The sequence below is a fragment of the Carassius carassius genome, chromosome 26 (assembly GCF_963082965.1).
Source record: "Carassius carassius chromosome 26, fCarCar2.1, whole genome shotgun sequence".
Classification (NCBI taxonomy): Eukaryota; Metazoa; Chordata; class Actinopteri; order Cypriniformes; family Cyprinidae; genus Carassius; species Carassius carassius.
Window position 1 is genome coordinate 21,637,767 of NC_081780.1, and position 72,089 is coordinate 21,709,855.

At 39.1% G+C, this 72,089-nt stretch overlaps 2 protein-coding genes across 3 annotated transcripts; one reads left to right on the forward strand and one right to left on the reverse strand.

Annotated features, from left to right (window-relative positions):
• The first annotated feature begins 37,617 nt into the window (after nt 1-37,617).
• On the forward strand, nt 37,618-40,874 carry LOC132106319 (uncharacterized). 2 transcript variants are annotated; one of them, XM_059511945.1, is made up of 5 exons: nt 37,618-37,857; nt 38,464-38,535; nt 38,840-39,265; nt 40,430-40,487; nt 40,715-40,874. In XM_059511945.1, the coding sequence occupies exons 1-5, from the start codon at nt 37,747-37,749 to the stop codon at nt 40,843-40,845; spliced, it is 798 nt and encodes a 265-aa protein (XP_059367928.1). In that variant the 5' UTR covers nt 37,618-37,746; the 3' UTR covers nt 40,846-40,874. The 2 variants fall into 2 exon arrangements, with proteins under 2 accessions (XP_059367928.1, XP_059367929.1); XM_059511946.1 differs by lacking the exon at nt 38,464-38,535.
• A 1,757-nt stretch (nt 40,875-42,631) lies between these two features.
• Nucleotides 42,632-55,286, reverse strand: LOC132105968 (gastrula zinc finger protein XlCGF26.1-like). Its single transcript, XM_059511553.1, has 2 exons — nt 54,902-55,286; nt 42,632-45,007 (listed from the first exon to the last, which is right to left on the reverse strand). The coding sequence occupies exons 1-2, from the start codon at nt 54,984-54,986 to the stop codon at nt 43,137-43,139; spliced, it is 1,956 nt and encodes a 651-aa protein (XP_059367536.1). The 5' UTR covers nt 54,987-55,286; the 3' UTR covers nt 42,632-43,136.
• Nucleotides 55,287-72,089: the final 16,803 nt, after the last annotated feature.

A 72,089-nucleotide genomic window follows, 5' to 3' on the forward strand; every position in this document is an offset into this window, starting at 1 on the left:
TAATAGCAATTTGCATATACTCCAGAATGTTATGAAGAGTGATCAGATGAATTGCATAGTCCTTCTTTGCCATGAAAATTAACTTAATCCCAAAAACCCTTTCCACTGCATTTCATTGCTGTCATTAAAGGACCTGCTGAGATTATTTCAGTAATCGTCTTGTTAACTCAGGTGAGAATGTTGACGAGCACAAGGCTGGAGATCATTATGTCAGGCTGATTGGGTTAGAATGGCAGACTTGACATGTTAAAAGGAGGGTGATGCTTGAAATCATTGTTCTTCCATTGTTAATCATGGTGACCTGCAAAGAAATGCGTGCAGCCATCATTGCGTTGCATAAAAATGGCTTCACAGGCAAGGATATTGTGGCTACTAAGATTGCACCTAAATCAACAATTTATAGGATCATCAAGAACTTCAAGGAAAGAGGCTCAATTCTTGTAAAGAAGGCTTCAGGGCGTCCAAGAAAATCCAGCAAGCGCCAGGATCGTCTCCTAAAGAGGATTCAGCTGCGGGATCGGAGTGCCACCAGTGCAGAGCTTGCTCAGGAATGGCAGCAGGCAGGTGTGAGCACATCTGCACGCACAGTGAGGCGAAGACTTTTGAAAGATGGCCTGGTGTCAAGAAGGGCAGCAAAGAAGCCACTTCTCTCCAAAAAAAACATCAGGGACAGATTGATCTTCTGCAGAAAATATAGTGAATGGACTGCTGAGGACTGGGGCAAAGTCATATTCTCCGATGAAGCCCCTTTCCGATTGTTTGGGGCATCTGGAAAAAGGCTTGTCCGGAGAAGAAAAGGTGAGCGCTACCATCAGTCCTGTGTCATGCCAACAGTAAAGCATCCTGACACCATTCATGTGTGGGGTTGCTTCTCATCCAAGGGAGTGGGCTCACTCACATTTCTGCCCAAAAACACAGCCATGAATAGTGAATGGTACCAAAACACCCTCCAACAGGAACTTCTTCCAACAATCCAACAACAGTTTGGTGAAGAACAATGCATTTTCCAGCACGATGGAGCACCGTGCCATAAGGCAAAAGTGATAACTAAGTGGCTCAGGGACCAGAAATGTTGAAATTTTGGGTCCATGGCCTGGAAACTCCCCAGATCTTAATCCCATTGAGAACTTGTGGTCAATCCTCAAGAGGCGGGTGGTCAAACAAAAACCCACTAATTCTGACAAACTCCATGAAGTGATTATGAAAGAATGGGTTGCTATCAGTCAGGATTTGGCCCAGAAGTTGATTGAGAGCATGCCTAGTCGAATTGCAGAGGTCCTGAAAAAGGGCCAACACTGCAAATACTGACTCTTTGCATAAATGTCATGTAATTGTCGATAAAAGCCTTTGAAACGTATGAAGTGCTTGTAATTATATTTCAGTACATCACAGAAACAACTGAAACAAAGATCTAAAAGCAGTTTAGCAGCAAACTTTTTAAAAACTAATATTTATGTAATTCTCAAAACTTTTGGCCACGACTGTACAGCACTTTGGTGAACACCTGCCGTTTTAAAAAGGTGCTCTATAAATAAACTTTGAATTGAATTTGAATTGAAGCTATAGATGGACGTCATCTGGGGTCAGGTCGAATATCATTCATCACTCAGGAACTGGGGATGCAAATTGGAGTTCTACACAGGGAAAATATTCAGTTCTACATCATTCAAAGCTCTACTGCATCCATAATTCTTGGCCTAGTCTGGTTTCAGTTTCAGATTTGCCTGTTAGCCTGTCTAGAGGGGGACCTAGTCGATCTGCCATCAGAGTATGCAGACCTGAGGGAGGTCTTCAGCAAGAATAAGGCCACCCAACTGCCTCCTCATCACATTAATGGCTGCGCCATTGAACTATTGCCTTGAGTTACACCCCCCAAGGGCCGCCTATTGCCCCTGTCTCAGCCTGAATCAGAAGCAATGAGGAAGAACATTGAGGAGGAGCTGGCTAAGAGCTTCAATCAACGTCACCTGCATCTGCTGGTTTCTTCTTCTTTAAGAAGAGATATGGAGAACTCCGACCATGGATCGACTATCGGGAGTTAAATGAAATGATGGTAAAGTTCCGTTACCCTTTACCAATCATCCCTGCAGCTCTGGAACAGCTCTGTTCAGACAAGTATAATACTACATTGGACTTACGGAGTGCTTAAAACTTGATTCGCATTTGGAGGGGGGACGAGTGGTAGACAGCTTCTCCACATGCACTGGCCACTATGAATATTTGGTTATGCCCTTTGGACTGGTCAGTAGTCCGTCAGTCGTCCAATGCTTTATCAACTAGGTCTTCCGAGATATGCTTAACAAAACTGTGATTGTATACATCGACAAAATCCTGCTATTTTCTACTTCCGTTCAAGAACATGTCCAGCATGGCTGAGCCATTCTCCAACGACTGATTCAGTACAAGCTCTAAGCCAAGGCGGAGAAATGTGAGTTTCACCAAACATGTACGACTTTCCTGGGATACATTATCAGTTCTGAGGGGGTAACCATGGATGAGAACAAGGAGCAAGCAGTCTTAACCTGGCCTAAACCTCTACCATAAATGAGCTGCAGTGCTTCCTGGGATTCACCTAACTTCTATAGCAGATTTATCAGAAATTTCAGCTCTGTGTCTGGTCCTCTTACGCCACTGGTCAAGAAGGGTAATAAACATCTATTATGGTCAGATACAGCCATCGAGGCTTTTCGTCAGCTGAAGCAAAGTTTCAACACAGCTCCAAAACTCCACCACCCAGATCCAGAACTCCCGTTTGTCATTGAGGTTCATGCGGCTAATAGTGGTCTTGGTGCAGTACTCTCTTAGCATCAAGGAACCCCACCCAAACCGTATACATGTGCTTTCTATTCCCGCAAGTTAAGCACAGCAGAGAGAAATTAAGACGTGGAAGACAAGTAGTTGCTGGCTATGAAAGCTGCGTTTGAGGAATGGCACAATTGGTTAGAGGGAGCCAATCATCGGTTCACAGTCTCCACTGACCACAAGAACTTGGAATACCTCAAGACAGCCAAGGAACTCAACCCCAGGCAGGCTCATTGGTTGTTGTCCTTCTCTCGCTTTGATTTCATTAGGTGCATTTACATGGACACATTTAGCTCGGAATGAATTCATTCTGACAAATCTGAACATAGACAATTAATGCATCCAATATAATAGGTTACACATCTGATTTTTTTCTCAACTGTTCACTTTCACTTAAGACATAACTGACAGTTTTTTCTAACATACTTTCCAAAGTGGGTATTTTGACATATTCTGTATGTTTTTGTCAGTACAAGAGCAAAAAGAGGCAAATTCAGTGTTCAAGTGTTTTGAGACGCATCTCTCTGCTTGAGCCTGAACACCAGAACACCGCGGTGCTAAATTGGGCTTTTTCACATCCTTTTCTGTTTGTTTAAACTGCGATTTGTATTTGTTCGTTCAGGTGCAGGAGGGACTTCAAGGAGAACTTAGCAGAAGAGAGCTCGGTTCAATGTCACTGTCCGTGAGACGCGGCTCTCTCTCCGCGTGCGCACCGAACACAGCGCGCGAGTTGAGCTTTTCCGTGTCTTGTGTTTGAATGATTTAAACTCTTTTGAATGTTTAAATTGAAAAGTGGTCAGGCTTAAAAACACATGAAAACGATAAGCTTTCGTGACGACACGCAGCAGTGGTCTGTCAACTGTCCTGATCATCTTTTTATGCTAGCCTCAGCCAGATGGTTGAGATCGCCGGGGCCCCCCCTCGGCCGTGGGCCCCTATAATCGTCACCACCTTTCACCCCACTTGCGATGGCCCTGGTTACAGTTACAGTGTTAGCACTGCATGATTAAATTCCCCTACAACAATATGAACAGCCTCAGGATATATGCTCTGCTGACTGCTAATAATGTTGTGTAAGTGTTAAAGCTGAGCTAACATTAGAATGAGGTGGTATAAACACAGCAGTTATCAAGACAACAGTGAACCAAAGAAGATGTATGGGCTTGCACTTAACAGTCATATACTCCAAGGCTAGGGAGCAGTGACTGCTTATACTCTTGGTGTTAGTATAGTAACATGCATGAGCCATAATGCATAAACTCAATAGCACAATAGCTCACTTTTGCCTCCTCTCCATGCACCACCTTCATCTGGATTCTGTGTAATCCTATTTCCAGAATATCATTCCGCCTGTAGAAGTTGTTCCTTTGCAGAATATATTCAGAACAAGTAACACACTGTGGGATTACAAATTTGTACTATGTTAAATCTAGTTTCCAATGTAATAGCATATAAACTGAAAACGTTTTGATGTACATTTTGAGGTTAAGATTATGACATTCTGAGATTATCAGGTCAAGCAGCCCAGGTTCCTGAGACATTAACCTTTTGTCTTCATGATAGGGTAAGGTTCCAACATAAAGGTGCCTGCTAAACTCAAGGCACAGCTGTGCCTTTGTTTTCTGTGATAATGTGAAGGTATGGGTGATACTATCATATTTAAATGACACTGTTATGCTGATGAGATCAAGGCTGGGAAAATGCCAATGTCTGGCACTTTCCTGATTGCATTTCATTGCTTTGTTTAGGTTGTCTCCACCTCTGTGTATCCCGCCCCCTTGAAATGTATATAAACTACAATGTATTAATGACTAGTTAGACTTTTGATGAGTACAGCGCCATGCAGAGCATTCTCAATAAAGAATTCACACAAACAACAACAAAAAAGGGAGAGCATCGAACTGCTGCATCTACAGTATGTGCACAGCAGTGATGCGCGGGTCAATGTATAAACAACCCGCACCTGACCGATGTTTTCAACTAGCCTGCCCGCAACTCGGACTGCAAAAAAAGAAAAAGAAAATATTGTACCTGACCTGCTTACTGAACCGCATTTTTTAAAAGTAGTAAATGCGTCGCCCCTTTATATTAATTTAATTACTTAGGCTATAGCCTACAGGATAATAAGCATTATGACCGCACACAAAGAACCGGTTAAAGTAATGATTATGCATGTGTCTAAATTAGCAAGGAGACATTTAATTATTTAGTTTCTGTGTCGCTGCAAAAATGAAGTTGATGATGCGGACTCGCCATGAACACCAGAGAGAAATGCACATTTTATATGGACTACATAATCAGAGAGTAGCCTATTTATTTTGGTTTGAATATTTTCGTTTAAAAGTAGACATTTCAAGCTTTCTGTAATATATTGCCTATATTTCTTTTTAAACCCACTGACTAAAAGATTAAGACACTACCTGACCCAAAATATCACCCAAAGTTTTTACAGCTTTTTTCTTAGCTATTTCAGAATCTGGAAAAATTACTGGGGCTAACTTGTTACTACAGTCGGTAGAGCGATATGAATGTGTGTGATGTACGGCATGATAAATGCTCGTCACTTTTGCTGCCCAAACTTTGTCAGCTTGTGGGTCATTTGGTTTATGATGTGCTTTTTTCTGGTACTCACATGCACCATGTCGCTCAGGTCGTATTCTCCACCATGTCCCACAGAAAAATTGCTTTTGCATAAAATGCAAAAAGCTCTCTCTGCTTCGCCATCTACAGGTCTTAACCAAGAGTATGTTGCAGTCCATTCGCTATTAAAAGTGCATCTTCTCTTTTTCGTGGCAATGGCTGCTTAACCTGACTGAACAGCGCACGCTCTCCAATTTGAGATTGTTGACAATGTTGAGGAGGCGTTCGTGCACCAGTCAACAGTTTGATTGACGTACGACTCAGCCTATCGACTAATGCTTTTATTGCTCTCCTCTGAACTTTTGGACATAAGTTAACAGTACGCCTATGGACATATCCGTCTATTTATTAGGCAGGGTCGAATGAAAAAGCGGGACAGATGTTCAATTTGCCTGAGGCGGGACAAAGGGTAAAATTGCTGTACAGTACGACGTAAAGCGGGACAGGTGGTCAAAAAGTGTAGGCCTATGTATTTCAAATTTGTGTCTAGTATTATATAAATTGCAAAGATTTAATTGGCATCTTTATTTCAAAGGACCCGACCGACCACGACCCGAATATCATTAAAAATATTTTTGGATGACTCGTAACCGCGGGTGACCGCAGACACCCACTCATTTTGGATCAACCCGTGCATCACTGGTGCACAGTCACATATACAAGTCCAAATCCAGATATCAAAACTGAAATCATGAGAATTTATTTTTACTATAAAACTATGATTTAAAAAGTACAGTCTTGCGGATATTTCTTACACAATTATTCATGTGAACAATCATTCTTCATTTTGCACATAAAGGTATATGACCAGGGTGTCCAAATCTGTTCCTGGAGGGCCACTATAGGCTGCATCTGAAATCCTGAAATCTGAACTGCCTTATAAGGCAATGACTTTGCAGGTAGCATTTGTACACAAAAGCAGCTCAAGAAACTGATGTTGAACATGTTTCTGAGGCAGCTTAATGGTTAATCTACAGCAAAATAGTGCAAGATTTGGTGATAAAGCAAATGATTTCTGATTTCTTTGTTAACATCAAATGTGCAAAATATTGGTCAGAAACCTACATTTTCACACAGACTGACCACCAAACGGCACTTTCAGATGCCATATTATTAGGGACTACATGTGCCATTTTTCCAAACAATATCGATATTGTCTTAAATATATAAGTTTCTTATAGAAGTTTCTTTCTTGGCTCTCAACGAAGACGGACACATTTCTCTCCCTCTCCTCCCCTTGCCTTCCCTCCTTGCTCTCTTGTCTCGTCTATTGTCTAATACTTCTGAGAGACTCTCTCTGCACTGCTCTCCAAACTGAAAATCATGGAAAATCATGGATTTGATCAACTGGCCTCTCAATGCAATTGACAACATCGACGAGAAGCTTGGGTTCTGGGGAACCTGACTACACAATGGACGCGTGGGAGAGATGGCGGCTCTTTCCGTGGAGGAAATTGAAGACATCTACCTATTCGGAACCATGATAACAGGTCTTCTGCTGATTGGATTAGGCACTGCCCTGGGTTTCTGAAAAAATCCGAAAATGGGAACAGCTGTCCAAAGCCTCACAAGGCTGCCCGTCATGATTGAAGCAGTGGGCAGAACAGTCAGCACTGATACTGAGACTATTAAAGGCAATATGGATACAATCACGAAGAAGTTCACGGCTTTGGAAAAGAATGTAGATGGATTTGGAGACCAGAATGGACAAAGAGACTGAACGTGTATGTGGAATGCAGCTAATCGACCAAACATTCACAATCTTATCTGGTTTCGGCTCCCTTCAACCAATACTGGTCTCAGCCAAGGACGCTACTGGAACAACAACAACTCCTCCGGCAGAGCACTGCAGCAAGACACTCTTGCGTTCCTCCCCGACTTCCACAGACACCTGCTGACTCTGTCTAGGACTTGACCAAGGCAGTCTCCATTCCAACTTGCTGTGACGCTATCACAGTCTGCGGACTGAGGCACTTAGATTGGAATGCCAGCTCTCCAGGCCTACAAATACACAAACTCTTACATACATACACACACACACACAGATACTTACATATATAAAAAAAATTAAATTAAATTTATGCATTTAGCAGACGCTTTTATCCAAAGCGACTTACAGTGCATTCAGGCTATACATTTTAACCTATCATGTATTCCTGGGGAATCAAACCCCCAACCTTGCGCTTGATAGCGCAATGCTCTACCAACTGAGCTACAGGAACACTTTATATACACACATATATACATGACTAGTGACAATAAAGGGGCTGCTACTATTACTACTACTAAGTTGTGTTTTTGTTCTGTTTTCATACTTGCTGAAGGTAATGATTGAAAAAGTAGTTTGACCAATAACATGCAGGCATTGTACATTATCAACCAATCGTGGGAATTGTGAAAGTGGGAATTTAAGTACTTTTTTTAGATATTTCGGCTGTCGTCTAAGTACACAGTGTCATCGTCTTGTTTTTTTTTGAGTATTTCACACATATAGTGTAAGCACATAAATCATACTCAAGTGAGTCGGTACCTTGATGAAATCGCAGTGTATGCCCAGCCTTACAGTTTAGCTTCAGCCCTAATTAAACACACCTGAACCGGCTAATAGGTCTTCAGACTCACTGGAAACCTCCAGGCAAATGTGTTGGAGCAGGTTTCAGCAGGATTGGACACCCCTACATGATAACACTGCAACCAGAGTTTTTGAAAATCTTCACCATGGCAGGAGTTTTCAAAAATGTTCAGTTTCAGTGACCCTGTGCTGCGTTTGCATGTGGACAAATGGACAAACCACATAAAAAAGCTTATGTTTAGAAAATACCCATGTTCGTGTGGACAGGCCCTTACTCCTTACAGAACACACTAAAGTCTAAATACATTGTGATTTTATTTGTCTTTTTTTCCAGCAACTCTGGGCTGGATATTTTCTCTCAGTTCTGTGGCATTTTCTTGAGCTATAATTGAAAAAGAAGTTCTAAAGTACATATTGAGGCCAATATGATAAAGCATCCAATTCTAATAACTTTTTTCAGTACTTTATTAAGCCAAATAATCATTAAAGGACTAAATTCAAATAAACATTAAAAATTACATTCATTTGATATTATGTCTTGCCTGATTTGTCTTTTCAAGTTTTCCATTCTTTTTTTCCTGTATTTTTTTCTTTACTGTGTTTATTTCCTGCTTTCTAGGTTTTGTTCACCTGTATCTCATTTGGTTCTCTTTTAGTTTGTGTATTTAGAGCTCTCTATTGTAGTGATTTGTTACAACTTTTCCTATGTCTACCAATGCCAGTGACTAATGTTTAAAAAAAACATTTACCGCTTGCGAATAGATCCTTGTCCTTTTGTCTGAACCAACCGTGATGAATATCTTTTAAGGCCTACTATAGACTGACACACTAACTGTTACAAACAACTGATTATGATATTATTGAATAAAAAGGGGTTTCGGTATAAACTTTAGTAGAAGAAACAAAATGTTTCCTTGCCTCCGTTCCTTGCACTGTGGTGGCTCACAGTGATGGTCTCCATGAACTGTCTGGCAGCATCCGCTGCAGAACCTCAAGAGGTGTCCGTGGTATCAGTCCATGAGCTCTTGTTCTGTCCTGTCACAGCCATGGATGCCGTCTCTGAACTCTCGTTCTGTCCTGTCACGGCAATGAAGGCTGTCTATGAACACTAGTTCTGTCCTGACACGGCCACGGAGGCCACCTTTGAGCTCTCATTCTGTCTCATCACGCTATAGAGGCCATCTGTGAATTCTCTGCCTGTTCCATTCCGCCAAAAGAGATAATTTCCGAATCCCCAGCCATGCCTATCATGGTTACTGAACACTCTGCATGTCCTGTCAGGGCTATAGAGGCCATTAATGAACTCAAGTCCTGTTTGGTACCAGCCATTGAAGCTGAGTTTGATTTGTTTGTCCATCCCATTAGCTCTAAGGAGTCTAAAATTGAACCATCTGTCTGTCCAGTTCTAAATAAGGAACTTGTTACCTGCCCCATAATCCAGTCATGAACCTAGAAACCATAAATGCCTCCTATGTTTGTCCCGTTAACCCTGTCACTGCCTCAAAGACAATTCATGAACTGTCTTACTTGTTCTGTTGCCCTAAATGTTACTGTGTTGTCTGTCTGCTTCCTTTATGTTACAGTCCCTGTTGGGGTCTCATGATCAGTTTGTCTCGGCATGGGGGTCTTCTGCTTGGGTCTGGTGGTCTTCTACTCCATCTGCCCTTGTCTGGTGGCCATCTGTCCGGCTCTGGTGGTCATCTGCTCCACCGTTCTCAGTCCCCATTCTCTCCACTTCCACATGGACCTGGCCCTCCATCCCTCCCCTACTTCCGCCTCCACTCCACTGCCCTCCTGGATTATATTGAGGTAGGAGTATCTGGAAGCCACTCCTTGGAGGGGGGTCTATGTCATGAATCTGGTATATGAACTTCTGTTCACTCACCACCAGAGGTCAACCACTCGCCAAAGGGACTCTTGCACTACACTAACTGTTGCACTTCACCTTGGACTACAGTTCCCATCACCCATTGCACTAATTGCACACACAGCTGAAGGCACTGATCACACACAGAGGAATACGTTGATTGCACATAGCTGTAACCCACCATTTTTTCACTATATAAACATTCAATCAGATACTTTCAGGCTTTCGAGTATTGTATGCGCTTATTGCTAGTTAGCTGATAGTTACCCTTCAAAACCTGCTTTTGAATTTATAATTTAGTCTTAGTCCTGCCTTGCCTGTTTCCCAGTGTTCTCTTCTTTGCCTGCTTGCCTCAGATTACCTCTCTTGTTTAGCCCTGTTTGGATACTGTTTGTCCCTGTCTGGACCTTGCTTGTACCTGGATTATCCCTCTAGTCTCACCCTGCTGGATTACATTAGCTGTGGATTTACCCCTCGCTTGTTTCTCTGACTGCTCTAGACTTACCTTCTACACACCTGTTTGCCACTGCATGAACTATGCCTGTTTCTGATAACATATTGTCAATAAAAGCTTTGCACATGGATCCGCAAGTCTCCCATCTTGTTTGCTTGGTAACAGTAATATTTGGACCAATAAGACACACAACTATTTGTTAAAATTAACAAATAACTAACGTCCCCTCATCTAACCAAAGGGTCTATGGACCCTCCCCCAAAATGCAACTATGACCTCAAAAAAGGCAGAACAGGCCTCTGGTTACCATGGTATCAAAAACACACATCAAGATAACATTGTTTTACAACTCTGAGGAATGCAGAGTTTTCACTCTAAATTCACTTTGAAACAGACAAATTTACCATTGTACTATACAGTCCATCCTTTCATTTCATTATTTTTACTCTTAAAGTGTTTCACTTATGTATTGATACAAACTCTTTTAAATTTACATTTTCGAATGTTAACAGAGGTCACAGGTATGCCATGTTTGGTATCTTTTGGCAGCATTTTTAATGGTCTAAATGTTCATTTATATTGTATGTTGGTACCTATGGAAGGTATTTGTGTTACCAGAATCTTTAATAGTTTCTTCATCAATATCCAATCAAAGACCAGATGTGAAACATATGCCTTAAAACAAAAGGTTGTAAAACTTCCCTCCAAAAGGTACCATTCCTCATTGGCTCACTCAAATCCTGAGGGTGTGACATCGTTACACTATACACAGTAGGTGGCCAACCAGAATGATGGTTCTACCATCATGTGTGCTGCCACCGCCGCATCTGCAAAGTGCATTTGCAGCTTTTGCCCGCTGAATGGCGCTTTAACCACAAGTTACAAGCGCATCAAAGCACATTTTCGCAAAAAGCCGTCAGCTTTGCCTCACCGATGTGTTACATTTGACGGCTGCAGTCAGGGAAAATAAAAAAAAACACTGTAGTTAAAATATTTAATAATCACAGATGAAAGTTTATTACTTGAAGTTATGTGTGTTTCTTTGAAGGAATTCAAGCTGGATAAATGTCAAGCCTATGAGTCTGTGCTTATATTTTCTCTAAGATGCACAGTCTAACACCATATTTTAGATTTGACACATTTAATAGGTGTGCAGTATTAATTATATAATATAAATTATGTGAAATATGTGTTATTATGTGAAATTGTGGTTTACTTTGCATCGGAGCATTAAAAGTGGAAGCCTATTTTAGTGAGCTAGGCTACATGGATTAATATGCAAAATGTCAATATTCTAACATATTAGGCCTTTATTTTAATTTATATTTTAAAATTCCTTTAATAAAACAATATGCATTTTAGTCACACACTACTTTGTTATTCGTTACCTGTCCTTTATTTTGGCAGATAACTTCTTGGGAAAAAGATATCTGTCTGTACACTGATTGAGAAATTGTTGCATGTTTTATGAATAACTTCCTTTATTTGAGCAAAACATGAGGCACTGTAATTTCGCTCCCATTATTTGGGCCTTATTAAAACAAGAAACAAATAAATTAAACCTGCCCGATTTAGCTAAATCATTGAGCACCGTCTCGTTGCAGTGGTGTGAACTGGCAGCTTTCAGAGCATTGCAGACCGGAGCGCTGCAAGTAACTGTAGGATCATCTCATCTCGTCGTTACTCTAGGTTACACCAATGGGTGGTGTTGGCGCAGTGGATAAGAGACATGCCTTTGGCGTGAGAGACCCGGGTTCTAATCCACTGTGAGACACCATTGTGTCCCTGAGCAAGACACTTAACCCCTAGTTGCTCCAGAGGCGTGCGACCTCTGACATATATAGCAATTGTAAGTCGCTTTGGATAAAAGCGTCAGCTAAATGAATAAATGTAAATGTAATGGTCTGAACTCGCTGTGCACCCTCCCACGCAGTGTTTCCTTTGAAACGCAAAAACGTAATGAGAATGGCAAACCCTTCTCTGCAGATATTGTTGCTTCTGGTTTGTGCATTGTAAATCACAGAAAGTCTACAAAACTCTGGTGTTTTTTGTCACATCTGTAACGCATGTGTATTTCCCAAATCAAAAACAGCCTATAAAACATGTTCATAGATGGATAATTTTCTGATGTCTGGACTAATTAAAAAAAAACATAAAGACATGGTTCAATATATTGGTAACAAATAGGCTACATTCTGTAAGAATTTATATTTCACACTCATTTCACACATTGTTTGGATGCAACAAAATAAAATTAAAACGTTTTTTTTTATAAGGCAACTTCCTTTGAAATTAAAGGGATTAGTTCACCCCAATATTAAAATGATGTCATTAATGACTCACCCTCATGTAGTTCCAGAGCCGTGAGACCTCCGTTTATCTTCGGAACACAGTTTAAGATATTTTAGATTTAGTCCGAGAGCTTTCTGTCCCTTCATTGAAAGTGTGTGTATGGTATACTGTCCATGACCAGAAAGGTAAGAAAAACATCATCAAAGTAGAATGCAACATATTGATCATGAGCACAAATTTAATCAAGGCAGGAAAACATTCAGTCTAAGTGTAAGTCTAAGTGTTCTTTTATTTTAAAAGTATGCATTTTATTTATTTACAGGCTATATGGTTGAAATAATATTTTAGTTGAAAACTTTAAGTGCCATTGTTTAAAACAATGCTTTATTGACTAATGTTTCATAGACCTTCAGTTGTTATACTTTAAAATACCAAGCCATTTGTAATTTCACAGTATTTACACCTCAACAATTACTACCCCAATACTATAATGGTAAAAATTTACTCATGACTATGGCATTTTTATGACTATTTATTTTATTATAATTTTTTTTTTAATAATTGTAGACTACATAAATGGGTGAAGCAAAACAAATATGATAACCTTTTAACTGCAGGCAGATACAGGCCTATATTATTAAAAATGTATTATCATTACAAATATTTGGATCATCTCTTATTCTGTACCTTATTTTCTTAAAGAATAAACACTTATTTTCTACAAGAATAAACATTATAAATAAAAAATAAAAGAAATGATCTCAATTAGCCCTTATTTTCCATTTCTGAAGTTAACTGGCAAATCTAATGATGATGTGATTATATTTTGATTCCCCTGAGAGCTCCTTGCTAAAACAAAACAAACACCTTCCTCAGTTGTAGGAGATATGCAAGCAAATAATAGATTTAAAAAAGAAAAAAGTGGGTGCTTGGTTTCAGAAATTGAATACAGGCCGTAAACAACAATGATAAGATGAAAAAGTCATGATAACATTTTATTAATACATAGAAATTATTAAAGCAATTAAAACCTTTTTTATACTAGCTTCAACTTGAATTTCAATACTATTTCTCTAGGAGTTTATAAGTTGAAACGGTAAAATGTCACAGTGCATGTTAAATAGCCTAAATGAACTTGTATCTTATAGTATCTGAAGACCTTGATTGCATGTTACCATGAAAGAGTACAATTAGATTTTTTCCTGTAATTCCTGTATAAAATGGGACAGCAACCTTTAAATCCACAGCTGACCATCGCGAAAAGCAGGTTCTGCGCAAAGTGCGAAAGTGAATGTGATGCACGAAGTCATTTTCAGATGCAATAAAAATAAAAAATAAAAAACACCTGGATAAAAACATACAAAAAACTTGTAGTTAACAACCTAGCCTAGATTAGGCCCATAATCTGTAAGTATATAATGTAAATTTGTTAACCCTCAGTAACAAATTTTAACCGATTAATTGCCTTTTTTCGTTTGCTGCATGTTTTTTTTTCTTTACACGCTAAAAAATAAATTACGTTTGTAGAGGAAAAAAAAATAAGTCATGTAAAAAATTTTTTTTACAAATTTTACAAATGTATCAGAACAGAACAATAATTAAAATAATTCTAATGGATAAATATAATTGCAGTATATAATAATATATGTTTAGTTATAAAAAATAAAATAAAATAAAATAATAATAATAATTTAAAGGAAACATAAGGTAAGGTTGGGCTCTCTCATTCGGGAGAAATTTCTATATTCGTGATGTTGCCCATTTGAAGCTCACGCGTGTTTCAGCATCGACGGAAAAAATCATAATGAGCCAAAATATGCCAAAGTGGACCGCAGCTCATGCCGAATAGCACGGTGAACAACTGCACTGTTTCCAATGAATATGTGCGCGTGAGGCACCAGCGCGATTTAGAAATATGAATTATTTCTAATATCGTTCTCATTTCGCTCTGCATATGGAAGCTGAAGATTTTTTTTTTAACCAAGAATTAACCGAAATGAAAACATTTAGCTTTTAATCCTTGTATTTATATATATATATATATACAGAGGCGGATAGAGTACACAGCTTCATTACTTGAGTAAAAGTACAGATACCCTTTGCTAAATTTTACTCAAGTACAAGTAAAAGTACTACAGTCAGATGTTAAGTAAAAGTACTTGAGTATCAAGTGAAAGTGAAAGTGACGTCACATACAGCCAAGTATGGTGACCCATACTCGGAATTCCTGCTTCATTTAACCATTCCAAAGTGTACACACACAGCAGTGAACACACACACACCATGAACACACACTCGGAGCAGTGGGCAGCCATTTATGCTGCAGCGCCCGGGGAGCAGTTGGGGGTTCGGTCGTGGTATTTAAGGTGGAGAGAGCGCTGTACATTCACTCCCCCCACCTACAATTCCTGCCGGCCCAAGACTCGAACTCACAACCCTTGGATTGCAAGTCCAACACTCTAACCATTCGGTCAAAAACAGGGCAAAGGGGAATGCCATGGGTGGGGGAAAAGAAAAATTTTTAAAAAAGGAAGGCGAAAGGGAAGAATTAGGAAAAAAATAAAAGGGAAAGTGAAAAAATTAAGGAAAAATGGGACAATTAGTTGGAAAAATAAAATTGATTTTTCTATTAAACCAGTTTTTCACCTTTTCACTTATTCTAACTTACAAATTATAGAAAAGTCAATATTTATATATATTTTACCTCATCACAAAAAACTCCTTATATTCCTTTTTGTAAAATTGAAAGAATAAAACATTCAAAACATACTTACACAAATACAGTTTATTCCAAAAGCTCAAATATGACATGCATTCATAATAATCAGAAGTCAGAAAGAGCTTTATTGATAATTATGCTGTCACATACAAGGGATTTGTTTTAGTGTCACAAGCTTCCAGTGCACAGATACAGCAACAATACACAGAAAATACAAATAAGATGAGAATAAGGGACTGATACAAGGGGGAAAGCAAGAAAAGGAAAGAAAAATAAATAAATATGCATCAAACTTCATGAACACTCACAAAGGATTTAAGTAGTGTTTGATAGATTTTTGACTATACAATTTCTAATAAAATAATAATAATAATCTGGCAAACACACCACACACTCTTGCCAGGACTTGCACCTGGAATCTTCCACCCAAAGGATGGATGTGTTACTATTACACCACCAGAGTTGTGTCTTTCTTTTTTACAAACACTGCAAATTAAACCCTGGAAACAGCAACTAAAAACACAATTTTCACAGAATAACACACAACACAGCAAAAACAAGTAAAAACGGAACCATATGCAACTATATAAAAACCTAACTATATACATTACTATGTACACCAATGAACAAACCTCCCTGTACGTTTTCCCTCCACGGTGCAACAAAGAGGCCTGACACTGGACAATACCACCGCCCCTTCAGCTGAGTGTGGCCAGTTGTCTTATTTCTTGTCACCCCATACTGCTTGCAGATATAGTGTAATTGGGGAGGGGGCTGGGACTGGGTAGACTGAGGCAGTGGTAGACCTGGTGGGTGGCTGGAAAAGGGTGGGTAGGACCCAGGGGGGAATGCTGGTGGGTATATGGGAAATGCAGAGTAAGATCCAAGAGGAGGGGTGGGGAGTGGGCACCTATTGGAGACACGTTTACGAATGAAGGCCTCTCCCTCCTGATTTGCTGGCTCCTGAAATACCATGGGCTCATGCCCATGGTGTGCAGGAACAGCTGGAAGTGTGCGCACTTCAGCAAGAGTCTCCTTTGCCAAATATAATTGTTTAGACAGTGCAGTACCCTGCAGCAGCATGTCTCTGTCTGCACGTTTCTGTCTTCTTAGTAGCCTGCAAGAGAAACATTCTCAAGTTATCAATTAAAGTGAATTAAAGCCCATTGTCTTACTGTAGCATAATTTTTAAAAGAAGCATGTACAGGAAGGTTTGATAAGTACAATCTTGATATACTACTGTGAAGGTATTAAAGTATTGCAAAGAGAAGAGTCACCATGAGGAGACATTAGTGGTGTTTATTGGGACCAGAACCAGGTTAGTCTGTCCTAGAACCTCTCTGCTGTCCTCCATCAGCTGTTTTAAGTGGCTGATTACCACCACAATAGATTGTGGAATTGGAATTGGAGTTTTTCCATGTGTGTCCTTGGGCCTGTTCCGTGCTTGCTGAAACTCTTTCAAAAGTCGTAGGCAAACATTGACAGATAGGGTGACCACCCGTCCCGCGTAGCACGTGCGCGCACAGCGTTTGAAGCCCAATTCATGCGCCCCGCAAATTGAGACTGTGTCACGCAAAATCAATGCTTGCTCAAAAAAAGTTGATGGCTCTATATCCTCGAGCCCCAGGCAGCCAAACGAACATTACTTGACAGTTCAGCATGCTACTGCGAGAGCGGGAGCGAGCGAGTTTGAATGAGAGATGACGTTTACATCTTTATTATTTCTGTTTTAACGTTTTTCCTACATTATTTATATTAAAATATGTTATGTAGGCAATAACTCAGTTTACTATTTGACTAATTTACTGAGGTGGCATCGTTGTTAACTTACAAAAATCATAATTTGGTGGATAATTGACATTTTTCCGTTAATAACAGGTAGTGTATTCCGATGTAAAATTAACAGTCGCCTGTGGACGCTCAACAACCATCTTATCTGAGCTCAAAACGCTGCTTGAGCAAGTGTCAAGATACTAAAAGTAATAAATACATAATTATGAACGTTTATGTGTGTTTATTTTTGTTCTCAGTACGTTATTTTAATAGCAATTAATGATTATGAACATAAAAGCATTACAATATATATATATATATATATATATATATATATTATTATTATTATTATTACTATATACTATCGATGAAACCACAAAGCTGACGCGGGAGGTATGTATAACTGCAATATAAAGTAATTTTGAGTATTATTGCTATTAGTATTATTTTCTAAAATTAGGTACCTGTAATATAAAAGTACACATGGCAATGTTTTTGCAACAGCTCCAAGTCTCACGCGCAGTGTAGGCTATACGTCACTGTCCGAATCCGTTCACTTATTTATTTATTTATTTATTCACTCCTTCCTGATATAGTGAACTCAACTGCCATACACTATATAGGGATTAGTGAATGAGTGAATTCCCTTCCCTTGAGTTGTGATGTCAGACTTTTTTTTTTTTACTTTTCCTGTGGTGTTGAGCAACTACAATTCATTTTAATCCTATAATTTTATATTATAATTTATTTAAAGTGAATAAATTGTAATGAAAAATTTATAAGATAGCTAAAGTAAATCGTAAGTGGAAGTGCATCTGTCAATTCTGTCATGAGCATACATCAGCAATTACACATGTTTAGGGGAATAGGGCATTATTAATATACCATGTAAGGTGGTATGTGCTAGAAATGGGTAAACCACTATCAGTGAGTCTGCCCATGGGGTGTCCCACATTGTCCCTCAGAAACTTACCCCTTGTCCCCCCTTGGGCTTATTAGCAGGTGGTCACCCTATTCACAGACCCTGTGGACTTCAGGGTCCTGAGCTGCCTGCCCATGAGTCATGAACAATCTATGGAAAAGGATGACATAATCTGAATTGTTAACTAAAAACTATAAACTAGTGAAGTTCCAAATTGTCAAATTACCTCTCTGCTGCCTGCTGTCCTGGAGCAGAGCCACTCTGCTTCCTGGATGCTCTCCAAGGTCCTGTCAAAGCCTTCTTCTTAACCCTCTGGCTGTATTTTGATGGTACCTTGTCCATGGCATGCAGAGCCATGTACAGCTGGATTATGTTGGCCTTCTCTTGTGATGACAAGGCAGTGATCGTTCGGTTTAGGCCAAACAGGTAGGCTGCCAGGGCATCAACTGCCTCCCAGCCCAAGACACTTCTGGAATCACACTGTGTACTCTGAAAATTGAGAAAACCAAACACAGTCCAATAAATATATACGGTGTTGGTAGTAATTATTTTGAATTGTACATGCATATATTTTAGCTTTACACATGATTGACAAAAGGTGTTTTGCACTGCAAAACTGCATTTGAAAAAAAAAAAGTAAAACAGTAGAGGACAGCAACATTACCTGGCTTGATGTGTTAGGACTTGCAGTGTCATCCTTCTCTTCCTCAGTGACCTCCTCATCAGGGGATTTGGGTTCAGTGTCACTCACCTGGGCCTCCACGACAGCTACTGGAGGGTCAGAGTCATCAGCCCTAAGGTCAGCTGCATGGCACACAGTTGTGTCAATTTCACTATCCTCTTTGGGCTCCTCTGGGGGACTTCAGGCATGTCATTGTGGTGTGCAATCAACTGGTCACCTCTATTGGACTGGGCCAACAAGTACTCCACTGCAATGCGCTCCCCTGCAATAATTTTAACACATTGTTAATGGGGAGAGACTACACACACACACAAACATACACACAGAGGAGAGAGAGAGAGAGAGGAATACTCAGCCTTTCCCTGTGAGAAATCGTACCAGTGGGTTTTCCTGGAGGGGTAAATTCTGGCATCAAAGTCTGACCAAGGACACGTTGGCTCATGTTATTTAAAGGAGAAATTGTGCAGACATCAACTGTCCTGAGGGTTGAGGCCCCCACCACAGATAAAGCTTCTTTTGCCCGGCTCATGTTCCACCTCGAGGCCCCCTCTAACATGTACATTTGTGTGTGCATGGCATTGCATCTCCATACTAAGAATGAAAATGCACAGATTCAGTCAGCAATTATTTTAAACTGAGGACATACAAATTTAATGACACAGTTATAGAACAGTAACACATAATAATGAGAGTAGTAAATTCCATGAAAACAAGCCAAACCCAGGTAGCACCCAGGGTTCTACTTCTATGTTGACACAATAGCTATCTTTTCAACTTAAAAATCTACAGAACATACAGCAATTTAACATTCAGAATTTATCAGAAATGAAGGCGCACTGGTGGCGGTGAAAATTCTCCAGTGAGGATGACCCCCTCACACACCTAAGCACGTTTAGGACTTTGCCAAGCTTCTGGAGTGTCCCCGTCTTTGTGTACAACTCTACATGTGGAGGGTCCTGGATGCACTCGAGGTGTTTTTGTTGCATCTCCCAGACATGGTGCATGCTGTCAGGGTTAACCAGGCGAAACCCTGTAGTGTCAGTTAGCTCCCACACTGATTCTAGCAGCCCTGAAATCATGGCCCGGATCTCCTCAGCCCTGCGCGTCTGCCGCCTACAGTGCTTAGCGAGTTCACATGAGCTGTGCCTCAGTAGGAGCCTGTCCACCATGGCTGCTCTTCCACTCCCCTCTCTTGGCTGCCTGAAGTTCTTTCACATCCTCCTGATCCCACTCAAAAATACAGTCAAGTCAAGTTTATTTATACAGTATAGCCCTTTAAAACAACATAAATGCTGACCAAAGTGCTGCACAACATACCAAACAAAACATCTATTGTACAACACAATTTAAAGACTAATAATAAAATATGAAAAGAAAGCAAAACAAAAATAATAGAATTAAGACCGGAAACATCATGCAATTATAAACAATAAGACTAAAAAAAATAATAATATTAATTTAATAATTAATATCAAGTTACGCATATGCCTGAGAAAAAAAAAAAAGTTTTAAGAGAAGATTTAAATGTAAAAAGTGTAGGGGAAAGTCTAATGGACAAAGGTAGGGAATTCCAGAGTTTAGGACCAAGAACTGAGAAAGCTCTGTCGCCTTTGGATTTAAGTCGAGATTTTGGAACATTTAATATCATCTGAGTGGAGGATCTGAGTGTTCTGACTGGACAATACGAGTGGAGAAGGTCTGAAATATATGAAGGGGCAAGACCATGAAGTGATTTAAATACAAATACTAAAACCTTAAAATCAACTCTGAATCGAACAGGTAGCCAATGAAGTGATGATAACACAGGTGTAATATGTTCTCTCTTTTTTGACCCTGTTAAAAAACGAGCCACAGCATTCTGTACCAGTTGAATCGCAGAGAGGACTGAGTTATTCCAGCATATAGAGCGTTACAGTAGTCCAGCCTGGTTTAAATAAATGCATGAGTAACAGTGTCCAAATCACTAAAGCTTAGAATATTTTTCAGCTTGCGAAGTCCCCTAAGCTGCAGAAAACTGGCTCTAACTAAAGAGTTGATTTGTTTATCAAATTTTAATTCAGGATCAAGTGTAACTCCCAGATTTTTTACTTTATCACGAATGCTATCTTGAAGGGGACCTAGGGTAGAACTTATATTATTTAATAGGTGTGAAGGGCCAAACAACATAACATCAGTCTTCTTCTGATTTAATTGAAGGAAATTATTGTCCATCCAAGCCTTAATGTCCTCTAAACAAGCTAGAAGAGAGGAAACTGAATCAGTACCTGATTCAGTGTCATCGGCATAAATGTGATATGAAACTTTATGGGCCTCAAAAATGGAACGAAGAGGGAGTAAGTATACGGAAAATAAGGTTGGACCCAGAATTGAGCCCTTGGGCACCCAACAAGTGACAGGAACTGAGCTTGATGAAAATTCTCGAATTTCCACTAAAAAGTTCCTGTTTGCGAGATATGATGCAAACCATTCTAGTGCACCATCACGAATGCCAACTTCAATGTCCAATCTCTTTAACAAGATAGGATGATCCACAGTATCAAAAGCCGCACTTAAGTCCAGTAATAGAAGAATAGTACAGTTACCAGAGTCTGCGGATAGTAAGAGGCCATTTACTACCCTCAAAAGTGCAGATTCAGTGCTGTGTTTAGCTCTGAAGCCAGACTGAAAAGGATCCAGAATATTGTTAGAGATTAAACGGGGAAATTTGATTTAGTACACACTTTTCCAGAACTTTGTGCAAAAATGGAAGTTTCGAAATGGGCCTATAGTTATTAAAATCAGAAGGATCGAGATTATCTTTTTTGAGTAAAGGATGGACCACAGCCTGTTTAAGGCAGAGTGGTACAGAACTCATTTGTAAGGAGCTATTGATAATAGAAAGTAGACTTGGCAACACAGAAAGCAGAACATCCTTTAGTAACTTTGATGGAATGGCATCAAAAGAGCAAGTGGTTGGATTCATGTTAGAGATAATGCTCAACAGCTCGGAGTGTGACATAGTCTGAAAATTTGAAAAAGCAGAGGGGCAAACATTTGCATATTGATAATTCGGAGTTAAATTACTAGAGATCTGTGCCCTAATTTGAGTAACTTTGTTGCAGAACTTCTCACATAAGTCTAGGCTAGGTTCTGGGCCGGCCGTTCTAGAAGGGTTTAATACTGAATTTAACGTAGAAAACAGTATCTTTGGGCAATGGGAATATTTTGAGATTATGTTAGAGAAGTATTTTGCTCTTTCCAAGTGTTCCTGTAGCTCAGTTGGTAGAGCATTGCGCTATCAAGCGCAAGGTTGGGGGTTTGATTCCCCGGGAACACATGATAGGTAAAAATGTATAGCCTGAATGCACTGTAAGTCGCTTTGGATAAAAGCGTCTGCTAAATGCATAAATTAAAGTTAATTAATTTAATTAAATTAAATTCCAAGGAAACTGCTTCTTGGAAGTCAGACAAGTTACTCTGTAAGATTTGATATGAGATTTGTAATTTGTCCTTCTTCCATTGGCTTTCTGCTCTTCTACATTTTTTTCTTAAGACTTTTATGTCACTATTGAACCATGGTTGATTATTTGATTTCAGTTCTTTGGTTTTATAAGGGGCAATTATGTTGAAGATTTCTAAACATTTAAGAATTGAAACAATTTACCAACTCCTGAACATTCTGATTCTGCAATGATATAATATCACTATGAGCTGGAAGGGCCAAAAAACATCCATAAATTGCAACGCAGTGGAAGGGTTAATAGACCTTGAACGGTAGGTATTGGGCTGGTTTACATGACTAGGACAGGAAATCACACTGTCAAACAAAACTGTCCAGTGATCAGACAACCCAGCATCACTCACAGATATATTACTGATATCAAGGCCTAATGATAGAACTAGATCAAGCGTGTGACCCAGTTTGTGTGTTGGTCCTGATATGTGTTGTGTGAGGTTAAAAGAGTCTAAAAGATGAACGAAATCTCTCACAAGAGGTTTTGAAGGACAACAATAATGTATGTTAAAATCACCAAGAATCAACAACTTGTCAGTACTTGAAACCACATTGGATAGAAAATCTGAAAGCTCTCTTAAAAATTCATTGTTAACTTTTGGTGGTCTATAAATCAAAACACTAGAGCCCTACCGATATGGATTTTTGGGGGCCGATGCCGATGCCGATATTAACTCGAAAAGAGCCGATTTATAAGCCGATATTTTGATTTTAAAAATAATCTGGATATTAGACCCATTTCCTATAAACTGCATTTACACAACATTCAATAGCAAAATATCTGCCTGTTCTATGTATGTGGGCTGTATAAACCATTTTCCAGAATGGACATACTTTAAAAAAAAAGCCTTAGATTACAGTCTCAATGACTAAACAATTGCACATCAAAAGTATATATTTTTTAATGATCAAAAAACAGTCTGGTTTTAAACATTTAACACTTTTACTTTCTTCCAGTTGAAGCTGGTTTTAACAGTCTGTGTGTTTACTGTAAATAAATTATAATACTAAAGTTAAAGTATTTGCAGAAGTAGTCCCACACTTTGCTGCTACAGCATTCACCTTTTTTAGCCATCTGTAGGCAGAAAGAGAGACGGAGAAAGAATAAGCATGTGTATTAATAATATCACCATGTATCATTACTCATGTCATCATTAGAATTATAATAATAATAAACTGGGATCTCCTACATAGGCAAAAATGAGAAATATATATATATTTTTTTATTTGTCAAGCAATAGGTATTACCTACTTATATTTAACAATATTATTTCAACATTTTCCTGTTATGTCTGTAAAGCTGCTTTGAAACAATATGTTAAAAAAAAAAAAAGCGCTTGTTCAGCTCACATTTATTTACATGTCCCCTCTGGTTTAATCATTTCTGACGCACCTACTGTAGTTACTGTAACTACACTATATTTGCTCTCACAGACACATTCACAACAGACCCGTATATCTTCTCCTCTTCTCTTTGTGCAGTCTGAATCAAAACATCGTCTTGCCTACTATTACCGGAAGATTACGGAATCAATTCGAAGTTGAATGGTTAACGTTAGTGTCATGAACACACCGCTGTCAATTTTGAGAAGAACCACCTTCAAACAAGTTAATAGCAAGCATTTAAGGGGCCTGCTAAAAAGGAAGCTATTAGCGTTAGAGTAACGTAACCAGCCTGAATTCACCAAATTGTTCTCTGGACCTGAGGGTAGCCTCTTCTTCCTTGCTTCTCTCTTAATTCTCATCAGCAGGACTAGCGCTATCGCTCGCTTCTTACAACGGGACAGATACATGTTTGCTGCTGACCGAAAGGAGGAGGAACAGACTATGAAAGAGCTCCCGCTAAACGTTTTTAAAATTCCGCCTATGCCATAGCGCAGCCCAAATCGCGTTGTATCTGAAGGGCAACGCTGAACCCAGCGGCAAGCGCCGTGCACACCGCGTACTGTGTGAAAGGCCCAATTACGCGGTCATTATGTGGGAAACACACCGCAATAGAATAAGAATAAGTTAAACGCTAACGTTATAGTTTGACCTCCTATTAACGTTCTCGCTCTTCCACTGATAAACATGGTATTAGCTTTGTGGCTAATCTAATATAGCAATGCATTAGCGGCTGTAAGTGATGTTACAGAATATTTAGAAGTAATAATGATAGGACCGTTAGCTAGAACTACCACACAGTTTTTATATACAGGGTATGAACTAAATCTACAATCATTTCACATGACGAACGACAGACTCACCGTCAAAACAGTTGATCGCTTTCTTCTGTAGTGGACTTCTGGCGCTGTTGTTAACTCTGGAGCTGCAGAGCTCCCTCTGGTGGGCACACTATGCAACACTCATAACATGAGTGAAGCATGAGACTCTGTTTCTCATGTTTCATCGGCCGTTATAAATGCCGATGCCGATTTAAATGCAATTAGCTTATATCGGCCGATATATCGGTCGGGCTCTACAAAACACAAAGAAATGGGCTAGTAAGTTCTAGTTTACACATTAAGACCTCAAAAGTAGTGTAAGCATCCACTAGTAAGATCTTACATTTGAAACAGTCCTTAAAAATGACAGCAACACCTCCACCCTGACTGGAAGTTCTAGGGCAACTATAATAGTTACAGTGTACTGGGGAAAGTTCAGATAAAGAGCTTAAGTCATTTTCTGTGAGCCAGGTTTCAGTGATGAACATGAAGTCCAGAGTGCTTGTTACAAAGAAGTCATTTAACAGAAATGTCTTGTTTGATACTGATCTTGCATTTAACAAGGGCATTTTAATCTCTGGCTGGTTAGATTCTAACAGAGCGAAAACAGGACGAGGCATCTCTGGCAATGAGCGAAGTAAGTTGAAGTTCACCCCGCACTGAGACGAATGGCGACGCCGCAACAGTCGCTCATTGGACAATATTACAGGAATATTGCCTGGTAATGCAGTCATAGTTGATCGTGTAAGCCGCGCAAGGTGAGCATCACGGTGCACATAAAGTGAGCGACGAAGAATCCCTAGATCTGAACACCATAAGTAAATGTCTGATGACAAGCAAGTTCCTGACTGATTGTTCTATCGCATGAGTTCAGAGGATGTAAGAGTAATTGCCATACTCGGTAGAGATGAGAAAACGTAGACGTATCGTTCACTAATCCAAGAGACGATACTTCTAACAGATAGAAGAAACCAACAGATGGAGAAAAAGTTCATTTTTGAAGTCCCATTTAGGGATCATCATTTCATCATTTAGGAAAGTTTTGAACAAAAGGTACCATAGTTAGGGTTGTGCTCTGTAGTAAGGCCACAGTGGAATCTTCTCATAAAATGGAAGATATCTAGCCTTACAATAGACTTCTATGGCCGAAAAAGTTTTAAAACTGCAGATGCACCTGTGGAGAAAAAATATATATTTTCAGTCATTATTATTTATTACATTTTTATTAATCAGGCTGTAATGATAATACTTATTACCGTCTCCCTGTCTGGTTGGTCTTGTGCCCTTGTCTAGTCCTTGTAGTTCTATGTTCTTGTTTTGCTCCTTGCTTTATTAATTTATTCTTGCTTTTTGCTTTTATTTGTAATATTTATTTAGTTTTTCTAGTCTTGATTCTTGGTCTTGTTTGATTATTCTCCAAGTTGGTTAAATTAGTAATTTTTTTTTTTACTTAACCTTTTATTAGTTTATTGGTTTATATATTTCCTTGAGTTTAATTTGTGTTTTTGTGGAGCTTTGTCCTGTCTAGTCTTGTGTTAGAGATCCTGACCTGTCCCTGTGTGTCCTGCCCTGGTTCTACCTGCCTGGCACTTGGTCTGCATCAGAGTCGGCGGTCAACAAGTGTCGGAGCTCTGCTTTGCCTTGTATGGTCTTCTCCATCAGCCTGCTCTTGCTGCCCCCTCTGTTGCCAAAGTATTCTGCCAGTTGTTTTCTGAAGCTGTCCCAGTGGCTTCAGTGGCTACTGTGTTCCTGTTGTGGTATATATTGTGCACTTCACTACCCTCTTCTATCAGTCTGTTGTCAATATACCCTTATTACCTTACACTGCAATTGGGTCCTCCCTCCTAGATCCCTGACACAATAGGGAAAGGGAACCTTTTTTACACCACTATTAACTTTTATAGAATAACCTGACTGACTGCAGCAATCTCGGTCAACATAGCTGACCTCAGCCTCTGGTTCTCCAGCATTCTGGTAGCCTCTGACGATGCCCTGGCACAGCTCCTCCAGTCCTGCGCCTTCAGCTGTTGTCAGAACAGTGTTCAGAACCTAACCAAACTCATTGCCAATGTTGGTCATCCATGCAGCCGTGTGCCCAATGCCACCAGCCAGCTTTTTGGTGATCTGAAAAATAAACAGAAGGAAAAATAAACATTCTGACGGACTTAATTATACATTTTCTTTGTTTTGTTATGGTGCATTACAATATGTATATATAAAACACAAATGCCATTTTTCATCATTATGTTGAAATTATATCTGGCTGAAAATAAACCTCATGCTACAACCTTCATGTATTGTACCTTTTTGGTAGAATCCATCTTCAGGATTCGGCCATATGTGAAGGTAATCACCCCCTTCATCTCATCCAAATGGCTGAGGATGTCGTGGGAGTGTACAGTCTCAAACCACTGAGCGAGTGGAAGTGGCCTGAAGGGTGCAGGTGCAGAAAAGGCAGGTGCTGTTGCAGACTGGACCAGGGTAACCTTTCTCAAATGATGCTCACAGTCAGAGAGGTACTGGATGGTGCATCATGCTCACTCCTCACCGTGGACTTCCTCTACCACTGACTGTAGGTAGGAAGAACTGTTACTGCTGGTCCTTGGCCTGAGGAAGGTCACACATTTCCTGTCCAGGGCTAGCTGAGGGCTACCTTCACCGTCTACCTTCACTGTCAGCACCGCTGGAAACATGGTCCTGTGTGCCACATCCAGTTGTGAAAGGATGTCCTGGCTCCATTGGCACACTGGCAACCTGCATGCACTCCAGTTTGGATAGTCCCCACCCACCAGGTAGTAGCGGTTAGCCATGTCGATCACCTCCCTGAGAGAACACTTCACCCCCTGTTCTCCCTGTGATGTCCCCGTCTCCTCTGAGCTGCTGCCTGCCTTTACCTTAGACCCTGACTCAATCAAGGCCTTATCTGTTGACTGGGAGAAAATTAATATTAGGAACAAAATAAGGTCATGCTATTCATGTTAAATAATTTCACCAATTATTCTGCAGAACTGTGCACTCTGAGAATAGATCAGGGGTTGGTCCATAAAATAGTCTATTACATGATACAGGGACTTCATTGCAGGGGACAGGCATCAATCCGCTCCAGGACCTCCTTCCATTTTCTGCTTCCAGGCCTTTTGCCTGTACCAAACTGGAAGGTGCCCTGGGCATACCTATGGCAGATGTCATTCCAATAGGCAGATTTGCCTGTTTTGGTCATATCTGAACAATATTGGGGAACAAATCTGTTTTAATATAACAACAGTAGAATGGAGTTTAATGGAGTTTATTAGCTTTGTTAGGAAGTGTTGTGACCTTATTCGGAAGTATTTAAATGTTGTTAGGAAGTGTTCGGCCGTCCGATCGCTGGAAGGTACGGCCACGGCTTTCCCCCGAGAAGAGTACAAGAGTACTTTTTTCTAAATATTGCATTACTACTGCCACAGTGCTTACATTTACGTACAGAAACGTCCTACATGGAGCTATGAAAAATGTTAATACTTTGGAGAATGTAAAAGGAAATGAAAGTAAAATCATGTCATTTTCATCTTTTTACCATGTTGCTTTATTTAACATTTCTCACTTGCCCACAAGGCATAGCACAATGGCAACGCTCTGACAAACCTCTGCAAGAGTTTTAATGGATTTTGGATTTTTGCACCCACATTTGAACCTGTGTTAAACACACTGCATACTCAAGAACATCAAAGAAAATGCTCAGCTTACCTTAAGGTGTAATGTCAGAAAAGAAAATTGAGCTAACAATTGTGTGTACATGTTAGTTTCTCTGGTTTTTTCATCAATCAAATCATACACCTAATACACCTCTATACACCTAAACCAGCAAAGAAGGCAATATAGCAATGTTCTATACCACCTCTGAACCTGACTGTGTTATACACGCAGCATAGAAGAGAAAATTAAAAAAAACAAGTGTGTTCGCTAGTTTCAGTCTGGCGGCACGTCGTTTAATTAGCAAATGCATTTGCGCCCATTTGAGCGTTGTGTGTTCAGGCACATTGCTATTTTAAGGAGCTGAAAATAGACTGCGCCATAGACCAACTCAAACCTGGTCTAAAGCCTAAAGTCAATGGCGCAATATTTTTTTGTTATTTAAAGAGAGCGTTGGTAGAAAATCCACCTCTGGGCGGATCCACAGTGCGCAGACTTTGCTTATTACACACAGTTATGTGCATCACAACATCAACATGCCAAATAATAAAAACAAAAGGAATACAGTGTAAAAGAATATTAATGTGTAGGCTACATAAATATTAGAATGTAATGATGGATAGTCATTGCGTGTATTAGAATTAGGCTACCTATTTGCAATTCAGCCTTTTACTACTTAAAATGATGAATGAAATTGGCTAATTAATTGAACAATCGTGCCAATACAGACACATATATTAACTGACTCATCGCGTGGAGCTATTTGAAAGCATGCACTGCTACTTCATCCCATGCCTTCTTCACCTTGGGAAGCTTTGGTGGACCCCTGCTTGTCCCGTAGATGATCTGCTCGTGCAATTTAACTTTGCGCACGAGCAGATTGGTTTCTTCGCTTGAGAAGCACTTTTCCGCCAACAAATTCCGCCATGTAAATAGCGATCTGCCATGGCGCGAGCGCATCTCGTTCTTAAAGGGAATGGGAGATGAATGTTATGCCCATTACTTATTAAGAGAATAGGGACAACCCATTACATGGACCGTTTTCCCGTTGTTAAAATAGCAAAGTGGATTTGGACACGCCCTGAGCGCACCTGCGCCATGCGCTTTACACTTTGCGTTTAGATTGTTAAAATAGGGCCCTATGTGTGACAACTCTGTGTGTGTGTGTGTGTGTGTGTGTGTGCTCTTGTTTTTGTGACATATCAGGACACAACTCTGTATAATGACATGGGTATGACAAAGGTATTACAAGGAGAGGGTGACTTATGAGGAGATAACCCATGTCCCCATTTTTCAAAATGCATATAAATCATAAAGAATGATTTTTTTTGAGAAAGTAAAAATGCACAAAGTTTCCTGTGAAGGTTAGGTTTAGGGGTAGGGTTGGTGAAGGGCGATAGAATATACAGTTTCTCCAGTATAAAAACTATTATGCTTATGGGATGTCCCCACTTTTCACAAAAACAAACAAAAAGTCTTTGGCGGAAAGCTGATGGTGATTACCGATAGGCTGTCCCAATCAGTGTCACCTGCACAATCCAATCACATTCGAGAGGGAAACAACAAATTGAGGGTTTCCGAGATTTTTTTTTTTTTTGGAAGAAGTACATACAATTTTGAATAGAAATGTAGCGGAGTAAAGAGTAAAATATTTGCCTCTCAAATGTACTTGAGTAAAGTCATGAGTACTGCCCAAATGTTATACTCGAGTAAAGTACAGATCCCTCAAAATTGTACTTAAGTACTGTACTCAAGTAAATGTACTCAGTTACTGTCCGGCTCTGTATATATATATATAATTTTTAGATGTGTAGCCTAAGACATTTAACATTTAGCCTGAGAATATCCCACATTTTGAGATTAACTCACTGTAAATTTTCTAATGGTTTTGAAGGATGTTACAATGTTATATTATAATGGTATTGTTGTTTTACATCCTCCTTTCATCTCCATTAACAAACCAGTTCGCAATCCATCCCTTGGCGCCACCTGGTGGTAGTTTCGCGTATAATTTTAACACACGACCGACTTGCAGGTACACGCAGTGGTATTACCCATTCTGGTTGTATACCTACTGTAGATCATTGATCACCAGTTCAGGGGGGTTCGTTTAGATTCAGGAATTCCAGAAGAAGATGCAGAGCTGAGAGCCTTAAAAACCACCCTAAGCCTTCGGCCTTGTCTTTCCATTCATCAAGATCCTCTGGTTCGAACTTCAAACAGGCGAGGCATTCAAGTATCAAATTAAGTCTTATTAATTGATACATAAAGTATCATATGCACCTTTTACAAAAGTGTGTTTGAACTAAGAAACTGATGTTTCCTTCAGGCTGTAGATCTGCTGAATATCAAATTGTATGATAGCTTCATGTGTTTTATTTCCCTTTTCTTCACTGCTTAAGCTTGAACCCTTTTTCCTATGCCCACTGTGTATGTTTGTGTGTGTGTGTGTGTGTATGTTAGACTAGTTTAAGTGTTTACTTGTATCAAATGTGAGGCTGTTCATTGTTTGCTCATAACTGAAGTCCCTAATCATGCAGATTTTAGCTACATGCTCTGAGTAGTATTGTACAGTAAGAAAATTATTTTCCTTAACCAGGAAATCAGCGCACTTAGAATTGACAGACAGCTGACACTGAGAGGTCAAGTAAATACTTACATCAGATCTAAATATTTATAATTACTCATAACTAGTTATGATTGATTATACATATTTCCCTTTAGAGCTGATTCGCTACAGTAATGGTGGAGAATGCAGGCATGATAAAACAAAAGGTTATGAGCTTAAAACACTGTCAGCCTAAAAGTGTGTGCTTGATAGTACAGGTTAGAATAGGGCGGGACTTGAGATACTTATTTGCATTCCTATTTGCTGGTGTTGGCACAGCCATTTTGCATAGGATAACCGGTAAATTATACTTAATTATACGGAGGGAAAAAACATGCTCACTACTCACTAAACTGATGGACTGGAACTACCTTTATTTCCTTTTTTGGAAGAAAGATCACATGACAAGAGCAGTGTGAGGGCACACCCAATACAAACTTTAACACCCTCACTTGCTCTCATACTGTACAATACTGTATATCATTATAACAACATAACGTGAATACAGTCTTCTATTAGGCGGCGTTTGTAAAGCGGCTCACGCTGAAAATAACAGCAACATTTTGTCACATTTAGCTTCAAACAATGTTTAAAAAACTGGTAGGAATTTTTGACGGTCATTTTTTATCACATTTACAACAATATTTGTCAACTTACAGATATTTTAAATAGTTAAATCTAAATATTACATGTTACACCTAAATGTTAATTATTAAATCTAAATGTTAAATCTAAAACTAAATGTTAAATCTAAATGTAAATGTTAAATCTAAATGTAAATGTTAAATCTAAATGTTAAATCTAAATGTAAATGTTAAATCTAAATGTTAAATCTAAATGTAAATGTTAAATCTAAATGTAAATGTTAAATCTAAATGTTAAATCTAAATCTAAACGTTAAATCTAAATGTAAATGTTAAATCTAAATCTAAATGTTAAATCTAAATGTAAATGTTAAATCTAAATGTTAAATTTAAATCTAAATGTTAAATCTAAATCTTAAATCTAAATCTTAATGTTAAATTTTAATTGTTAAATCTAAATCTTAATGTTAAATATAAATGTTAAATCTAAATCTTAATGTTAAATCTAAATGTTAAATCTAAATCTTAATGTTAAACGTGCAGTATGGAATTTTTGGCCACCAGGGGTCACTCAATCAAAATAATAACATGAGACGTACTTTGATGACGTCGGGAAAGAGCGTAGGCTCATGGGAGTTGTTGTTCATTGGAACATGCGCTCTGTCGCTCCCCACATTCCTCACTCATTTTAACTGAGGCCGGCGACACACTGCATGCGTGGCGTAAGCGTCTCAGCTGCATGGCGTGTCAGTTTTTAATTCGGCTCCCATGTTAATAGGTTAGAGCTTGCAGACTGCCTGCGTGAGACGCGTGTCTCAGGCCCAGCTCGAGCCGCGCAGAAAACGTGTGCATGCTAGAAATAGAACCGACGCCTATTTTTCACGCGACACGCACGCGTGTTGGAAGCGTTTCCAGGCAAAATATAATAGGAAAATATGTTTATATGTAATTTTGTACACTAATACATATTAATTCATGACATTTTGATGTTTGAAAGTCTATAGGTTGACATAAATTCAGATACAAATGTAATTAAAAAAATTTATAAATAATTATCGATTTTCAAATATAGCACCTGTCAAACATAGTCTATTTTGCCGTCAATACTTTTGACGGTGTCCTTTATCAGTAGGCTTTATATTTATGTTCAACGTGAAGTATAGATATTGTTGTCATGAAGACAAGATCCTGGTCTGTCGGCGGTCTCCCTCTATGTCAGCTACAGTAGCAGCAGCCGCCATGCTTCTGGCACGCAGCAGTGACGCCACGCACTGCACGTCACCGGCCTTAGTATTTTGACAATCACGTATTTTCGAACGGAGAGATATATGGTTGCCTTTCGTTAATAATTATAATTAGGCTACGTTTATACTATGATATCGAACAAGATAGTGAACTGTATTTGAAGCTACTTTATCCAGCTAGATATAGAACACATGTAGATGTACATTATACTCTACATGAGAGCTAGTCCGTCTGCGTTTTACACAAGACATCATCGTTTCACAAAATATACGGATAGATACAGTTAGCTGAATGGATGCATACCTGTTTATTAGAATGCAAGCATCTCTCTGTAGTTTCAGCTTGTCACGAAGCTCTCTCTATCTTGGAAATGCAACTCCAATATTTACCCGTGTCTCGTTTCTTCTTCGTCCCAAAACCTTCTCAGGTCATTTATTTCACCCATACGTTTGCGCTTCACAGAACGTGCAGGCAAAGCATAATCATGATCCATAACTAAGTTATTGATTGAGGTATAAATACGAATATAAACAATATCAATATAAAATATAATAGTCTCGATCAAGGCTAGCTACTACTTTTTCTTCTTCGTCTCGTCTTTGCTTCTGTTCACCTTTGTATTTGGCGGTTCCGCAGGAATTTAGATAAACTAGAGGGGTCAAAGTTTATATGACGCCATAGACGGGCGACAAAACGGAAATAAAGAAATGTGCCGTGTCTTCTAATTAAACTATAATTTTCTCCGGATTTGAAAGTTCGTGGAAACTGTCGGGATAATGTAAGTACACAACAAAAAATATATATAACATAGATATAGTGATATCTGCTATTTTTAAAGCAGCCTTTAAATCTAAATGTTAAATCTTAAATCTAAATCTTAATGTTAAATCTAAATGTTAAATCTAAATCTAAATGTTAAATCTAAATCTTAATGTTAAATCTAAATCTTAATGTTAAATCTAAATGTTAAATCTAAATCTAAATCTAAATGTTAAATCTAAATGTTAAATCTAAATCTAAATGTTAAATCTAAATGTTAAATCTAAATCTAAATGTTGAATCTAAATGTTTCGGGTGAAACGAAATATTTAACTAATATGCAAATTCAAAATGCCGACAACCAGAAGTGCCAAAATAAAAGCTCAAGGAGGTCAGGGTGTGTTTATAGCATCTTGTCAAATAAGAAACGAATAAAAACAATCTCATCCGAGGAAATTGACTCTTGGACATGGTTTATCATGATAATACACTCTTAACCCGAATTAGTTGACTTTACTCGCAAATTGCGAGGAAAGCCGTTGCCTTATACCACTTTAGTTTTTACACAAGCTGAAACTAAACATGTCGAGTTGTATTAACATGAAACCCTAACTTTTACACAAGCTGAAACTAAACATGTTGAGTTGTATTAACATGGATCCCTAAGTTTAGTATTTATATTTATGACTTATTGCTACTCAACATTTAACACAATTACTGTATTTTCCTCTAATTTAATTAGCTTCTGATTTTTTTTTTTTAAATATGTTAAAAAACATTGTTTCAATTAAATAGGATGGAAAAAAAGAAACACCTCTAAAAGCTGCATGCATTTTATTTGTAAGAAAAATGGTAAAACACAGCCAATATTATGACAAACTTAACATCAGGTCAACATCAACACGTTCAATCTAAAATGATTAATCTGAAAAAGGTCATTTCAAATCATTGAAACAATTGTGTGAGGGTGTCGTATATGTTTGTTTGTGTGTGTGGGTGTTGTGTCTGTGTTGTCCGTGTCTGTGTTGCTGTGTGCGTGGGTGTTGAATGTGTCACAAATTTACAAGAAAAAAATATTGATGTCTGTGTTTTGCTGTGTGTGTGGGTGTTGTCCGTGTGTGTTGTCCATGTGTGTTGTGTGTGTGTGTGTGTGTGTTGTCCGTGTGTTGGCAGTGTGTACGTGTTGAATGTGTCACAAATTTACAAGAAAAAAACATTGATGTCCCCTGAGATTGAAGTGGTAAATCCATAAACAAAACAAAATTGACTAGAAACACCACTCAAATGTACAAAAAACGCAAACAAACAGGATGTTTTATCTGCCTAAATGAAGGGAGAACAGAGCATGAACCAACAGACATAACATGAACCAACGACATATCAGAACAATAACTAATTGCAATCTACATAAACGTGAAGAACTTAAACAACAATGTCTTAGGTCTTTCTACTACAACTCCTCTCAGTTTTAATTAGTGAGTCACATCCTTCAGCATGCTTCCTTCAGCTTTCAAGTGTGTGTAGGTGTGTCAGTGTTGTTTGTGGGTTTTGTACGTGTCTGTGTTGTATGTGTATTGTGTGGGTACTGAATGTGTCTGTTGTTTGTGTGTGTGTGTGTGTGTGTGTGTGTGTGTGTGTGTGTGTGTGTGTGTGTGTGTGTCTGCGTTTTACGCGTGTCTGTTTGTCCGCTTGTTTTACAGAAAATAAAAAGATTTTCACCACAGGTAAGAAAGTAAAAAAAAAAAAAAAGTCAACAGCTTATTACAGTAGACTTGACATCTCTTTACATTGCGAGCTGATTTTTCAAACTCTGTAGCTTTGGCTTTAGGTCAGTGTGGCCTAACAAGAGCAATACCTGTTGGATGAACTGAAATGTGAGCTTCATTGTCTTGGGGTAGTTAAGATGGTGTGCATACGTGAGTCCAAACAGAAAGCACATTGCTTTTGGCAGATCTGGAATGTTGTCCATCACGACTTCTCCCTCAATGATGATTTTCAGCGAGGCTGGACTGAGATGCTGGGAAGATGTGAGCACAGCACCTTCACGGTCAATAAGAAGTGTCCCAACGTCGAGGTCACAAAAAGAATCATCATCATCAGATTCCTAAATAAAGAATAACAGAAGAGCACAATCATTACATTATATTTCTCATTTGAAAAACAACTTTAAACAATATAAGAGTGTCATGGTGAAAAAAATAATGGTAAAATTATAAGAAAGCAAGAGCTTACTTACAAAGCCTGCTTTGAAGAAGTTTGTGGGGTTGTCCCCAAGGATGATAGGAAGCCCTCTGAGCACCTGTGTCTGGATCGCAGTTGGCTCTGTAGTCTTTTGGGAATTAAACACAGTACCACAAGTTAGCTAGCTAAAATGAAAAACAAATAAATGATCTATAAGAAAGCTTAAAAAAAACCAAGCAATGTTTGGATTGAATTATACAACTAATAGAGTAGCTTTGTGATATGATGTTTATACAAACCCTGAGAAAAACAAAGCCAAGTATAGAATTATAGAATATGTATGGACTTACATTGGTCTGTTGTGAAATCTGTGTCAACAACTGTCCAACATTCCCTCTCTTGGATCGAAATAACTCAAGGAGACGAGGACTGTGCCGATCGATGCTCTCATAAAATTCCTGCTTGAAGTTCTTGCCCACAAAACCTGCTGAACTCCATGAACACCTGAAAAATACAAAGAACAAAAAAACTGAACATAGATCAACTGAACTATACAAGGCAACTAAACCGATGTTTCAAAAGGGAAGCCCTTTTCTCACACATAAACTCACAGTACTTACACTTCCACAGCATCCTCACACCACAAGGATCTGTAAAAATAGAAACAGGAAAAATTTTAGCTCAACGACTCAGTTCAACAATGTCAGTGTCACTGTTAAAGACAATAAGATAATAGAACCAAAACGACGCCTGTGTTACAGAGATAACCGACATGTAAAGTAGCGTGTGTGTGAGGCCGGTTGCACACTGGCTGCGTGGTGTGAGCGTGGCGTTTCTGTTGCATGGCGTTTTATATTGTCTTTGCATACCAGCGTACCTGACGCGGCGCTGCTGCTGCTAGCCTTGTCTGTATGGATGTTTCCCATTGATTTACTGCACTCAAGAAGTAGTATACTTCGTGTTAAACATGAATATATACTGATTTGATTACAGCAAAGACAACGTCGGTAGAATTGACGGCAAAATAGGCTACACAATATTCCGTTCTGTATTCACAGGGGCAATATTTGAAAATAATTATTTAATATTAATATTATCTGTATTTATGTCAAAACCTAGAGACTTTCAAACATCAGTATGCCATTTATTAATATGTATTTGTGTCAAAATTACATAACATCTTTTCCTTTTGTATTTTTCCTGGAAACGCTTCCAACACATTTGCGTGTCGTGTGAAAAATTGGCGTCGGTTCTATTTCTAGCAGTCAGTAAACTCTAACCTGTTAACATGTGAGCCTAAATATAAACCGACACGCCACGCGGGCTGACACGCTCACGCGACGCAGCCAGTGTGTAGCCGGCCTGAGAGTGAGTGAGAGGGAGCGAGTACTAGACTCCTTTGCCCCGACAGCGGTTGAATCTCTTTTCTATTGTGTAAAATTACATTTATATTAAATGATACAGTCGAGCAAACTCGCCGGTATGTGAGCCATTCAGCTGACACTTTTTTTGAGTAACGTTAGTTAGCTATTGTTAGTGTATTAACACCATGCACAAGTTCAAACAGTAACATTAGACGGAAAAAAAGCTGCGTCAACAAATTATCTGCAAGCTTTTTGGTATTAAAAAGTCCAACAAAGATAACTAGGCTACAATAGTAATTTTACATACTAACCATTCCACTTGGAGTAAGGTTGCTTCCAGTCAGGGGGTACCATCTGCTGCCGAGGCCTGTGCACGTCCCGCCAGGTGTAGGACGCACGTTAGACAGTGGTCTATTCACGTGACCAGGCAGGTTTTTGAATTAGCCCCCTCCCCTTCCTTATAAAATTAAACATACCAATTAATCTCTGCTAAACTTGATTAGTGCAATTAATTTTTTCAGCTAAATAGTACAAACAACTAATGTTGTTTAGTAATGATAGCCGGTTTTTACTAAACTTAAAAGAATAAGTAATGATCACTCGCAAGTTTAATTAGAAACAAAATCTGGGTTTACAGTGTAACTACCTAAAATAATAAACACATTTGGAGAAACTGTATTTGAAGAGAAGGCTAGTGTCATTTTAATGAAAAGTGCGGGACTTATGATGACCTGTAGCCATAATAGCCAGCCACGAGGGGTCTCACTTTGAATGTTATGTCCTCACTCATCATGCTCATCATCACTCTGTCATCACTCTCTGTCATGTTCGCATGCTTAAACGCCAGCAAGAGCCTATATCCCCGCCCGCCCCTGACCAGGTACGGTAACTGTTAACATTACTGTCATTCAAAATGTCCAACGAATCGGTGTTAGCCGAGAGCATCGGCAGAGCCGCCCTGGCGGCTATTCAAAATATTTCAACAATGACAGCAACCGCCTCGGGGCCACCACAGGCCACCTCGGTAAGTATGTTTTCCAAATCACGTAGCATTGGATTCTTGTCAAGGCTAACTTAACTAAACTAGCTAACAGTAGCCAGTCGAGATTTGCTACTAGCACCAAATGCACTTTATGTGTAGCACATTTGTTTCTATAAAACGTAAAACTCACACCGGTTAACGTAAATGAGGCAGTGGGATGAACTCATGAGTAAATGTGAGTTTAAGATTATGTGAAGATTTTCTGAGCTGCAAAGCATGATAAATTATATAATTTAGCATTACTGATAACGGAGGCTACTTGTCACCCACCCCTTAGGCCCACAAATGACACTGTAAATTGTTGATAAAATGGAAATCTGCCTCTGTCCTCAGTCAGACATCTCTCCTTGGCTAAACTTAACGTTACATGCTGGCCTTTACTCACAAGATAAAACCATTCTCTGCTTGGCTAGAGAGAGAGAAATGCTAATGGAGGACAGAGGACAGAGTCAGAGTGCATACTGTAAAAAAGCATAAAATGTATTTCTCTTTGTTTCCTTTGCCAGTCTCAACCCTGCTTTGACTGCTGGGCATATAAACATTAAAAGCAATTGAAATGTTGCTAATATTTTGCCAATGTCTATTCAGGCTCCCACCACTTACAATTACACACCGGGGCCAGCCACACCCACCACCTCCACTGGGACATCATACCGCTCGGTATACTTGCATACTCATGTAACCTAGTTGGCAGTTTGTTGTTTTTTTAATTTGTGAGGTGTAATGTTTCAGCATTAGTTCCAATCATGATGGCATATTTTATACAACAGCAGTGTTTTGATTTAATAAATTCCTTATTGACAAAAAAAGGTTAATGAACCACCTGGTAATTGATCAATAGAGACCCCATGATGGGTTGATGATACTATCAGTTAACTGGTTTGCATCTACAGTTTGCATTCACAATTAACAAAAACTTATTGCTCTCTTGTAATGCACAAGTGTCTGTTTTCATTGATTTCAGGTTCCCTTTCCATCAGTTCATCAAAGGACTGCTACACAGTCACGTTTTGACAGGAAAAACAAAGCCTGCAAACACTATACAAGAGATGTTGTATGCTTGCCTTTTTCGTCAGCATCAACATTCCGCATTCCAAGGGGAGACTCAAGAGCAAATTTAGCACGCGATGGCCTTATTGGGAAGATCTCCTTTACATCTGACTGGTCTGAAGCACAACTTAAAGAAGAAATGACCGCCAATTTCAGAAGAACGTTTGCATTGTCTATGGGCCAGTCCTTCCCATTTGAGTATTTGAGTACAGTCAAGGGATGCAAAAGACTAATGAAACCAAACGTCTCAAGCAGTTTTCTGTGGGGTGGAAAAGAAGTTGCCTCGATTAGTTCAGCCTCTTGTCTCTATATAATGGCATTAATAAGCAAACCTGTACAGGTAAACAGTTTATATGACAGTACAGAGTATCAGTTATGGGCAGGGTGCGATTTGCCAGGGGGGATGCGTGGGATTTCCCCCTTTCTGGTCAATGTATCTCTGCCTCTGCTTTATTATTTTTTATCCTCGGTGGGGATAAATTTACCCCCCCCCCCCCCCCCCCCTTAAAAAAACAATTCAGTGCTACTACTTGTGATCCGTCTTGACACTAATCATGGATCCGTGGTTTGATTAAAGTCAATTTTATTTTAAAATGCGCTACTTTGGCTGGCTCTGTATTCACCACTCTGCAGGCTTGCTCAATGTCCCGCCCACGGTGCTATCCGATTGGTTACACCTCACGAGTAATAGCCTATCAACACTTGCGAAACGGTTGAAGCCGGTCCGCTGCGCAGTGTTGCCAACTTGGCCACTTTGTCGCTAGATTTAGCGATTTTCTTTTCCAAACAAGCGACTAGCGACAAATCTAGCCACTTTTTGGACAATCATTATTTCTCTGAGACTCTCTGGTGCTGCCGCACGAGCGCAAGGTCTCTCTTTCCCAGCGCGAGCCTCTCTCTCTGCATCTGCTGTTTCAGCGAGTGCAGAGAAGAGCAGCACTTTCAGTAAAAAAAAAGGATATTCTGTTGCTTCTAACTCTATTTTACAAGCAAGTATAGCCGACATCAGTCACAGCACAACCACTGACTTTATCGTATGTGTATTTGATTTCATTAGTGCAGATTAATGTTTGAGAGCTAGTTATGTATAGTCTTAATGGACCGCGTTTCAGTCATTATACTATATATTATATTATATAATATTCATTCCGTTGTCTTACAACAGAAACATTAAAATATAGTAATAAAAACAGTTTTATTAAGAATTAAATTAAATGGCTGAATTAAATGCAGTATGTGAGCATAGGGAGGCAATATAATACGACGCACTTACGTCATAAATATGCTAATTAGCGCATGACGTCACAAATTAAAATGTTTCAAAACATCCCCCCCTCTGTTTTTTTCACAAATCGCACCCTGGTTATGGGCAACATTCAATGTATTAGAAGTAAAAATATTTATGTTGCTTATTTTGCTTCTTTACATAAATAACATATCCTTATTTCCGTTAACTTAGTGTTAAATAGTTAACTACCTCTGGCTTGATTTTTTTCTCCTGGAGGAACCTGAGGAACTCTCCGATAGTGACTTTGAAAGTCATGTGGGCTTGAGAAGGAGAGGTGGGTTTGAGAAATTGAAATGTTGTTTCGCAACAGGTTGTAGGCAGAGTCAACAGTTATTTTCTCACAGCAATGGGTTTATCATTCATTTATAACATTTTTTATCTGTTCTAATTCTGTTCATCCCAAAATTCAGATAGGGGTAATTCATTAAAAATGTTAAGTACTTTGTTTCCAGTTACTGATATATATATTTTCCCTTCTTTTGTCCATAACCTGTCATTTAGTTCACACAGTGTCACCTTCCACAAGTGAAAGTGAGCTCATCAGTCAAGGTAGTGAAAATGAGAGACTGCAAGAAAGTCCATCACATCAAAGAAGTAAGTTAAAGCACTTGTTTATATTATATTTTCTATAGGCTGTATGGTAACTCGGTTCAAACCCCGGTCCAGCCCTGGTCCTTTCTCTATGAAAAATTTGTAAAAATTCTTGTTTTTCATGCCCTAAGAGCAATAAAAACACATAGGGAAAAAAAACCTGACTGAGGTTATCATAATTCTTGCATGAAAGGGTTAAAAGTCTTCCTGATATAAATTAGTATACATTTCATATAGTAATTAACACTGAGACACTAATTTGTGCAAAAAGCACTAATGACATGAATCTTAAACTCGAGGACTTGCAACTTGACTTGGACTTGGTCTGTCTTGACTCGGGACTTGACTTGGGACTTAAATGCAAAGACTCAAGACTTACTTGTGACTTGCAAAACAATGACTTGGTCCCACCTCTGCTACAAAGTATCAATATATATAACTGTATAGTTTTTGTCAGAGTTTATTTAAAAACATCCAGTTACGCAGAATATAAGATGGTAAAAACCTTAACTGATGAGTAGTCAACGAGATATAAAACAATACAATATATAGGGTATGATTTTGCCACAAAATTCAGCATTAACATATAATGATATCTGCAAATCTGTGTTTCGCTGCCTAGAGTCCATTTGTTTCTTTGAATTGCAGGGATCCATTTGCTTCTCTTTTCTGTAGATTTCGGCAGTCTGTAAAATATATTTCAGATTTCTTGTCAGATCTATTTGTTGTTTTAGATGTGTTTTGTGTGTTCTGTCACAGCTTTCTTGCTGAAAACCACTGCTGTCATTCAGTCTTTTTGGCACTCAGTGGGTGGAACTGCAGTCACTCCAGCTGATGGTGACTTCACATGCCAGGTATTCATACAACAGCAATCAATAGCTGAGACAAAAGGGTAGGGATGTGGATATTATGTGAAGCACAAGAAATAGGAGCGTGCCCCATGCTCATGGGTGATGAATTGCATGCTTCAGTATGGAAAAAAGCATTCTGAACAACTACTTCTTTAAATCTATGAAGTAAGTTCTATAAATCTACCACGTTATACTTTGTTTATAGGTGTACACTAGGGTTTACAGACAATGTGTGACATAAATGTCGTCATCATCAGCACAGTATGTGCATACCTACAAGCAAAGCCATATTTTTCTAACAGCATACACTGTACACTCAGTTCATGCAGGTTTTCTTTATCCTTTTTTTTTTTTGCACTTGGACAATAGTTTTTTCACAAAGTGGCCCAGGCAATTGTTTCACATTTGAAAAAGAAAACAAGCTGACAGAAAAAAATAAAATAAGTACTCAAAAGATGCCAACAATGAAAGATTTTTGTTCAAAAACACATAATTCTACTCTAAACAAGTACATTTTTAACAAGACATTTTTATTACCGTATTTTTCTGGCTACAAGTCGCACTTTTTTCATAGTTTGGCTGGTCCTGCGACTTATAGTCAGGTGCATCTTATTTATCAAAATTAATTTGACATGAACCGAGAGAAATGAACCAATAGAAAACATTGGTTGTAGGCGATCTATGTTGCTCAGTGCTCCTGTAGTCTACACTGAAGACATAGAGCGCCCTCTCACGGCTGGAGACGGTAATGTTTTCTTTTGGTTCTTGGTTTCTAAATAAATGCGACTTATAGTCCAGTGCGACTTATATATGTTTTTTTCCTCATCATGATGTATTTTTTGACTGATGCAACTTATACTCAGGTGCGACTTATAGTCAGAAAAATACGGTACTCATAACTTCCGCAGAGAAACAGTGCAGACACTGGACAGAGATTACCTTTTCTAATGCACGTGTTCGCACATGCGATCAAATGGAGTATACTAGGCATTTGCTTCAAAGCTGATGTATAACTGAACCTTCAATACATTTTTTGAAATGCTGTTAACAGTGTCCATTAAATAAGCTAAAAACACAGAAGATCAGAAGTAGGACTGCTTTTACACAACTTACTTACACAAGCTTCCAGATGTCACTAGATGATGGCCAACATCCATATTAAAGTCCAGATAACATATCTTTAACTGGCATTTTTCAGTTTTCGTTCAGTTTATGTCCTTTAATTTATATTCTTTACATTGTAGCAATTTACAGCAAGACAGAAGTTTAACTAATATTACGGTTACGAGATATAAACATATGGAATGGAGCAACACCTCTATTGAATCAGAATTAGAGGGTGTCTACCACAACCACTCAATATTTTATATAGCAAAGGAGATGGTGAGGTGTGGCCATAAAAGTTTATATGTACATGGCAAATAGAAACAAGAAGCCTCAAAACAAAGTATGCACTGGCCAATGGTCATGAAGCTTTACAATCAGATTTGGCCTGCATTCAGCTGAGGTGAAATTTTCAATTTCACACAGATCCGTATTTTCTGGTGCCATTTTAAATCGCTGAGCCATTTAAACCTCTTACCACACATGGAACACAAATAGCGCCTCACATCTGCATGACTCTTCAAGTGTATTTGTAAGTGTGATGGCAAAAGAAATGTTTTATTACACTGATGACAATGAAATCGCCTCCCTCCGGAGTGAATGTGCAGGTGATTTTTGAAATTGCTATTTTTCTGAAATCCCTTTCCACACTCAGAACACTGTAATTTCTTGTCAGAATGAGTTTGCAAATGACGTTTCAAGTCTCTTTGATATGCAAAGCTCTTTTCACACTGAAGACATGTGAAAGGCTTCTCTCCAGTGTGAACTCTTATGTGAGTCTTAAGATTCCCTCTAAGTGTAAAACTCTTCCCACACTGGGGACAGGTGAAAGGCCTCTCTCCAGTGTGAACTCTTATGTGAACCTCAAGATTCGTTTTGTTTGTGCAGTTCTTTCCACAGTGATGGCATATGAAAGGCTTTTCTCCGATGTGAGTTATTACATGATTCTTAAGGTGATTCCGGTCTGTAAAAATCATTCCACACTGATAACATTTAAAACTGTTCTCTCTTGAGTGAATCTTCAAGTGGTAATTAAGGTTTCCTTTGCGTGTGAAACTCTTTCCACACTGGCCACATATGAACGGCCTCTCTCCAGTGTGAGTTCTCATGTGGGCATTAAGCGTTGCTGTATATGTGAAATTCTTTCCACATTGAGGGCAAGTGTAAGGCTTCTCTCCAGTGTGAAGTCTCATGTGAGTCTTAAGGCTTACTTTATAACTGAAACTTTTCCCACAGTGAATGCATTTGAAAGTTTTTTCTCTGGTGTGAATTTTCATGTGAGTTTTAAGGTTTTTATTGAACTGAAATCCCTTTCCACATTGCTGACATTTAAAAGGCTTCTCTCTGGAGTGAATTATTACATGCCTGTTCAGGTGTTTCATGTCTGGGAAACTCTTTCCACATTCGTGACATATAAAACAGTCCTCTCTTGAGTGAATCCTCATGTGGTATTTAAGGGTTCCTTTACGTGTGAAACATCTTCCACACTGAATACACATGAATGGCTTCTCTCCAGTGTGAACTCTCATGTGAGTGGTGAGATTTCCTTTTAGCGAGAAGCTCTTCCCACACACTTTGCAGGTGTAAGGGCTCTCTCCAGTGTGACTTCTCATGTGTGAATCAAGGGATGCTTTGAATGTGAAACTCATTCCGCACTGAGGGCATGTGTAAGGCTTCTCTCCAGTGTGAAGCCTCATATGAGTCTTGAGGCTTACTTTATGACTGAAATTCTTTCCACAGTGATGACAAATTAAACCATTTTCTCCCGAGTGACTTCTTGTGTGATAATTGAGGGTTACTTTACGAGTGAAACTCTTTCCACACTGATCACAAGTGAACGGCTTCACTCCATTGTGAATGTTCATGTGATATTTAAGGTTTGGTTCTGCGGTGAAACTCTTTCCACACAGTTTGCAGACGAAAGGCTTCTCTCCTGTGTGAATTCTCAAGTGACTTTTAAGGTTTCCTTTTTGAGTGAAACACTTTCCACACTGTTGGCAGCTGAAAGGCTTCTCTCCAGTGTGAACTCTCATGTGGACTTCAAGGTTTTGTTTTTGATTGAAACTCTTTCCACACTGACAGCAGGTAAAATAACTGTTAGATTCTGTCTTTTGAGCTCTTTTTCGTGAGGACGTCTTTCCAGTCTGATGGGATTTTTCTCCAATTATGAAATCATGAAGCTTCTCGTACTTATCTTTCTTTTCCATTTCATTCATTTCTTCACTTTCTTCTTTCAGTATAATCAGATCTAAAATGGAAAAACAAAACAAATTAAAACTGTTACACCATTTCAATGTCACATTTAACCAGCATTAAAGTATCAAAACTTACTGAAAAATGCTACAGAAAGTGGTGTTTCCTGTTATCTCAGAACTTTATAGAGGATGTCTCTTCTCACACAAGCATTCATGCAATATGCTTCACATTATTTCACTTCAACATGTGTTAACTACGTCAAGTGTGAATGCATGAATGTATGACAGTTGGCCAGAAGTAATGTTTTATAGTTTTGAAAGTTTAAAACATTATTTTTTTTCTCCAAAACATATCGACCCACTTCAAAAGACACTGATTTATCCACTAGGGTTGTATGGGTTGCCATCTTGGTTGTTGTGGGCTTTTTGAACCATCAACTTTTTGGGTTTCATTATAAGCATTAACAAAGTTGGATTGTTAATCTAAAAATCTTTGTGTGTGTAAATCTAAAACAAAAGTAAGTCAAGTACATATTGGATGAAAGATTGAGTAAATAATAAAGAGACTTCTCATTTTTGGATGTAGCTTCTCTTTAAAATATAATTAATGTCGATACATACCAATAAGTAATCACGATTAATCTCACAAATTCGCAATTATGTAAATCTTCATTTATAACTTGTTCCGTTATTTTAATAATGATTAATAATAATAATAATTTAATGTTATCAGTAAAATTACTAGTTTTGGGTACAAATCTTTGGTTTTGTGTTGTTTCTGCAAAGGATGTGTAATTTTTAGCTCAAAAGGTCGAGATGCTAGTGGATTTTCACTCACTGAGGTTGGGGCCCACAGAAAGGCTGTTCTATATAACATGGTATTAGTAAGAATAAAATGAAGCCGTAGTTTTTCCTAATCTATTTCTTTACTCTCCTGTTAGAAACTTCTATTAACAAAAAAAGTTCAACCAGCAGTGCAGGGTTTGTGCATTTAGAAACTTTGTTACTAATTTTTAAACGAAGCTACAAAATTACAGCTGAAATCAGGCTTTCAAAAAAAAGACAAATACAATAATAAAAATACAAAATGCACTTGCCAATAGTGAATAGAGAAAATGTAGTCAAAAATATTTTTATCAGCCATTAAAGGGATCGTTCTCCCAAAAATCTAAATTATGTCATTAATAACTCACCCTCATGTCGTTCCAACCCAGTAAGACCTCCATTTATCTTCGGAACACAGTTTAAGATATTTTAGATTTAGTCCGAGAGCTCTCAGACCCTCCATTGAAACTGTGTGTACGGTATACTGTCCATCTCCAGAAAGGTAAGAAAAACATCATCAAAGTAGTCCATTGAAACATCAGAGGATCTTTCTGAACCAGTTCACCAAATCGAACTGAATCGTTTTAAACGGTTTGCATCTCCAATGCGCATTAATCCACAAATGACTTAAGCTGTTAACTTTTTTAATGTGGCTGACACTCCCTCTGAGTTAAAACAAACCAATATCCTGGAGTAATTCATTTACTCAAACAGTACACTGACTGAACTGCTGTGAAGAGAGAACTGAAGATGAACACAGAGCCAAGCCAGATAATGAACAAAACATTGACTCGTTCACGAGTCAAGAACCGGTTGCATTGGTTTTCGGATCACCAGTAGTTCTTTCGGACAGTTCGATTCAATAAACCTGTTGAAGAAAGCGGTTCACCGGTTCTTTTACGCTCGACGTAATGGCATCATTGGCGATGATTGCCCTTGATTCAAGCCTTCGGTTTATCCGCGCTCATAACATTAGCACAGAATCAGTTCAGAATCAATCACCAAAAGAATCAGTTCGGTTCAGATGCTCTGTGTGTCAGTTTGCTTCATGCAGAATCACACATGTGAGTATCATCAGCTCCTCGGTTCTCGAATCGGATGCGTCTGACAGAAACGGTTCTTGACTCGAGAACGAGTCATTATCTGGCTCAGCTCGGTGTTCATCTTCAGTTCTCTCTTCACAGCAGTTCAGTCAGTGTACTGTTTGAGTAAATGAATTACTCCGGGATATTGGTTTGTTTGAACTTAGAGGGGGTGTCAGCCACATTAAAAAAGTTAACAGCTTAAGTCATTTGTGGATTAATGCGTATTGGAGACGCAAACCGATTAAAACGATTCAGTTTGATTTGGTGAACTGGTTCAAAAAGATCCGGTTACATCGAATGATTCATTCGCAAACCAGATATCACAAACTGCTTTGTTTTGAACTCTCTCACAACAGACATGGAAGAGAAGACAATGCTGAATAAAGTCGTAGTTTTTGCTATTTTTGGACCAAAATGTATTTTCAATGCTTCAAAATATTCTAACTGACCCTCTGATGTCACATGGACTACTTTGATGATGTTTTTCTTACCTTTCTGGATATGGACATTATACCATACACACTAGGGCTGCAACTAACGATTATTTTGATAATCAATTAATCTGTCGATTATTTTTACGATTAATCAATTAATCGGTTTATGTACTTATATTTTAGTTTTGCCCATTTTTCCCCCAAGTAAATTATTAATAAAGGGTCTTTATCATTCAGCATAGATTTTTAAGAGATTTTAACCATTTTGCATTGTCATATCCTCATCAAAAATATACCTGGAGTTGTTTTATTATGTGTTGTGTATGTGTAATCCTTTGTCGAACTCTTCTGCAATCAAAACACTGACCCATACTCTAGCAAATTTCACAAGGAGATTTCAAATAATGTTTTCACCATGGCAGTCCTTAGAGCTCCTAAAGTAGTTTAACATCCTGAACAAAGCTTATTAAGGAATCTTTCAGAACATATTTTCACGAAGAATAAGGATAAAACTGAATAAAATTGCAGTACATTGCATTTTATTATTTACTGGGAAACAGCTTTATAGCTTATTAGTGTTGTCAAAAGATCCGGTACTTCGGTACCAAGTCGGTACTAAAAAAATGAAAATGTCACGGTACCAGGTTTCTGTAAGTACCGGTGGTACCAAGGACCCGTTCAAACCTGGTTCTGGATGCATACAGCGCTTCCGCGAAGCAGAAAACGCGGACGGAATCTCAAAATCCAGTCATGAAAATGAAACTTACATTTTAATATGGACAGTCACGGAATTTGTCAAAGTTAGCATAAATTAATCAAATCAAATCTCCATATGGACCAGTATCTGTAAATGTTAAGCCGCAAAAGTTGGTTGAAATCTGCATCCTGCATGTTCTGCGTGCATGTCTCTGTGTGAATGAATGAATGGTTTGTTTACTACATAGACTGAAGCGCATGACGCTTGCAATAATTAGATTAGATTAGATTAGATTCAGGTTTATTGTCATTATGCAGAGTACAAGTACAGAGCTAATGAAATACAGTTAGCATCTAACCAGAAGTGCAAGAATATAGTGTTTTATATACATAATAGTGCAGAGTAAGTGAAGCTATGATATACAGAATGTACAGTGGAGTTGCTATATACAGTATTGAGCAGAGTATGTACAGAATATAAATAGGAATGCAAATGTAGGGATTGTATGTACATTATGAACAGAGCAATGTAGGATTATATATACATTATGAACAGCAGCATTGTGAGATCAGTGATAATAAATACAGTTGGATGAGTGTGTAAAAGTATTGTTAAACAATGTATTACAGTATATACAGAATAACAGTAGTGCAATTATGTTTTTATAGAAATAGTTTACTGTGCTTTGTACAGTAACAGCTTTAGACAGTTTACAGTAATAGCTAGAACAGTGTGCAGTTTGTGCAAAATATGATTAGTGCAAATGCATGTGTGTAAAGTACTGTGACCAGTGCAGTAAAAGAGCAGGTGCAGGTTAGATTGGTGGGGTGGCGTTCAGAAGTGTCACAGCCTCAGGAAAGAAGCTCTTCTTGAGCCTACTAGTGCGAGAGCGTAGGGTCCTGTAACGCCTGCCGGATGGAAGGAGGGTGAAAAGTCCATGGTTAGGGTGAGAGGCATCCTTAATGATGTTCCTTGCCCTGCCCAGACAGCGCTTCTGATAAATGTTCTCGATGGATGTTAACTGGGTGCCGGTGATCCGTTGAGCAGTTTTCACCACCCGCTGGAGTGCTTTGCGGTCAGATGCAGAGCAATTGCTGTACCATACTGAGATGCAGTTCGTGAGTATGCTCTCAATGGTACAGCGGTAGAATTCAGCAAGGATCCTGGAACTCAGGTGAACTTTCTTAAGGCTCCGTAAGAAGTAAAGGCGCTGCTGTGCCTTTTTGACCAGTGTGGAGGTGTTATGGGACCAGGTGAGGTCATCAGAGATGTGGATGCCAAGGAACTTGAAACTCGACACACGCTCCACTACAGCTCCGTTGATGTAGATGGGTGTGTGTGCATGACTCCTAGTCTGCCTGAAGTCCACAATCATCTCCTTAGTCTTCTGGGTGTTTAGTTCCAGGTTGTTGGTGGCACACCACACAGCCAGGTGCTGGACCTCATCCCTGTAGGCTGACTCATCGTCATCCTTGATCAGACCGATCACTGTGGTGTCATCTGCAAATTTTATTATGGTGTTGGAGCCATAAACAGGAAAGCAGTCATGGGTGAATAGGGAGTACAGGAGAGGGCTTAGTACACAGCCCTGTGGCATGCCGGTGTTCAGGGTGATGATGGAGGATGAACAGCCTGAGGTCTGTTCGTCAGAAAGTCTAGAATCCAGTTGCAGATGGGTGTGCTGAATCCAAGCTGGCTGAGCTTGGAGATCAGCTTGGAGGGGATTACTGTATTAAATGCAGAACTGAAGTCTATGAACAGCATTCTCACATGTGTGTTTTGACTGTCCAGGTGGGTGAGGGCAGAGTGAAGTGCCGTTGAGATGGCGTCCTCAGTTGACCTATTGTGGCGATAGGCAAATTGGAATGGGTCTAGTGAAGCAGGCAGACAGGATTTTAAGTGGGATGCAACCAGTTTCAGTTTCTCAAAGCACTTGGCAATGATGGGGGTGAGTGCAACAGGGCGGAAGTCGTTAGGGACCGAGGCAGTGGAGTGTTTCGGTACTGGAACGATGGTGGAGGTTTTGAAGATAGTGAGGACAGTTGTTTGGGCCAGGGACGAATTGAAAATGTCCGTGAAGACCTCAGCCAGCTGCTCCGCACAGGCTTTAAGCACACGACCAGGTATTCCGTCAGGGCCAGCTGCTTTCCGTGCATTCACCTTACACAGAGTGGAGTAAACATCTGAGAGTGTGAGAGGCAGTTCACTGGGTTGATGCTCAGCTTTGAGTGAGATCTCCTTATTATTTTGATCAAAACGAGCATAAAAGTGATTGAGCTCATCTGGGAGGGAGGCAGAGCTGGAGGGGGGCACAGAGTTAGGTGGTTTGTAGTCTGTGATAGTTTGTATGCCTTGCCACATGCGCCGGGGGTCTGAAGATTTAAAGTGTTCTTCAATCCTCTGTTTGTGTGTGAGTTTGGCCTGGCAGATACCCTTCCTCAGGTTGGCTCTGGCTGAGCTGTAAGCCTCTCGGTCTCCAGACCTGAAGGCTGCATCTCTTGTTTTGAGCATCTCTCTGTTCATCCAGGGCTTCTGATTGGAGAAAATTTTTATTTTTTTGTGTGTGGTCACTCTGCCCACACATCTGTTGATGTGCTCCAAGACAGAGTTGGTGTAAGTGTCAATGTTGATCTGAGAGTTTGTGGTGGCCGGGGCAGCAAACTGACTCCAGTCTGTGTGCTGGAATTGATGTTGGAGAGTGGAGTCAGCACCTTCCAGCCAGATTTTAACAGTCCTTATTGCAGGTTTCACACGTTTGATGACCGGGGTATACTTGGGGAGCAGGAACAAAGAGAGGTGATCAGACTGACCCAGGTGGGGGAGGGGTGTGACTTTATAGGCATCAGTCACATTAGTATAAACGTGATCCAATGTTTTATGTCCCCTTGTAGTGCAGGAGACATTCTGATGAAATTTAGGGAGAACATATCTTAAAGTGCAGTGGTTGAAGTCCCCAGCAACAATAAAGGCTCCATCCGGGTGCAGGGTTTGTAATTTGCTAATATCAGCACAAAGTTCTTTCATAGCCATGTTAGCATTAGCATCCGGAGGTACATAAACTGCAGCAGCAACAATGCAAGTAAACTCACGTGGTAGATAGAATGGCCTGCACTTGATAATCAGGAACTCCAGATCAGCAGAGCAGTAGGTATCAACAATGACAGAGTCTTTACACCATGATTTGTTTACATAAATGCATACTCCACCACCTTTGTTTTTACCAGAGGCTGCTGCTACTCTGTCAGCCCTGAAGAAAGAGCGCCCATCCATATACACCACGCTGTTTGCGACATCGTTGCAGAGCCATGTTTCAGTAAAAAACATAACATTGCAGTCCATAAGCCATTTCTGTGTGAGGGTCCAGATCTTTAGTTCGTCCATCTTGTTCATCAGAGACCGTACATTGGCAAGGAAGATGCTGGGCAGAGCTGGTCTATGTGGGTTTAGCCTTAGCTTAGCACGCAGCCCTCCACGCTTTCCCCGTCTTTGTTTACGGTCTCGACGCCGACGCCGAGCACTTCTGGTCGGTACGAGTGATCCGCTTGTCCGCGGTGATCTCAGTAGCTCCGGCGGGAGTTCGCTGAAGTCGAAAGGCCGATCTAAAACTATGTTGGAACACCGTTTGTTGATGTCCAAAAGTGACTGTTTACTATAGCTGTACTTCCCACAACTGAATCGCGCGAACACGAATGAAATAACCAGATAAATTAACACTATTTTCCGAAATCTGGTAAGACGCTGAGCCTCGCGATGTGTTCGCGCCGCCATCTTGGTCAAACATGAGGACATACAACATCACCATACAACATCACCAGAACTGTTCTGAGTCACTTCACAAGCATTTTACCGTTTCATTTGAGTAAAACCTGTGTCAATTTAAAGGTATTCACGGAAAACCGTCAAAACAGCCTCTACATTGCGAGTAAATCACTCGCATATGTGAATACATTTTAATCAGGGCGAGTAAATTATGTCTATTGTTAGCCATTGGCTAATAAATTCTTAGATTTTACTCGCCAGTGTGTGTGTGTTCGAGGCTATTATAAGATTGGCGCAGATATATTTTCACTCGCTGAACACTGACTGAGCGCTTCAGAGTTCTCTCTCCATCAAGCGATCTGTACTTTTCAATTCATCTCAATGGACGCACAGTACACCTGTATTTGCCTCTTTTACTGTCTATGGTATTTGCTGAACTGTAAACACTGTCTGTGTGAAGGAGCATGACTCGCCTTCGCTTTGCTGATAGCTCTGTTTCTCACACATGCAAAGAGAGAAAGCGAGAGTCTTACCACGCTGAATTGACATGCTACATGTAAACTATATTCTTTGTTGTCTTCTCCTGTCAAAATAATGTAGTTCATTTAGAATTATTCATATTTTCGAACAAGCAGAAGACATACCGGTTTCTCCGGTAGTGGGCAGAGCTAATGCGCAAATGTCAATTTCATTGGCTGCGCTCATCTTTTACCGTCCCTGTTTTGATTTCAGCAAATCAGTTCGACCGAACGCAGACAACGTGATTAATATTCATGAACCCAGCAGCTCATCAATCCATAGTGCATTGTATATTGTTAGTATGGTGGTAGAATTAGTAGTATTATTGTCTTTTAATAATAATTATTGTGATCTATTACTATTTTTTTTTTTTTTTTACAGAAACCCTCAATGAACAAAAATGTCTTAAGCATCACCACCAGTCTTAAGTTCAGATAAATGACAAATATGCATTAATTACAAATTCATTTTTACATAAAGGCATTGTGATAGAATTATTACTATTATTTTGTAAAATGTATGTGATACTGCTACTACTGTTAATTAAAAATTAATCACACAATATTTCTTCCATGTTTTAATTTTAATAGCAAATCCCCTTTATTTACCAAAAAATAAAATGTGTTTAAATTTCATAAATTAAAAGACAAATTAAATTTGGGTGAAACTTGTTTACTGTTTTTCATAATTATGTTACTTGTAGAAGAACTTTAAACACAACTGTAAATAAGTATAAAGAATGGCATTGGTTTAATTTTTAGTGATAAAAAGTTATTTTTTTTAATTAGCATATTTTTGTGTTTTGCTTTGGTACCGAAATTGGTACCGAGAACCGTGGATTTTCACTGGTATCGGTACCGAATACTGAAATGTTGGTACCGTGACAACACTATAGCTTATGCTGTGGAATTGTAAACAATCCTTCGAAAAAAGTGCCAATGGCATGAGACCTGAATGGAACTCACATTTTAAAGTAAAATCCATCAGAAGGTTGTCCAGAAAAAAAAATTGGACACACACAAAAAACCTGCTGTGTGAAAAAGAGCAGTGAATTTCAAATATATTTAAACATTTACCCTCTCTCATTCAGTCATAATTAGGCTGCAAGACAGAATTATGAACTGGTAAACGACAAACTGATCACAGAACATGTTTGTAAAGCTTTAAATATTAACTGTTAAAAAGCAATGTTATCAGCTTTTACGACTAAACATTTGCAAACAACATAGTACTGGAGAATCTGCACAAATAAAAGTCTTAGGGCCCCACATATCGTTAGGGTTCACATATCGCGCCTAAAAACGCGTGGAAAACGCTAGGCGCACCGCTTTCTCCTCCTTTCCAAAGCGCTCGTGCAGTTGCGCCCCTGAGGCGTCTGCCTTTACCTTAGCAACCATGACGATCTCTCTCCATGACGTGCTCTCTCCATGAAGACGCGGAAATTTCAGCAAAGGATAAATGAATTTGGAGCTCTAAAAATCCCTTGCAGTAGCTCTACTAAATTTATTTCAAAATGGCAATCCATATACAACTATGATCAGCTATTCCTTCATCTTGGCTGAGCGTTCAACGTTGTTACGGGAAAGGATGAAGCTGATTGGTTAGTTCTTGTCACATGACCCGCGGTGCACTTGCGGCTCTCTGAAAAGTTGAGATGTTTTTAACTCGATGCGGCGCGAATGCGCCTGGAAAAACGGGCGCGTCGCGACTGCGTCGCTTCCATTATGAGCGTGCATACCGCGCGCCTACATTGGAAATAACGAACTTGAGCGCGCAAAAAACGCGATATGTGAACGGCCCCTTAAACAGTTCAGTAGTGCAGAGTTTACAGGTTACTCTTCTTTTTTGAAGGCTCAAGGTAAAGTACTCCCACATCCCGCTGAATGCTGCAGAGACGCTGTTCGGGAAGCACGTGACATAAAACGAGGCCAGCTATTGGCTATTCACTACTTCTCCTGCTGTACTGGCTTGAGTAAAACCTCCAGTGGCTCATTATTGCCACACTTTGGTCACCTGCAGATTTGAAATATGCACGAACTGAGCCGCTTACGGCAAATAAAAGTTATTTAGCTACTAATCGATGACTAAATTAGTTGACAACTATTTTAATAATTGATATTAATCGATTAAATCGATTAGTTGTTTCAGCTCTAATACACACAGTTTCAATGGAGGGACTGAGAGCTCTCGGACTAAATCTAAAATATCTTAAATTGTGTTCCGAAGATGAACGGAGGTCTTACGGGTTTGGAACGACATGAGGGTGAGTTATTAATGACATAATTTAGATTTTTGGGTGAACTATCCCTTTAAACTACGTTCACACCAGCATTCCTTTTTATTAGATAGACTGTTGCATAATTAAGTGAAAGAAATGAATGGTTATCATTATTTATTGTCATAAATGTTACACTAAGTATTTTTATATGGCTACTTAATATTTTTCATAATTTAATGAATGACACATTGTGAAAATGAAGGCAAAATTTGGTCCTGTGATCTCAACATGTCTGCACAAATGGGGTGACCTGATATATGTCAAAATAAAATCACTTTATTTAGGCAACGCATACAGTACTGATACAGGGAAGAAAATGAATGAGTTCCCTTTTAAGAATACAAACCAACCTGCTTGTTCCTCAGCATCTTCTTGTTTCACTCTGAAGTCCTCTTCAATCCTCAAGTCTTCACTTTCCACTTTAATAGAGGCCATCCTTTTAATAATACATAAACTGGATTTTTCTGTGTGTTTAAGGTGACATTGCTTAACATAAATCCAAACAAAATCTTTGGATGCCTCTCAGTCAGCTCCCTAGTTCAGCAGTCAGCACACTGGCCTGTGAGGTCAGTCAGAGTAACAGTTAATAGTCTTTAATGGTCTGATTAGCCAAGCCCTTCCAAAAAACTAGCACATCAAATTATACAGACGCTTCATATTTAGTTAATTGGAATAATGATCTGTAGATAAATTTATAAGATTACAACTTCATGAAAACATTTGCAATTTGTTCAAATTTGTCAGTACACATTTTAAAAGTTGAAGTTGCAGATAGGTAGTGTGTAATGTTTTGCAAATCGCAAAAAAAAAAAAAAAAAAAAAAAAAAAGATAATAATAATAATAATAATAAAAAGTGAATCATTTTGCTAAGCAATTAATTGTATTGGCTTTTTCAAAAAGTTCCAGTGTTGTGGTTAACTCGGGGGGCTATTTCATAAAACTATTTTACCATAAAAGCCAGGCTTATTTCAGTTAGACCGATTATTGTCAGTTGATTTGGTTCTAAATAAATTAGACTAACTGAAATAAGCCTGGCTTGTTTTGGTAAACTTGTTTTATGAAACAGCCCCCTGGTGTCCATGTTCAGTTATTTCTTCTCCTGCAGATAATAATTTGCTTATCACATATTCATCAATTTCTAAAAACCTGTGCAACATGTTCATTAAAAATTATACTTTATCACTACATGATTTTGGTATTATTGTGGTTTTCTTCTGCATATTATTTTATAACAGCAACAGTTTCCACAATATTTCTTGAATGCAGACAATCCAAAAACAAACGAACTAAAAATATCACTGATGTACTTATTTTGTCTTCTGGGAAAGTATTAGCTTTTTGAAGGGCAGTGCAAAATGAAAAAAAAAGTTTGCACGCCTTGGTCTTAATGTATTTTTTTTCCGTTCTTGAACATCAGACAATGTTTTCACATTTTGTAATAGTTGTGTTTGAGTCTCTCAAGTTGTCCTTACTGTGAAAAGACGGATCTCAAAATCATACAGTCATTGTCGGAAAGGTGTTAAATATGCATGAGATGCTGGAAAACCTGAGAATGCACAAGACCTGGAGGCTTTTTCCGTAGAACTCTTGAACAACTATCACAAAACATGAAAACAGTTATGGATCCTGGTAAAGACTGACAAGTTAAGATTCAACATATGCAAATCTGAATGTAAAGTTTAGAATTTGTATAAATTCAGTTATTTTGTCTTGTGGATTATATGTAAACATTTGTTATGTGAAATATCTTATTCAGGACAGCACAAAAAAAAAACAAAAAAAACACGTGCAATTTGTATGATCCCTCTTTTGTTAAAATTAAAATATTTTCCCATATTCTGCAAACTTATCAGCAGAAGCTTATGGGAAGCTTTGGCAGAGTGTCGCAGAGTCAGAGAATCACCAATTGTTGTTTACAATATTTGCCCATTTACATTAATGGATAAATTAAGAAAATTAAAAAACATTCAAATTCAAAGTAACATTAATATTGTAATTTTAACGAAATGGGAATATCGTATGACACTGTATCTTTCTATTATACAGCCACGCAATAATAAAATATCCAGTTAATTGCATCTGTATGCATCTTCTCATATATTTTCGAAATTAATTAATACGCGTATGATCTTTTAGTCTGCATAAAAATAACAGCTGAACACGGACACTAGTTAAATAGTTAAAAACGTTTCTCTCCTTACTTCTTTCCTGTGGCCGAATTAGTTTTCAAATAAACTGATTCATGATACAGGGAGCAGAATGAGACGCACCTTTTGTGTGTGAGGATGCGTTTTACTCACAAACAATAGGTACCGTTCACAGAGGTCAAGTATATAATATTGTTACTTTAAATAATAAAAAAAATAATTTTACACAGCATGTAAAACTGAACGATTTGTATCATTTCAAGCACCTTGCATGCATTAAACCACAAACCTTTTTTCTGCAGAATGATGCAGGACAGCGGTGCAGCCTTATGACGTCATGTCGCTTATCCAAAATAAAAGTTTCGTTCACACGCCAGTGGCCCTGTCCCAAATTGCACCCTAAACTCTCGCGGCCTCTGTGTACGCACGTTCATATGCCGCTTTGACTGTCGGGTAGAAGTCTGCTGCGAGCTCGACCGATGCGGGCTCGGCAGGGGTACGCATCGAGGGTGGGTGCATAACGGCCGCAAGGGGGTCGCTTGCAAGCACTCTTCTGAAAGCTAAAATGACGAATGCGACACCCTACGGTCTAGTGGATTTAACGGACACGCGCACGCAGCTCAGATTGTAACGCCTGTTTCATACATCCATAGATTAGTGATGGGAAGTTCGGATCATTTTACCGACTCGGACTTTTGAGTCTCGTTCAGCAAAATGAACGAATCTTTTTTCGAGTCATTTCGTTCATTTAAGCAAAATGTAATGATGTTATGTGTTACTTCCCCAACACATCTAGTACTTACGCAAACGTTGATCACACTAAAAGCAATACAAAAATAAAATGCTATAAGATACAGAGAATTGATTAGTTCATCTCATGAGTCTTTCGGGTCTCGGGTCGAGTTTGACTCGTTCCTTAATCACGTGACAGCCCCATACGCTATTTCTCACATTTTCTGTCACTGTGTTTTTGTTACTGTTTGTTGAGGATCTGTGGTTTGTTATTATTTTATAAATAAATAAAACCCTGTTATAAATAAAATATTGATTAATTTGTCTTTTTGACTGTCTATCGGTAAATAAACACTAGGCTATATAATAATATAATAATTCAAGCTTACAATAAAAAGTATTTATACTAGTTTGTTCATTTTTACTCCAATTTTGAGTTTGCTGGTATAATAACTGCTTTTCCTAGGCAGACTTGACATATTGGTGTAATATATGTATAAGAAGATTGCTCAAAAAAGGACATAATGACATATACATTAAAAGCAAATAAAATATTGAATTTGAATTATTAATGTTAGTTTAAAACATTAAGGTTATGATAACTTCAGCTTTAACAGTTTTAACCCAGCTCAGAGTGAGGAGGATAGTTCAGATCCCGGTGCGACTGCCAGTTCAGGGGCCATGTTTTGGGAAGACTTTGACGAGAGGGTAGCAAGCTTGAGGCCTTCTGCTACCTCTTCTAAGACCTCAGATGCTATAAAGGTGCAGGCCTACCTTGCAGAGCCACTCTTACCCCGCACATCAGACCCTCTGGCCTGGTGGAGGAGATGTTCACCAGTATACAAAAGCCTTTCTGAAGTCACAAAGACAAGACTTTGCATTGTGGCCACATCTGTGCCATCTGAAAGATTTTTTTCTAAAACTGGGCAGATTATTTCAGATAGAAGAAACAGACTCAGCCCATCCAAGGTCAGGGAGCTTGTTTTTTTTTTAATGCAAACATGCCTTAAAGCAAGTCCTAAAAATATAGCCACAGTGTGTTATTTATTTTAAAGCTTATTTATTTTTATTTATTTAGAAAAAGACCAGCTTGTTGTGCAATATTTTTGTTGTTGTTGTGATTTTAAAGGTAATTTGTTATTGTTATAAGGCTCCGTAGCTTTGGTATCTCTTAATTTTCATTTATTTTTATTTAAATGGTTTAAAATTATTTGGGGAATAGTTATCCTCTTTGATATAAAGTTTTTATTTTGGCACAAAAGTGTTATTTATTTTAAAATGTATTCATTTTAAATTATTATATAAAAAAAAGCAAAGCTTGTTGTGCAATATTTAGTTTTTCTTTTTTTATATTGTACTTTTAAAGTTCATTTGTTAAGGTTATTAGACCCTGTGGCTTTATTATCTTTTAATTTTATTTTTAATTATTTACTTTTTTATTATTTTGATTTATTTTGGAATAGTTGTCCTCTTTGTTACAAAACTTTTCTGGCACAAAAATAAACAATAAACAACAATTCAAAAGTATGTACACAGTGTTTTTTAATGTTTATAAAGTGTCATATGTTACAAAAGTATGGTTTATACAGACAATCTGATTTAATAATTACTCTAGCCAATGTTGTCACATCACGGGACAAAAGAACGAACAACCCGAAGAACCGAAAGATGAACTAATCAATTCTCTTTCCGGCTCAATACTGCATTATTTTACTGTCTATGGTTTTAGCGTATGGGGCTGTCACGTGATTAAGGAATGACTCGACCCGACCCGAAGACTCATGAGATGAACTAATCAATTCTCTTTCCGGCTCAGACTGCATTGGGTAAGCGTATGGGGCTGTCACGTGATTAAGGAACGAGTAAAAAACCCGATAGACCCGAACTATGAACTAATCAATTCTCTTTCCGGCTCAAGACTGCATTGACTGACAGGTGAATCACTACTACTAGAACAGAACCTATAGAATAATGCGCATGCACGACTGAACGAATCACTCCCCGAGACGACTCGTTCTTCCCGAGTCACATTAAAGATTCGTTCAAAATGAACGAATCGTTCAAGAACGACACATCACTACCATAGATGTCTATGCATACATCCTTCCGTCTGCAGTGCGTATGACTCACTGTGCTTTCACACAGGACGCGTTTGCAGTGGGCTGATCCGCGGCTGTTTAACACAAACACATCATTTATCCATTATTTTCATTTATTTGATTTGAACTCTTTTTCCTACCTCCAAACGACACAAGTGCATATGTTGACTTGTTTATCTAAAAGTGCACTTTTTCGGTTTTAAACCAACCAAACAGCCTATGAAACACAGTAGACTTTAATTATATCTATTTATTGTGAAAATACCACATTTCCGTTTCAATCCTTGTTCACTTTTACCACGAACAAAGCGCTGTCAGTTTAATTCAGCACCAGCAGCACAGCAAAAATAGCCTTGGTGCTGTAAGGATTGCTGCACTGTTGTATGGCAAGCCAAAGTATTCATAAACACCTGCTCGGGCGTCTGATTGCACATTTACACGTCAAAAGTGTGCGATTTGACAGCAAAATGCACATCCTTGAAGCGTGATTTGCCTTAACGAAACGTGCATTTTTTGTGTATCAAAATGCATGTCGTCAACCTGTGATTTGTTGTAAAGCGAGCAGAGGCGGACAGAGTACACAGCTTCATTACTTGGGTAAAAGTACAGATACCCCTTGCTAAATTTGACTCAAGTACAAGTAAAAGTACTACAGTCAGATGTCTACTTAAGTAAAAGTACTGAAGTACTTGAGTATCAAGAGTACAAGAGTATTACTGATTGATGAGCTGCTGGGTTCATGAATATTAATCACGTTGTCTGCGTTCAGTCGAAATGATTTGCTGAGTTTACAGCGTGTCAAACACAGATGCACTGTGCGTCCATTGAGATGAACTGAAAAGTACAGATCGCTTGATGGAGAGAGAACTCTGAAGCGCTCAGTCAGAGTTCAGTGAGTGAAAATGTGCTAACCTTTTAATAGCCTTGAACACACACACCGGCGAGTAAAATCTAAGAATTTATTAGCCCATGGCTAACGATAGACATCATTTAGTCGCATAGAGTAAAATTTAGTCACATATGCGAGTGATTTACTCACAATGTAGAGGGTTGGGCTCTGAAAAACGAGCGTTCTTGACGGGCGCTTTGGAGTCACCGAAAACGAGTGTTTTTGACGTGCGTTCATCATAATAGAAATGCACATTTTGAACGTGTAAACAGGTCAACCAAATTGGTGATGCAAAACGTCTTTTGAAGTATCCAAACAGGCGAAAGGAACTGCTCTCTCCTAGTGTTTTCAAAATGGCACATCAAAAGAGTGTGCTCACTTCATAGGGCCCAAGTCTGTAATGCTTTGTCCGCTATATATGGGGTATTATGATAAGGCATTGCTGCCGCATACATATTATTTTTTTCCACTCAGTCATAATGACGGGATGTTATGTCTTTTAATGACATGTCATAAAAACAATGTGCATGCTTCCGAAGTTACTGCAGGAGAGATAATAGAACATTGTCTTAAATATTGTTTTTATTGTAGCAACATGTTTATTTTGGTCATTAGGTTTATTAAATTAGTCTACAATACAATGCTATCCAAGAATTGCACCCAAACCCAGAGGATATGACTCATTTTGAATAATTGACTCTGGGTTAGGAATAATTCTTTACTTGAATGACTTTAGTTTGACGGCTGTATCAGAAAGTAAAGTAACTTTATGAAAGCATCAAAACCCTATTTTCAAGAGGTGAAATAACAGAAGTTTATTTGAGCAGGTACCTTTTTAAAATTTTTAAACATTACAACTTAACTTTAGGTCTGAGTGGAGTCTGATAGAACAATCAAAACTGTAAAAACAACACAAAGAACGTGACAGTATTTTATGTCATTCTAAACTCTGTGGCCTGCAAAATCTCACTGCACATGTGGTTGCAGAACTCCTCGTAGCTCCTGTGTATTGGTAGGCGGAGGACTACGTTACACGTGTTAGCTTCTGGGAATTTGCGGTCTGTGTGTATGAAGTCAATGATTGGCTGGTTCTTGAATCCCAGTGGGGGCAACTCTTCCAGTCCAGAAGCAAAGGCAAGGACCTCTTGCAGAGTAAGGTTTTTACTTTGGCCAACCTGCATTTCTCCACCTGTGGAAAATAATATAAACATCATAAATAAAAAATATCTGAAACTAGGTTTTGACTATATAGCTTTGCTTACTACTGACATCATACCTTTCACATCTAGCAAGAAGTCACGGAACCAGGCATAGGTTCTAATGTCACTGTGTCTGCGATTGCTTCCCTCCTCTGCAAAGTGTGGGCTGAAGACATCAATAAGGTCCTGGGCAGTCAGCGGGACCTCTTTGGCCAGGAACAGATACCGAATATGTTTTTAATTTGCCTTTATTGCAGCATGCAATCCTAAACATTCCAGACCATCCACAAACCGACAGTGTGTAGCAATGAGATAATTGTTTTCATTTCACACACAAATTAGCAACTAATTAATAAGTTTGGTAACACTTTATAATAACTTACATTGATAAATCAATAACAAACATTTATATAATGCTTAACAGATCTATAGTTAATGTATATTCACATAGCTAGTAATATATGCTTTATAATGTATACTAATGTACTTGCTATTATGTAATTAAACTTCCAGTTCATAAGATCATGCATTTTTTTTATCTTTAAATGATTTTGACATAGTTTACAATGATTAAAAGCTTTATTAATAAATCATTAACAAACATTATATAATGCTTAACGGATCATTAGTTAATCTTTACAAATGTTACTAAACTTTCAATGCATTTTAGAACTATACAAATGATTTTAACAAAAATTATACAATGATTACAAGTTTTTGTTAATGTACTTTTGAATGCTAACAAATTATATCAAACTTCAGTTCACATATTAGCTAATGCTCATTTTTACATGAACAAATGCTGTGAAAATAAAGCTTAATTAGTAATTATAAGCACAAACTATTAATGTTAATATATTCATATTAATAATCACAGTCTGTAAAAGTCATATATTTGGTATTTGTTGTGTAGACTTATAATATTTGCACATCTTAAATCATTTATTTAATTATTTGTTAATGTTTTTGCAGTACCCAATCTAAAGTGGAAACTATTCATCAATTGTAAAGGTTTATAAACATTTACAAATCATTAGTAGGCACCTTTATGAGCAGTCATGTTTATGGCAAAAAGTTCCCCAAATGACTGGAATTCACCCTATTTTTACATATTTACAAAACATTTTTTAATCATTTGTTCATGTCTTTGCAGTACCCAATCTAAAGTTGAGACTATTTATCATTTGTAAAAAAAAAAAAAAAATTGAGTACCTTTATTTGCACTGGACTTTCAGCTACTGTAACTGTTTGTGTAAAGCAGGGTTCCTCAATAGGCGGCCCGCGGGCCAAGAGAAAAATGTTTGGCCCGCATCTAATTTAAAATATTGTTGTCAACGTCGTCAGGGTAACGTCAGCGTAAACACGTCACTAGCGCGAAAAATCAAACGCAGCATCATTTAAAGCTTTCAGTCTGACAGTGAAAACATGGCGAGTGTGAAGAAAAGAAAAGTGGACACGGAAAATAGGCGATTTAGATGTGAATGGACTGAACAATTTTTTTTTTTTTGCCTGACCACCACAATTCAAAGCCAACGTGTTTGTTATGCATGCAGACTTTTGCAGTCTGTAAGGCTGATAACATGAAACGCCATTTCATCGCATTGCACAGCAATTTTAACTGCAATTATCCAGAACATTTGGAGAGCCGCAAACAGAAGGTAATCTAATTGGTGGCAGTTTACAAGCAATCAGTTGCTGTTATGCACAAAACCACATCCATACAGGAGAATGCATCCGCAGCTTCCTTACGTGTGGCTTGGAACCTGGCAAAGGCCAAAAAGCCGTTCACGGATGCCGAATTAATTAAAAACTGTGCAATTGACATGGTGGAGGAAGTTTTAAATCACGATGACAAAACTAAGAAAATGGTTGTGGAGCTATTACAGAAGGTGCCATTATCCGACTCCACGGCAACAAGAAGAGTAGAGACATTGGCGGGTAATTGTCTGTCCAATCTTTTATCTGACATAAAGAAAGCAGAAGTCATGTCACTTGCAATAGACTCCTCTTGCGACCGAACTGACGTTGAACAGCTGTCAGTATTCGTCAGATTTTTTGATGGGGACGTTTTCCGCGAAGAGCTGCTTTGTTTGCTGCCAATACAGGGGCACGCAACCGGAGAAATCATTTTTAATGAACTGATGCAGTTCTTTTGAAAAGAATGGATTGGATTTAAGTAAAGTTATGTCAGTTGTCACTGATGGGGCTCCGTCAATGGTTGGACATCAGAGGTTCGATTAGCAGACTAGCTGCTGTCAACCCAGCTCTCATTGCATTTCACTGCATAATTCATAAATCGGTATTGTGCGCAAAACTGTCTGGAAAAATGAAAGAGACAATGGATACAGTGATGAGGCTGGTAAACTTTAGTTGCGTGAGTTCTGGTCTGCAACATCGCCTTTTCCGAGCCTTGCTGGAGGAAATGTCAGCAGAAAGGCACGATCTTTTGCTGCACAATGATATCCGATGGCTGAGCAAGGGCCGTGTGCTGGAGAGAGTGTGTGAACTTCAAAATGAACTTTGTTCATTTTTAAGCAGCCTTCAAAGCCAAAAGTAAGAGAAATTTCTGAGGTTTTTGAATGACAGCATAGAGATGGCATACGTGTTTTTTTTTATGATATCATGTTTCACCTAAATCAGCTTAATTTGCAATTGCAAGGAAAGAACCACACTATTGCAGACATGTACGAAGCCATCAAAGCTTTTCGTTTAAAGCTGACACTTTTTGAACGTGATCTTCAAGGGAGAAAACTACACTTTCCTCATTTGCAATAACATTGCGTGAAACACAAGATGCGAGAGGACCCGCTATTGCGCGACTTCATCACAAGACTGGCAAAGAATTTCGACGAACGATTTGAGAGCTTTAACCTGTCGAGTGAACTCCTTCTCTTCCTAAGACAGCCGTTTTCAGTCCCAGCAGATGGGCAATGGACTGCTGAGGCCAAACGCCTGGTTTCAACTTTGGATGAAGCATCTTTGCAGTTGGAGATTGTGGAAATGTCAAATTCTGATTTGCTCAGAGAACACCACAAGGCGGCTAGTGTGAGCAACTTCTGGACAAAAGTGGTCTCTCAAGCTAAATTCAAGAACAGCAGAATCATTGCAATGTTCCTTCTTTCGACGTTCCCCTCCACTTACATCTGTGAGTCATCGTTTTCTATAATAAACTTCATAAAGAACAAGGATAGAAACAGACTGTCCAGTGTGCATCTTGATCAGTGTCTCAGGATTGCTACAACAGAATATTGCCCCCACTTCAGAGGTATTGCTTCAGCCAGTCGCTGTCACTTCTCTCATTGAATGGTGAGTACATGCCAGTTAACTCAATTTGATCACCATAAAATAAAAATACTAATTCTGATAGGTCTAATAATTTAAATGTAATTTTATTAATAAGATTCGGGAGGAGCGCTTCAGATACTTAGCCTAATCAACACAGGTGGACCATAATCAAGTAATCAATCCCATAGTATAAATATCGCTGACTTACCTCTATCCATTGACGGTTTATCAGCATGATGGTTCGCTTCGTCCGTCATCTTACCACAGACCCAATTTTCGTACCAACGAAGAGAGCTACACAGGGGATTTATAAGACCTGCTGCTGCTTTTCTCGGACCCGAGATCATTTCTACCCAGCCAAACACGGCCGTTGAGCAGCATTAAGCGTCATCGCGACAGCTGCTCTCCTCGCCAAGCCACACGTCGTGGCCAATAGACCGTGCAAGCTCCGAGCTCGCCTTGCTCGACACAACAATCGTGCCGCCCGAGACCGAGCCCTCCCCGAGCGCTGGATTGCAGCAGAAAGAACCCAACCAGCACGGGTCAAACCCCAGTTCTCACCGCGGCTCAGCCTTTCACCCCGGCGTACCGGCCGAGTGGCAGTTTGAGGCCGCTTCCTCTAGCGGCGCAGACCGCGCGACGTTAACCAATACATTTTCAGGCGAAGACGCTAAAAACAGGTTTTTCTTTTTCTTCATTGGATTTTTACGGCAGTTGGCATCCAAAGTGTTGCATCTAAAAGCAGGTTCGCGGCAAAAGTTTGTTAAACGACGTCATGACGCAGTTCCGTCTTCTTCTGCTAGTGTTTTATGGCGGTTTTGGCAAACCAGCGTAAAGGTGCATTACCACCACCTGCTGATCTGGAGTGTGGATTGCGCATAGATTTGGACTACAGATACAAACGTTCCCTCGGACGAAGGTGCCACTTAACCACGAAGCAAAGGCATTACATTCGCCTTACCGCGCACGTTTAAACCTCACGGAAATGATACAGACATAAGTTCCATGAAGGAGAGAAAAAAAAAAAAAAGCTCGTAAGTCTCTGGATAAAAGAGTCTCTGCTAAATGCTTAATTTAATTTTAAATTAATTTCTATGCAAGTTTTCTGGTAGGACCAAATCATTTAGGGACCTATTTCACCATTCACAGGTGTGATCACTCAAAATTCATCTAAAACGTATCCGCTATAGTGTTTCAACGCAGGATAGCAAGTGTGAGTAAAATAACTGTCGCCTTTTAAAGTCCACATGAAATCAAAATTGACTATATTTACTTTGTTTGCCTAAATTGATCGTTTTGTGCTGAACAATTCATCCATGCGAGCCAATCCACACACAAAAAAAAACAAAAACAAAAAAAAAATTCTGCCTTCTTAATCTTTAATCAAAATCTGTAAATGCCCCCCCCCCCTGCATTGGAGGACCTTCACTGATGATGTAGGCTTGAGGAATTTGGTGTCTGCTTAATCCATAACCACGCCCCTCAAACTGACACTGACAGGCTGCCTGTGTGTAGCGAGCATTGACAGCGTGTGAAAGGAGAGATGGCAAGGAGGTGCATTTATGTAAATGATCCTCGGTGTGTTCCTGTTCTCATCTTCCTTTTCCTGCTGAAACTAAATTGTGGTGATTCAGGTGGCGAGTAATCCTCAACAACCGATTGTAAACTTGCATTTAGATCTGCCTCTATTTTTCGAATTAAACACCTACTTATCTAGATCCAATCAGGTGCTAGTTGGAAAATAAGCCACGCCCACTACTTTCCTCATTTATTATTCCGTTTCTCTCGGAAATACGTCACAACACTGGAGAAAAGTCGTTTGCAACTTCCGTTTCACGGGGACTTTAAGGACCGTAATACGAAAAAACTGGCAAATAAACATCTTTAGAAACCACTTGGAAGCGAATAGCACATAACTGCCATTAACCCATTTGCTTGCAAGCATCGCCAACCGCCCCAGTTTATTATCGTTCATTTTCACAGCACGTTAAACATCACTCCCTTACTTGATCTGGATAAACCCGGCATCAATTGAAAGTCAATTGACCAATATTTCGATAAAACATCATTTCAGTGACAGTTATTAAGTAATTATGTCAGGAAAACGATTCCTATTCCTGAACGGTAAACGTCGAAGTGTTAGCTCGTGGACAAATGTTGATCATGGATCTAGTCAGAAAGAATCATGAGCAGAAACATCTTTATTTTGGGTATGTTATTTCTGTCTCCATGTCAAAAATGGGGGGTGACTGGTAAGGGGTTAATGTTATTGCTGTAATCATGTCTTTCGGTACAACGTCTTACAAGACTAAACATGCTTCATCGTTTCCAAAAGCCTCTGTTTCCACAGTCCATACTACAACGTGAAAACAGCGTTCCAAACGTATCCGCTCGGGAAACAGTCTAAAGAGCCCGGAGGCCAAACGAGAGGAAAGATGCTTTTCCAACAGGAACCTAATAATGTGGACAAGGCTTGAGGAATTGTCAAATCAGGCAACCAATTGCTGAGCTGGTGACACAGTAGGCTACCCATTCATTTTTAGCTTGCCCCATCAAATGTTACTAACCTTTTTTTTTTTTACTCTTCCCACAGCCAACATCTACAGCAGCCGAAGCAAGTAGCCTTGCACGTACCTCCTCACTGCCGCAGCAGTGTCTGCTCCCGCAGGGGCCTTTCCTATACCTCCTCACTGCCGCAGCAGTTACTGCTCCCGCAGGAGCCTTACCTGTACCTCATCACTGCCGCAGCAGCGTCTGCTCCCGCAGGAGCCTTTCCCGTATCTCCCCACTGCCGCAGCAGTGTCTGCTCCCGCAGGAGCCTTTCCTATACCTCCTCACTGCCGCAGCAGTGTCTGCTCCCGCAGGAGCCTTTCCCGTATCTCTCCACTGCCGCAGCAGTGTCTGCTCCCGCAGGAGCCTTTCCTATACCTCCTCACTGCCGCAGCAGTGTCTGCTCCCGCAGAAGCCTTCCCTATACCTCCCCACTGCCGCAGCAGCGTCTGCTCCCGCAGGAGCCTTTCCCGTATCTCCCCACTGCCGCAGCAGTGTCTGCTCCCGCAGGAGCCTTTCCTATACCTCCTCACTGCCGCAGCAGTGTCTGCTCCCGCAGGAGCCTTTCCTGTACCTCCTCACTGCCGCAGCAGTGTCTGCTCCCGCAGGAGCCTTTCCTATACCTCCTCACTGCCGCAGCAGTGTCTGCTCCCGCAGGAGCCTTTCCTATACCTCCCCACTGCCGCAGCAGTGTCTGCTCCCGCAGGAGCCTTTCCTATACCTCCTCACTGCCGTAGGCCTCACATACATAGGTTTCAAAATGGATGTTTGGACAATATCAGCTTAAGTACTTATTTTTTATTGTCGTAAATGCATTAAACAACATTAAAGAGTTGCAATAATTAAATTTTTTTTTGATGACATGTCCCTTTGGCAGCTGTGACATTTGATTATTGGATTAAACTTGATCTGTGGTTGTTTTCAATGTTTACATTTTTTATTAGTATGTGTGTTAACCTGAATTGAACCCAACTGAACCTTTGTACTGATAATGCAATGAAAATTGAGCTACAGGAACAGGTGCTTTAGAAATATCTATTTTTTCTGTCTTGAATACAATGGTATTAATTTGATTTAATTAAACATTTAAATTTAACTAACTTTATTAGAAAATTAATTAAAATGTGTTGTTTCTTATCAATGCAAACTTATCACAAAATGTTGAGGATTTATGATTAAATGTTCAGAATTCACAATGGTCCAGGCATACGGTGCATAAACAAGGAGCTTTTCATGTTAATGTGTGGCCAGAAACCAGACCTCAGCATATTTGACTGTACTAATTTCATGGAAAATGACCTCTTAGAAAAGCTGGTGAAGATAACTACTGTAATTTTACATGCCACATAATTTAGTGCTCATTTAAGGAGAACAATCTATTCAGTAGGGCTATAAATTGATTTAATCAATTAACTTGAATGTGTAGTTTACAACGATTTGTTTAAAAGTAAATAGGTTTGCTTTTTAACATGCACCGACGCTCCACTCAACCCTTCCCCCACGCGTCTGATAAAGAGACATGATGCTGAGTGAGAGAGATGTTTCGCATGACGAAATGAACATGACCGCGGCAGCACAAGCACACCCTCCAAAAAAGCAACCTGCAGCAGTGTTACTCGTTGCACTACTTGCCAAGCTTTACTTTTTGTGGCTTGCATGGCAGTCAATAATACGATGATATGATCATGCAGTCAATACAGATATTTCATAAAAACATTAAAAACAAGCAGGACTATAACATAACCCATATAAAAAAAGGGCACACATTCTAGTGTCCGGTGTAGACACACTTAGACAGTGTCTGCTCTATTACAAATATTTTTATAATTAGCTTAGTTTCTGACTTGTATATGGAGCTATATGGAGTATAACTGCATATTATATTGTGTGTGTGTGTGTGTGTGTCTGTGTGAGAGAGAGAGAGTGTGTGAGAAAGACCTTTGTGCACTTACCTTGATGTATTTGAGAAAATCTAAATGTACACCTCAGCTCTCAGAACTACATGGAGTAAACAAAAACAAAGTAAGTGTATTTATGCACCTGCTGCCTTTTAATGGTGTTGACAAGTACAGACTAAAAAAAAAGTATGTGGATTTAAACACCTGCATGCCATCCTGCTGGTCATTTGATGGTGATAGGAGCAGCAACCAAAATGAGAAAGAAGGAAGTGAGTTGTCTCCACATTGGTGGAAAACCACACTTTGCCGTTTCTCCCAATCTAACCTGATACAGGATCCTCTGAATCCTTCAGTGGAAGCTGGAGAGGATGATGAGGGTGCCACAACAAAATCAGGATCCGAGTCTGTGGTGTCAGAGGGAGAAGACAATACATCCTGCAGCTCGCTGGAGGGGCCAAGCTGCACAATCATTTCTAAATATTCAGTACAACTAAAGCCCTTTCTCATGTTGCTTGCTGCTCTTCTCACCATCAGATGACCAGCAGCATGGCATGCAAGTGTTTAAATCCACTTGTTTTTGTTTGGCCTGTACTTTTCACAATCAAAAGGCAGCTGAGGTGCTATTTTGATTTTTTTCAGATACATCAAGGTAAGTGCGCAAAGGTCTCTCACACTCTCTCTCTCTCACACACACACACACACTATAATTTGCTGTTATACTCCATATAACTCCATATACATACCAGAAACTAAGCTTTTTAAAGGGTTAATGGTCCCACCTAGTGATCAACTGTAAACATTTTTTTTTTAAATGTATCTCTTCCCAACAGGGAAAACCACCAACAATCAATAATCTCACATGCACACACACTATAATTTGCTGTTATACTCCATATAACTCTATATACAGTAGGTAGACATCCAAAACGCCCTTTTTACCGCCGCGGCGTCTGTAAAGAGCATTTGCAGCTTTTGACTGCTGAGTGGCGTTTTAACCACCAGTTAAGTTATCAAACAAGCGCATCAAAACACATTTTCGCAAATAGATGTCAGTTTTGCCTCGCTGATGTGTTACATTTGATGGTTTCAGTCACGGAAAATGAAAGCAAAACCCATAAACATAAACACCCATAAACATTCATCATAAACAGAATGAGCATCAGTTCACTGAAGGGGATCGTGTCCAGTGTATCCATCACTGGGTTCGTTGTCTTTTGTTGGATCATGCCACTTGTGTCTGGTGTAGACCTGGCATGTGTTTTTTAATGGGTTATGTTACAGCCCTGCTTGTTTTTAATGATTTTATTAAATATCTGTATTGACTGCAAGATCATATCGTATTATTTACTTCCATGACACCTACAAAAGTAAGGCTTGGCAAGCCGAGCAACGAGCATTGCTGCAGGTTGATTTTTGGCGGATATGCTGTGCTTGTGCTGCCGCTGTCGTCTTAATTTCTTTCAGCATCAGCTCTGCACGCACTGATACCAGAAACATGCTCCGCCTTCACTCCGTGCATTAGGTATTTCAGAAGGCTATGTTTGAAATGTTATGTTCATAATGTAGCCTATAAATAAATAAATGACAGGAGAGTTTCAAAGTGGCTTAGGCTATTGTGTGTAAACTTTTTTTCCTTATCACATGCCAAACTAATAACATTGTAAGCATTAAATCTTTAATTGCTGCTTTCTGCTGTGCAAATTTTGTTTGTGAGGAAAATAACAGTACATTTTTGTCAGCTATTTATCTAAACAGATCGATGAATTTCTTCAAGATTTCAAAATCAGATTCAAAATCAGATCAGCCTACTGATAATGTAGTACCTCTGTAAAATTACATTTGTTTGGATACATTTTTGCGAAAGCGATTGCGTGAATGTGTTGTATCTGTTTAAATCCCTAAATTAATCAGTTAAAGAAACAGACAAACTCTTTAGCCTTTAACATCCCGCTCGACTCTTGCAGTCATTATAACCTGATCAAGCCATAGCTAAATATGTTTAACATGAATTCTTGCTGAATATGCAGTTATATTACGGGCTGTTGGCATGAATTGTACTCGTGATGGAGGCTCTTGAAGACGCTCAGACTCTTAATATCCTCTCCTCGCTCCAGTCAGAATCACTCCGCTCTGCTCATCCTCTTTTATTTTATTTTTTCTCTAGAATCTTTATCTTACTATCACTCTCTGTTTTTTAAAGTGGTAAAATATAACTTAATTCACACCATATTTCTGATATTATCGATCAATCTTATCAGATTAACTTTGATCGTTCACTTTTACTTTATATCCGTGAGTGCAGTACACCTGCAAAGCGTTAACACTCGTTAGCTTGTCATTAGCGTTTTCGTTCGAACCTATCGCTGTTTTTCTTTTCTCCTCTCCCTCGCTCCAGTTTATCACAAGTTCATCAAACAACCGCAGTAAGAATATTTCATCAAGCACGGTGAGTACCCAGAAAACATTTGGACGTCTTTTGACCGTTGAAAAGACGTCCGTCCGACACGTCCCGTCATGGTTGAAAAATAGTTCCAAAATGAAAGTTGAACCGACGTCTTTGACGTCTTCTGCACGTGAACTGCACGTCTTTTCTGCCGACTCCTGGACGTCTAAATGCGTCGTCTTCTGGACGTCCAAATGCGTCGATTTCTGGACATCGTCGTTTAAATGTTTAAATGCGTTGCTGCATAGTTTAAGTGTATGTATATATATAAGCCTGCATATAAAATAATCACACA

What these genes read in the sequence shown, in the direction of transcription:
- LOC132105968 (XM_059511553.1), bottom strand. Translation starts at nt 54,986, where the DNA reads ATGGCCTCTATTAAAGTGGAAAGTGAAGACTTGAGGATTGAAGAGGAC. An exon ending in AGATGCTGAGGAACAAGCAG is followed by an intron (nt 45,008 to 54,901) that starts GTTGGTTTGTAT and finishes TTTCCATTTTAG; the next exon opens with ATCTGATTATACTGAAAGAA.
- LOC132106319 (XM_059511945.1), top strand. Translation starts at nt 37,747, where the DNA reads ATGTCCAACGAATCGGTGTTAGCCGAGAGCATCGGCAGAGCCGCCCTG. An exon ending in CTGGGACATCATACCGCTCG is followed by an intron (nt 38,536 to 38,839) that starts GTATACTTGCAT and finishes CATTGATTTCAG; the next exon opens with GTTCCCTTTCCATCAGTTCA. An exon ending in TGTGGGCTTGAGAAGGAGAG is followed by an intron (nt 40,488 to 40,714) that starts GTGGGTTTGAGA and finishes CCTGTCATTTAG; the next exon opens with TTCACACAGTGTCACCTTCC.